This window comes from Paralichthys olivaceus, chromosome 21 (genome assembly GCF_024713975.1).
Source record: "Paralichthys olivaceus isolate ysfri-2021 chromosome 21, ASM2471397v2, whole genome shotgun sequence".
NCBI lineage: Eukaryota > Metazoa > Chordata > Actinopteri > Pleuronectiformes > Paralichthyidae > Paralichthys > Paralichthys olivaceus.
The window spans coordinates 13,897,735-13,958,682 of record NC_091113.1 but is presented as its reverse complement, the minus strand read 5'-3'; the positions used below and the strand labels follow the sequence as shown (position 1 = coordinate 13,958,682).

Genomic DNA, 60,948 nt, shown 5'->3' with positions numbered 1-60,948 from the left:
TTCTAGAGAAAATGATTCTCGTTTCACCTCTGACAGTATAAGACATCAGCAAGAAAGTGTGGCAATTAGTTTTATTTAGTCAATTTTATTTTAACTGCACATAATGGTTAGGGGGTTAGAGGTTAGAGGCTAAGGGTTAGTGTGGGTTTATGGGGGTTCAGGAAGGGTGAGGGAAAATGAAAGTGAATATCAGACAGTCACTTTGTCACTTTTACAGTAACTTTGCCCCTTGTCAATTGGTCAGGCAACTGTTAGCCAACACCTTAGTCATAACAACTATACAAGGTGATGCATGTCGGTTCTATATTGAGTTTGTTGCATTGCAGATAATTAAAGTCACTCAGAACCAAGAAATAGTGAATTAAGTTGAGAAATGTTAGCCATAACAATTGTATAAGGTGATATTACGTCAGTCTTAAGATGAGTTTTAATAGCACATAATGGAGGTGCTGCTTTAGTTGGGTACTAAACCTGTGTTTACCTACTATTTCACATCAACTGGCTGCCATGAAAAGGGTCAAAAGGAATGGTGGCCACACCATGTAAGTCAGACATAACTTTTATTAAATCAAACTTTTCCTTTAATCATCATCAATCCCAGGGGACTGAAGACTCGACTGAAATGTCTTCAACATTGGTTTGAACACAAATCAGACACTTGCAACTTGATTTCAGACTCATCTGTATTGATGTTAAGATTTTGATCATGAAACAAACCAGCACTGATATGGATCAACACAACAATGTGTCCTTTAAAACAAGATGCAAAAAGTAAATACAACAGTTGTAGACGTGTTATATAAATTACAATCCTATCACATTACAATCCTTTAAAGCAGCAATCACGGTCTACGATGACTCGGTATCTTCAACAGTACAAATAAAAAAGAGAACAGCTGTCGGATTGAGGTTTTCAAAGAACCCTGTCTGGAAGCAGATGAGTCGCCTCCAGCTACATTAACAGCGACGGTGATCACTGAGAGTTTGTGTGTGTTTTTATGCATATTTGTTGTTAACAGCACTTTGTAGATTCAGGTTTATCAGGGTGTCAGTGCCAGAGGTTCCACCACACAGCGTCCTCAACGAAAACGTCACGATTCCACGCTCACGGTAAGCCACTGTCATCAAAACTGTACATTCAATAAATTAACAATACACGGTCTCTGTTAAGCAACCAGTGAAATGACTCTAGATTACATAATTACATTAGATTACAGGTAGAATGCACCATTCACGAGACGAAAGGAGGTTGTTGAAGGGGACTGGATGGCCCACCCGGCTGAGGATGGGGGGGGTGGTTGGCATGGTAACGTATAGCACAGGGTCACTCAGCGCAATAGGGATGACATCACCTACCCTTTGGCCTCAGACCACCAGCGTTTCACCCCATGAGGGGCCACGAGTCCCTTTTTAGAGTTTGAGTTTCCTACACATAGACTGGAGTGCTGTTTTCTCCTTATTTTCTTTTTCTTCATCAGCTTTTCTTATCTCTGCACATCTCAAAATGCCTACACGTCCACTTCCCCCACCCCACCTTGCCCCGTCATGGTCTGTGGTCACACGCCGGGGTCGTCTCTGATCTGACTAAGACTCGATTTGGGATCTTTTTGGAGTTGTGGTTTCCCCGCAGGTTTCAAGGCTTGTGCTTGAAATGGGCCTCCACTGCAGAGACAGAGAAGTGAAATGAGCAACATTTGTAATGCAGGTAATAAAAAGAGTGTGAGCAGCAATAAGGATAATTATCCCTTCAACATATTAACAGACAATATTAATCATTAGAAGAATAGAAGCAGACGGAGGCTTCACATGATGAGGAGCAGCTCAGTCTCCGAATCACATCACACAGCTGGTGTAGAATAACTGAACAGAAATAGTTCTATACATATATACATACATATATACAAATAAATATAGTTAAACAAGATCCAGCGATTCTTTGTTTTTAAAATCTCCAGTTCTTTATGGGTTTTCTTTTTTTCCCTATCATATTCAAGAGCGTGGTTTCACAGTTTTAGAGCCGGACTTATTGATTTAATGTTCGCACTTAAATATATCCTGCGTGTTCTTAGATTCGCTCTGCTTGTCCTCAAACTGTGAGCTTGCACTCAGATTTCCTACACGCTGGCTCTTCTCCTCACTCTTACACCCCCGCTCTCAGATGTCTCCTCTGCTTTTGCAACAAATCAGTCAGAATTCCACAACCAAGTTGTAGTGATGTGTAGTCCCATACAGGCGAAATCATTAAGTCCCGCTCTGAAACTGGAAGAAATTTTGAATAAAAATAGGGAAAAAAACCCATAGTTGTTTATTTGTTTCCTTTTTGTGTTTGAATCTATCAGTAGTTTGGAGAAAACCGCAACACTGAAGTCTGAACCACAGTTTCTGATTTTCATTTCAATAATATTTAAGAAGTGTTTTAAACACCGTGTGGTCAGATACAATTGTTGCTGTTACACACAGCCAATAAACACTGTCTTTTCTCTGCACCTGCATATTCCTGTGGCCTCATTGGTCGATTGATGACCCTCTGGAAGGCCGCTATCCAATCCCGCTGCTCGGCCTCTGTCTCGCAGGCAAACAGGAACTTCCTGTCCGGCGTGACTATGGTGATGCCGTGGTTCCAGTGGTAACCCTGCGTGGTCGGGGGCAAGCCAGCCATGACGGTGTAGCTGTTCTCTTTACTGCCAATAAATACCTCGCCACGGGCATATGCATCCTGGGAGAGGAGGGAACGCAGGGTGAGGGGGGAGGACCTGTGAACGCTGAGTCAGAACAAAGACAAAAGCGAGGTCTCTTCTTACCAGAGGGTCTTTAAAATACATGAGTCTCCTGTCGTCCATAGTGAACCACCTCTTCTTGAAGCCCTCTGTGTGCTGTGGCAAAAAACAAGAGAACAGCAAAGCGAATCAATTCATTGGAGGTGTGACATTTGTGGCGTTTGATGCAAAGTGGGTTAGATCAAATCATCGACCAACTAAATAGGCATCGAATTAAAAAAAAATACTTTTGACGTGACCTTCAGTGGGACTGCTCCCATCTCAGTGGGAGGGGTCATGATGCTAACACCGCAGACACTCAACGTGATTGATGCGATTAATAATTATTTCATTTTCCAGAAATGATCCAGTGAGATTAACTACTGCACAAACCTTTGGGCCTGTTTTCTCCATGAAGCCTTCCCTCATGAAGTTTCTGGTCAGTTTGGGAACCAGCTGGAAGACAAGAGAGAAGCACATGAAATAAGAACATAAAACTAGGAAAGTGTAACTAAAGAACCGTTGATCGGCTTCATACGTGGAATGTGTATTGTAAATAGCCAAAGGAAATGCAATGTTGAATTAGGTGTGATTTGGTCACGTGATACGCTAAATGTTTATAGAACTTGAATAAACAGTCTTAACTTGTCCTCGAAGTCCAGATAGTTTTAAAAACTCTGATTATTTTTACTTCACCATATCGGACTAACAGAGGGTGTCACGGGTGCTGTTCACCACCATGACAACAATAATAGAATCACTTCCTCTTTAGAAATTTGTCTTCAAAGTAAAAGTACAATGTTTGTTTTGTTGCTGCCACGCTTTATATCGAGCTGAATTCAATTGTCAGTTCAGGCAATAATTCAAACTTGTATATAAACTGCATATTTGGTGGCAGCAATAAAGCAAATTCAGTTTGATTTTATGAAAAACATTGATGAACAAATCTTCATTGCAGATAAACCAGTTAGGAGGCAAAGTTTTCTCTTCACTCTGAACCATAGACTACTCACAACAGACGTCTTTGACAATTTCTATCCTAACTACGAGCTCCACAGCAACATGTGGCTCATGACGAATGAAAACCTCACCTCCTCATCGCTTGCTCCAGGAAAAGCCACCTGCAGGTAGTGGAACCTGGCTGCTCTGATAGCATTGAACCAGTCGACCATCTCCTGCAAAATAAACAGATAAAACACCGTCAGTAACAACACGTCCTGCTGTCATTTACAATCACATTCTATCACAGTCTATCACAGTCACATGTATTTTGGGTTGTGAGAAGGGAGGAATGAGGAACCGGTTACACGGAAATCATGGTATAATTCCTGACAGTTACTGTTTGAATCTTTAATTAATAATAATAATCATAATAATAATAATCATAATTTTAATACATTTTATTTATAGCGGACTCAAGGTCACCTTGTAAGGCAGAGATAAAAAACAGAACAAAAAAAAACTTTGTATAAAAAAGATGCAGTGAATAAAATTACGTAGGTTGGCCAAATGGAAAACAATCAGACAGTTTAAAAAGAGTCAGTGTTACGGATGTCTAGGAGTTCTAGAGGTGGGGAGCAGATGGCCTTAAAGGTCAGCAGCAGAATCTTGAAAACAATGCAGAGCCAATGAGGCTGCTGAAGGACAGAAGTGATTAATGGAGGGAGTGGGGTCTGGAAATGATGTGAGCGGCAGAGTTCTGGACTAGTTGAAGTCTATGAAGAAGTAACTATGTCACGTCATTATTTGTTCATGCACGTTGCTTTGCTTGTAATGGCTGCACTGTTTTTAAAAGCAATATTGCCAGCCAGTGCAGTTTCTGTCCACATCATTTTTTAATATAAGGTTACTGTGACCTTTGACCCCTGCATTCTAATCAGTTCATCTTTGAGTCCAAGTGACAACTGAACAGCTGAAATTCCCTCAAGCTGGTCTTGAGATATCACATTCATGAGGCAAAAATGATGATTGATGATAATTTGCGAGGCCTCCGACCCTGTGACCTTTGACCATCAGATGTTTCTACAGAAACAAAACATTCTTATTGAGGACACTTTCCTGTCTGCTGTAGGTGATGGTGACATTTTAAACATGCATGCTTCAGCTGCAACCCTGAATCTGTTGAACACTGTTTTTCCCTCAGCTTTAAGACTCATTACTGATTGTGAGTTAAATGCCAAGGTTGGATGGCCCGCCCTCTCTTTTAATGTGAGCTCAAATATCTGGATTACACTGCAGGTACCAGCTGTTTCTACTGAGCACAGTAAATCCATTTACTCATCATGCACATGCAACATGGAACAACATGGAGAACAATCTAAAGCTCAACTAATTTTATCCAGAGAGAAATTGAAGTTTTTCATCTCACCATTTTTACCTCCATTTTCTCTTGTGGTCTCAGAATGTTTTGTTTGTTGTCTATACTCTATATTGTAAATGAGGTCCCTACCTCATTGTATTCCCGGGTAAAATAAAGGTTGAGTGAATGAATATATAAGAATGTGAAGAATTACATTTTTCCTCTGATGTAAGTGCAGGTATCTTTTCTATGCAGTAGGTGTCATCAACAGTGTGCGTGTGTGTGTGTGTGTGTGTGTGTGTGTGTGTGTGTGTGTGTGTGTGTGTGTGTGTGTGTGGATGCTGCAGCCCTGTCGATAACAGAGAGAGAGAGAGGGAGCGACTGTGACACTGGATGAACCCGATGAACTCAATTATATAGCAGACTTTGACCAGCAGAGGGCGCAGCACTTGATCTCACTCTTCTGTACATTAATATCTGTCTCCTTCTTCTCTTTCATCTCTTTTGATTAACTATGCAACACCCTGCCCCACCACGACATCATCATGAACCCCCTTCCTCCACCTCTGTCTCTTTCTCTATTTTAGTCACACAGTACATCCCAGACATTTAAACTTAATGTGAGGCAATGATTTGTGTACCCGTCACTATAAAACCCTCAGCGAGACATAAGGCACAAACATGAACACACACACACCAGTTCACAGGAGGAGTATTAAGAAAGGTTAGAATAGAGAATGAGGTTTAATTAGTTTTTGTTTATTCCCCAGAAAGGAGCTGATTTGTAATATTTCAGGATGGTTCCTAGGAAAGGATTAAGTCATCTGGTGCTACTTAAAGGTTCAGTGTGTAGAATTTAGTGGCTACAGTGGTGAAGTTACATATTGCAGCTGAACACCCCTCACCTCACTCTCCCCTTCCAAACATTAACAAGAACCTGAGGTAGCCTTCAGTTGTAATAAAAACTCAAAAGGTGTTTAGTTTGTTCAGTCTGGACTATTGTAAAAAACATGGCGGCCTCCATAGAGAGGATCCGCTCCCGATGCAAATATAAAGTATTTCAATATAAAGAGCCAATTCTATGGTAAAGAAAACAACAATTTGTACAATTTAAATGAAACACTAGTGGAAACACCACTAGGATTATTGTATATTCAATTTCTGCCAACAGATGCCTTTCACCTAACTCTTACACCCTGAACCTTTACTGCACATAAATGACCTAACCTTTAAGTGATCTAACCTTTATACTATTTTAAGTCGTAGCACAGCAATTCAGTTAAACAAGCAGATGTATTGGAAATTCCTCCCAGTGGCTTTGGTGGCCATTCTGACCATGAAGATAATGACATTGGGATTAAACCTTGACATCCCACTGATTTCTTCTTGCACGTTTGGTTAAGCACTGAATAACCTGTATCGTTAGACCTGATGTCAACTATGGTGATTGTCAACATTTTGGGCATTTTAGGTCAGCAAAATTTGGGCACAAATATAAAAGGAACAGCTCAAGCATCTCACATGACTCGTTCCCTTCTTCTTGCCAAAGATCCACTGAAAAACACTGTTATAGATATTTTCTGACTGCGCTGTAGCTAATGAAGTCAGTGATTCTAGTTGGAAAAAGCCAAAAGGAGATTAATTATTAAAGGAGGTTTTAGTAAAGCTGACAGCATGCATATTATACTACCATCCCTGTATTAGCACCATGTATTAGTGTATTCAAAGACTTGTACATATTGCTACTGTAAGTGAGTGTATGTGATTGTGTGTATAAATAGCAGTGTGAGAATACACCTTAGCATCACTGTGGTAGACAAAGATGTTCCTTGTGCTGTTGTCTTTCAGGTAGGTGATCTGCAGGCCGCAGGGGTTGCCGATCTTGGCCGGCTGAAAGGTGGCGTTGAGCGTCTCGATTTTCATCACCGCCTTGGGATCCCTGGCCTTGACAGAGGTGGCGCACGGACGACAAACAGTTAATCGTTAAAGTGCCAAATGAAATCCTGCCACTGTAAAAACACAACACTTAAAATCGGCTGTGTCATTGCGCTCACATCCTGCTTGTTGAAGTACTTCAGCGCTCCCTCCCTTTCTGACAGGATGAACTTTCGGCTGAGAAACTGACCGTTGTCTCTTCCTCGTTTCCATAGAAACCCCTCTCGGTACCCTGAGCAGAGAGGGGGGGAGTGTAGAGGTTGAGGAGATGGTATCGAAACAAGACAAAAGAGATAAGACATAGGAGACGTTACTAACAGTGATGTTATTGGTGTGAGATTATTCTTCATTTGCCCTGAAATTAAAGATCATTTCAGATCTAGTTTAGAAGTGATGGGAGGAAAATGGAGACAGTGTGTGCGAGTGAGGGAACGCAGCTCAATATCCAAGAAACAAATGGACAAGAGGGGGAAGCGGAGCAGGGGGAGGGGGAGGGGGGTCAGCACGAGGCAGCACATTCAAAGAGATTTTCGTTGTCTCGGTACCAAAGAACATCCGTTTCCATGTTAATGATATGCTGCAGCATTTATAGCCTGCTATGTAAAACACTCTGCCTCTGTCACTTTTCTCCTCTATTTCCGTCTCACTGTGAAGTGTATTCTTTCTAATCTAGATCTATTTCTGTAGCTCGATGCACATCAGCGATCAACTGGTACAACCAAAGAAGGGACTCATTTACATTCAAGCCGGTAGTTTGATGCTGAGTGTTGTGTAATGTGCACTTTAATTGTTGAATAAACTGTAATTCCAGGACTGGAAATGGAGAATATGGGATGTAAAAAAGGAGGCTAATGTGGTTAAATGCTTGTGTAGACGAGTGTAACAGATGGCAGAGGGAAGATTTGGAGAGGATGTTATTGTTGTTCACCCAAATTACAGATTACAGAAGCTAGAATGGGATATTCTTCACCAAGGCCCAACAATCACCTCATAAAACCACATTTATACAAAATATATTCAGTTTATCTTCATCTTCTCTCAAGTGAACATTTGCACCAAATATAAAGAAATTCCATCAAGGTGTTTCTGAGCTGTTGTGATTAAAAATGTGTTTTGCACACAGCCACCTTAACGTTTGACCATCAAAATCTAATCAGTTACCACCATTGCCAAAGCATGGCAGTGTTTTCATTTCACAGTTTCCTATAATTCCTCATTCATACAGTGTAATATATTATTAGTGTATTTGTTATTAGTGTTGTGAAAAGTGAGGCTCCAAATAACACCAAGATAAGATGGTGTTACTTCCTACTACTCCTGGAGTCTTCTTATATCACAAGCTGCAACTGGAAACAACTGAATTTTCACAGCAGATGTGATCACCCTGACAGCACGATAGAGTGCTAAGAATACAAACGTGCAAGTACAAGCACTTTTTTTTCTAAAATGAAATCGAAGTGGTCGTTGTGTTGTCATGTTGTTTACCCCTCGATGAGCAGAACCTTAAAAGCTCCTTGGGCCAACACGTCCCTGTGGAGTCCGTCAGCAGAACTCAATTACCCGAAACATCCATTGCTGACTTTTATACATTCATTTACATCCATTCTCTCATAAGTGGCTGTGTGTAGGTTTGCATTTAAGAAGCATAAAAGCATATTCAAGCAGTGACACTGTAATTGTCACTGAAAGAAAAAAGAACTGCCTGTGTGTGGGTGTTCCTGCATAGACCCTACAGAGTGAGCACATTTTAAACCAGGCTTCGCCTTTTCAATGTTCAAGGCTTAAGACTTGGTTTTAGGGTTACAATTATGATTAGGTTAGGGTTGGGCATTTAGTTTGGATGGTTGAGGGGCGAATGAATCATGTCAATGATGGCGTCAATTAAGAGTGTGTTTGTGTGTGTGTGTGTGTGTGTGTGTTGGGTTGAGCATATCTTCCAGTATACATTTCACATGATATTGAAGATGGAGTATGCTGATTGGTTTGTGGTGACCTCACTCGTTTATTGTTACAGAGGACACACACACATACACACACACGTAGATGATGTAAGTCATTGTGTCATTCCTGTTTGTACATTTATACTCTCTACATAACTCATTGTGATGTGCATTACATCTGCTTACAGTTTATGTGTGTGTGTGTGTGTGTGTGTGTGTGTGTGTGTGTCTGTGTGTGTGTGTGTGTGTGTGTGTGTGTGTGTGGGCGGCTGAGACTGACTATTGGCAGTAAGCTGGCCTCCACAGTGGTCACAGTGAACATTGATTGAGTATGCGAGGGAATAGGAGGAAGGAAAAGACTGTGAGGGAAGGAGGCGAGGGGTGGGGACAAGCAGGGCTATTGATCGATGAGGTAATGCCACTGTAGGTGAATGTTTCATGTCAGAAACACACACACACACACACACACACACACACAAAACGATAGAATGCCATAAGTGCAGAGGACAAACAAAACCGAGGTAATCTGTGGCAGTGAATAAGGAGAAGCAGAAAAACGAGGCATGTGAATCATCTGAACACTGAAGGTCCTGACAAAGGGGAGGATCCATAAATGTGTTTTTACTTTCTTTAACATTGTGAGATTTGTTTTGACATTTTCACCAATTTCCCAGGAAATAATTTAATGATCTTGGATGAAAGATGTCAATTATTAGGAAAGTGATACCTATGACTGTGTGTAATTTGATGCAGCTTGGTTGAATATAAGGGGACTGTTGGCCTTGGCGGAGGTATGCGCTCTACCGAGTATGTGGAATAATGTACTAGGACAATGTGTTGGACTAACTTGAGGTCAACTTTCACAGTTTTGATTCTGAATGAGAACAAGGTTCTATGGCACAGAGGAGTAAGACGTATCACAACACAGTTTTGGGACATTATCTGCTTGGACGGTGCAAAGGGTCAGTGTTGAGGAAAGAGTATAACTGATGTGACAAGCATAACAGAACAAACCTGCAGAATAAGGTTCCTGTTTCTCGATGAACTCAAACTCATTCCTTTCGTACTTGGCTCGGATCCACTGCTCTCTCAACAGCCTGAAGAAATGATAACACACACAGTTAGATTTTATTTCAGTTACACACCCACCGACTGCCCCAACCTGCACACACTGACAAGCTATTCCTAAGTAAGTTGGATAAAACACTTGGAACGTGGAAGGACAGGCCAGCAAGCAGAAGAAACATCGTCCCTGAAGTTGATTTAGGTTTGTTACAACTCACAGATTTGTATCACACTGCAGCACAAAGGCTTCAGTGTCAAATTGTGATCAGCGCCTTTGCTTCCCTGCAGTTTCCAAAGCTGCATACAGAGGAAGCAATCTCTTTTTTAGAGCCTCGTCCTTTTCGGTGTGCGGAGAAACAAATGGCAACAGTCAGCACATCACCATGCCAACAGTCTCTCTCACCATCGCCACTTCGCTGCCTCTTCCAACCTTTCAGTCTCCCCTTCAGGCTCTGTGCTGCTTTTCATCCTTTCTCTCTCTCTCCACACACTTCTCTTTTATTGGCACCTATTAGAAATGAATCGGCTGTTCTGGCTGCACCAAGAGTGTCAAATGTTTTCCTCTTAGTATCTGTTTGAATGGCACCTTATAGTGTCACTGGGTCTTAAACACTAAACTATCTGGTTCTCGGGGGAGTGGAGTGTGCGAACACAACCTGACACCATGGCTTAGATGCAGGCATAGAGAGAGACTTCTCTTTTCTCTGGAGGCACATGGCAGCTTTAACATTGTTTTTCTATAGATACAGAAAAACTAAGACTGCTCATTTTGCACATGTATAGTTACTCATAGCATTTGAATATTAGTGGCTTCAGAAAACAAGACATTTGATATTCACATTTGTATTCCGTACTACAGTAATATTGAACATTTACAAAATCCATATCAGTGCTGAATGCTGCTTGTGGGCCAATTCTTGCACGAATCCAGTCATGGACCAACTCCAGGCCAGAGATAAAGTACATCCAGTCTGGAGCTGGCCCAGACCTGGCACCAATACTGGAACTGGATCTGGGCCAGTATTAGCCTGTTGTGCCATAGAACAACGGCCCAAGTCTGTTTTGGGGGTCTGGATCTGAAGTTGTGAAAGCTCTGGGGTCAAATCAGCTCTGCAGCTGGGATCACTCCAAATCTTTTTGCCATTTCTATAACAGTAGTCAAAACATGAGCGAACTCGCAAGTCACCTCTGATATTTTGGTCAATAAAGGTTATATTATACATTGACACACAAAGTGACATTTAAGTGATGCTTGTACCATGATGGTTCATAACAGTTCAGCTAAAGTACAAAATATTCAGTGAACGTGGGACAATGGGGAAAGTTTTAAAGAGGATATTGTCATGTAATAGATTTGTATAAAAGATATCGTCTTTAACTATTCTGTACTCCAAAACACGAGTAGTAAAACAGGTTGACTCGGTTAGCCTGAGCAAACTGTTATCTGATAGCATCAAGTAGAAACTAATTCCACTTGCAAGAATATTCTCTTTTAAGACTGCAGAGTAAAAATCCTTCGAACATACACGGTTGCACCACCAGTGTTTGCGTTTCGAATGTGACGAAAGAAAGAGCACTCACTTGCAGTCAGTGTGTGTTGGTCTGTAGTAGAAAGCAGGAACCTTCTGCTCATATTTGGCCTTGGCTGCATTGTTTCCCATAGCAGCCATTAACTGAAAGAAAGACAGGACAACACACCCTGGTAATCTGAACAGACAAAAGAAAATTCACTAGTTTCCAACACTTTCCCATGTCGAGAGTCAAAGGCAAGCCAGATCATGTTTTATACAGCTACTGGCAGATTCAACCAACAACCTTTAAGGTATTTTATTTTGAAAAACCCTAGGTAAAATACTGTCAGACATAGGTTTGTAAATTGCTGTTTTGAAGCTTCGAGTGTGGCATTTAGTCAAGCACCATCATGCATGTGTATGTCACTGGGGTTTTTATTTTTACACCCAGTAAGGAGTGGCTATAATGTGTGCATGTTCCTAGCACAAGTTGAAAACAATGAAAGCGATTATTGTACGTGCACAAACAAGCAAATCCCTGATTTTCTGAAATTGTTCACTCATAGTCCTCACTGACGTTCCAGATTTCCTCTAGATGTGAGAATTTAGCATGTGACATTTAGATTTTTGAATAAATATGACCCTAAAAATGTTCGTATTATTAATAGGAAACATTTTGCTGTAGAGTGTTAACTTCTCCAGTCTGCTCTTTTCAATTGTTCTCCTTCACCTCATGTTGAAGATCATCTACCTGTAACACTTACTCAAGCTGTAAATCCCTATTTCAGAAATGAAAAATGAAAATGCTTATCTGATGTTCTCAAAATTGGACATGACTTTACAATCAGTCCTCAAACACCAGAGTCTTTCGGTATGAGAGGGAGCTAGAATATCTGCAGAAACCGATTGAGTCATCAAGTCTTAAAGATGTGACAGTCATATTAGCAAGGTTTGGCTAATTAAGTGAATACTATTGTGACTGTTTGACAAAAGTGGCTCATTAGAATGTTTTATTGGAATGGGACTTCAACAGTTCCAAAAGTCTCATCAATATACTGGCATCTCAAAATCAACCGTCTCCCGATGCAACTCAAATCTTTTCGTCCACTCATCTAATTCTCTTGCCTCCGTTTGTGTTTTTACAGAGCAAAATATTTCTGTCAACTTAACAACATTACATTATTTCAATCAAAAAATAAAATGTGTTAATTGTGGCAAATGTTGCTTTTATCATTGGGAAGTACAGTATATTCTTAAAATGACCTTAATTTAATGAGCTGAATGAACTTCATGTATCACCTCTTCAAGTCATAACTCATGTCTTAAAGTTCTGAGGTGCTCCGGGATAAAAACTACTAATGGAAACTTACAAGCTGATGAAAAGTTGTAAGTTTATTTAGTAGTTAATATTTGCATTTCTTGTGCATTGTATTATTGTTGCATTTTTCTTCATAGACATTCCCAATCTCTTAAGTCAAATCCATCATCACCTCCCATTAATTGTCCTCCCACATCTCCAACCTCCTGGTTTTCCTCATAACTCACATCAGCATCGCCTCCCTAAAGTCGTTTTTGTCCCTTGTGTGGTGTTTAAGTTCTGACATGATACATTCAAAGGCCCACCTCACACTTTCCCCTGCAGAGCCAAACATTTTAATCAGCTTCAACTCACTGAGGTCAAAATATGCATTTGTGTGTTTACAATTGTGCACCGAAGTCAATATTTCTCTCGTACATATCTCTGACTGTGTGCAGGGCACAGAACAGCCCAGCTTCTTCTGACACCCAGAAGAAAGGTTATACAGTCTCACGAATGGAATTATACTTTATTGATCCCTGTGAGGAAACGCACTCAGACATCAGAGGTCAGGGTCGGATGAAGATCACCAGAATTTAAGATGTCATGAGGCGCTGGAACACAAAAAAACATTGCTGCCAAATTTAAGGAAATCCCTTTAAGGTGTTCTTGAAATTTAGTTTTTACAAGGCAAATAATTTGCTTTTTTCAGGTCACAGTGACCTTGTTTGTATCGAATTTGAAGACAATCTGTCAATCTTATCTTAAGATATCACATTCAAGAAAAATATAAACATTTTATGAGGCCACCTTGAAATTCCATCAAAGCGTTCTTGAGATATTGCGTTCACAAGAATGGGATAGAGAAATGTTCTTGCATAAGGCTTCACATTTTGTTACATCCATTCCATTGTTAGAATCCGGTGGGTAACATGTTATCAGTCAAGTATCACATTGAGATGGGGAAGTGAGGGTTACATGTTGTTGACATTTATTCTATATTAAGTTTGGACTTTGCAATATGCTCTATGTTTGCCACTGCTGCCCTACCTCCACCTCGCTGGCCTCCCACGTGTCCTGGACAGACTTTACGCGGGTTATGTGGGGGATGCTTCGGTGAAGGAGCGAGCAGGCCTGGCAAACAAACACGCCCAACGTCAGCGACGCCCAGTCCGGCTCTACGGGAGAGAGAGGGGGGAGGAAATGAGATTGGGTAAAACTGTACAAGGGGATGATAGAGAGAAACACAGGAGCAATAAAAGAGGAGTCTTGTCATAAAGGCGCCGCAACAACGAGAACAGCAGCTCAAGGTTCATGCTATAAATACTGAAAGGGCTGATGCTGGCTCTGTTAAGTAATAGGAACAAAGCAAATGAAGCAAATGTTACAAAGGACCCTGGTCGAGTGTGTCGCTGCTCATAAAGGAGAGCAGCGAAGCAAAATATGATTTTGGGGAAATCCTGTTTAGCGTACTGACAGGAAACAGACTGCCTAAGATCTGATCAGAAGTCAGCCAAGATAGTTATTAGGTTAGTTACATCAGCAGTCTGCTAAATACATTGTGATAACATCATCACACATACGCACACACACTCACACACAGAAAGGAGGCAAATCGTATGCCTCCACTGACATTTGTATGTAAATGCAAACAAATGTCCTGGCAAACACACAAACATAAGCACACAACCAAATGAAAAAACAGAGCCAAATAAACATGCTTACACTCACATGTTTATGGAGATGCAAATGCACACAAATGTTGTGGTATACACACACAAATGCAGTGCTATTTTCTGTCAATGACAAACACACATCCCTTTATGCTTTTAAATGCTCAGAGGAAAAACACACACACACACATGCACAGCGTTTGGAATAATCTGACTTACAGACTACATTCTGCTTATTGCCAATATGATCACGTGACTAAATACACATTTTGAGGACAGTTCTATAAAACGAACGGGCTCATCAGCAGTCAGAGTGAATGTGCAGAGAATGGGGGTGGTGGGGGGGACTGGGGTGAGGGGGCTCTCTGCATCGTGACACAGAGGCAGCAGCAGCGGGTGTTCAGCAAAGGTACGTCTGAGTCACCGCTTCACACCAAGACTTTGATTCTGTCCGTGCAAATGAAGTCGTCAAAGTCAGAGACGCTGCCTGGTGCTGCCAGAGAGAGAAAGACGGCTTGTGGTTTGAGAGAGAGAGAGAGAGAGAGTCACACACAAGGCACAGCTTGTACTGAAAAATGAAAGCTTGGTATGACCACATTGTTACAGTAGACGTTACTGAAAATAAAAGACATTCAATCCTGGTCATAATGAAAGTAAAAGATAAATTTGTGTGAGATATATTGTCAATGTCTTCAGTTATTTTCAGTCATGTATCAAGACAAACTGGAAACATTTAGTTGTTCCAGTTACTAAAAGTATATTTGTCTGTGCTTTCTTTAGGAAATTACTTCAGAATGTAAAATTGTTGACTTTAATGGGCTTCAATGTGTTTGCCTTCTGGGAAATTTATGGTTAATGAAAATTACCCGTTAACCAAATAAATAATTATCATATTCATCAACTTTACATATGCCACCTGATGAAGTAAATAAATATAAACTATCAGTGTAAATATAATGTTTATAATATTGGTAATGCTGGGTTCTGATTCCATTATTTATTCAAATAAATAATACATTTTTGATTGAGTAAATAATCTCCTATAAAATATCAGAAATCATGATATCCCAATGCCCTAAGTTTTATCTAATCAACAATCCAAAAAGTATGATTTCAAACTGAGAGAGAACACGACTATGATGGGTGGGTCACAAAGACTGAATCTCACTTTGAACTTCACCATTAGTTTGTCAGTGAAATGTCCTGACAACTGTTTGATTGTAGAAAAACTGCATCACACATTCATGTCCCCCAGAGGATGAACTATAAGAACTAATCCTTAACTTTTCCTCTAGTGCCATCATCAGGGCAACATTTCATTTTATTTTACACTTTGGTTTAGTATCTGACCAATTACCTGTAAAACTAATAACATCCTTTAGTCATGTTCAAATTCACGGCACTTGAAGACCAATGTTAGCTGTTTTCTTATATTAGCTAAGGAGGTATTTAAGACCTTTTTCATACCTCTGCTATCACTTGGACTGTACCATGTGTACCGAACCTTTGTATCAAAGACAATGTTCAATGGCGTCGCAGCAGTGGGACTACACTGTCCCATTTTGAAAGCTCTTTTAAATGCATAATTCCATACCCTACTCTAAACAAACTATCCCAGGATTCATTGCAGAGCTAACAAGCTGACTGACGGCCAAGCTGCAGTTAGTGTAGCAGCTCAAAGTAGTTATTGATGCAACGATAAAGGCAGGACAAGCTAGAAAATACTAAATCCTCCACAGACTCCACAGTTTCGGTTTAGCCTTCATAGTCTATGATAGCATGACTGAAGACGTGACCATAGACGTGTTCTTCGTAGACCAAGTCGACTGAGTCCTCCAAAGGACGAAGCCCCTGAATTGAGATTATTGTTAATTAGCTATCAGCATATTCAAAATACCACTCAGCTTACAGCATCACAGCTGCTCACATTCTTGTAGACTCTTAGCCTTGATGCTAAATAAATTGCTAATTGCTCATCAGATCTATTGCCAATTAATTTTCCTTCGTCTGACTTGAACAATCGCTTGAGCCAGAATTCTTCTTAGTTTGCTTTTGTTGTATAAACATGTCCTTCACGAGATGCCAACACTGTAGATATTTCCGATAAGACTCCCTTTAATGTGGTCTTTTAAGAATGGCCACCACGTGCTGAGTGCAACGTTTTACATTCGGGGAATAAAATGCTCCTCAAATGAGCATCATAAATTCACAAGAGCCACGAGGCGCTAAGAGAAGCATGTCCTATCAGGCAACACTCAGAAGCCGCCACATTCTCCCTCCATCTCATAATCTCTCTGCCGCTGCCATTCCTCTCACGAGGAGATCCTCAGCCTGCTGCACCACAGACACACATGCATGCACACACACATACACTGAGTGTGTAACTCCCAAAGGAGTCATATAAGAGCTACAGTAGAGAGAAGGGTAGAAAAGGGCAAAACATACTATTCCTGCATTTACGTCCTCCTGAGGCTGAAGACAGGAGGTGCCACAGAGCCTGAATGGGGATCAGCGGGGGGGGGGGGGGGGGGGGGGTGCTCAGGTTCTTTATGTTGCAGAGAGATGATGAGAGCTCACAACATCGCCAGGGGTGTTATCTGGCATTGACAATAATCTCCCTTTGATTTGTCTTTGGTACAACAGAGTATTAGGACCAAGTACAAGAGAAAGAAATTCCGAGATTCGAGAAAAAACTGAGTCATAAAATGAGAATAAAGTAAAAATATTGTGTCCTTCTACAAGAGGAATATTATAAGATCAGCCTGTTGCCTGCAAAAATTGATGTAGCTTGTTAAATTATACCTAAGTATAGGTCTCACAAATAAGAAGATTTTTTTATTTTTGGCACATCAGCACCACATTATCATAAGAACATCATGAGAACTGTCTGTTCTGAAGAAAGAACCACAAGGTCTTGAAGGAAATTGCCTCTTCTGTAGGAAATGTTGGGAGTGGGCGATGCGATGCAATGCAATCCTCTTTATCGTTATAATAAGTCGTAACTTTATGTCCATTTTGTTCATTAAATTTACTCCAGAACTTTATTCTCATAAAATTACGACTTTACAACTTTATTTTTAAGATGTCTGATTTTTTTACCTTCAACATGTGCCCAATACTGCACTGTCCTTCTAACCCGTGACAACTAGGATGTTTTTTAATCACACAAAAAGCACTGGAGATGTGAAGAAATCAGACTTTGTCCTTTTAATATCAGCTATGTCTCATTTTCACCACCAACAACGATGCACACAGATGACGTGATCGAGGAAAACGCACACACTGCTGTCACCATAACGCACAACCAGCCATTCAGCGGTGAGCTCATCGCCGTCTGAGTCAGGCCTTACTGAGACGAAGCACTCATGGAGATTACAGTGGCTGCATGACTGACTAACCACACACACACACACACACACACACACACACACACACAGACGTGCACACATAAACACACAGGTCTTCCTCCTTTTAAATGTACTGCACATAGAAGATGTTTCTTCACAGGATCACTGTGAACAACAGATGCACAGTCGTAGCGAACAGGAGGTGGAAAACTCCTGATGTAGTGTGACTATTTGTTTTTTTTCTTTCCACAGAACATATGCTGTTTGCTAAAGAGCTTCCATCACTAAAGAATTGTTGTGCACAAAGTGAAGTTGCAGGGCTCGCTGGGGTTGACAGACAACAGAGCAGTTGATTCAGCCGCTCAAGGTTGAAGAAAGAAGAGCCTGTGGCGATCCTGCAGGGCAGAGGCAGGATAAATGAACGACGGGGTATTTATACAATAGCAGCCCCTGTGCCCAAGCGCCCGTGAGCACTTTGCAGGCACTTTTTCTGCATCTGCATGAGTTCACTCGTATGTCTGGTCAAACACACGTCAGTCTGTCAAGGGCTGTGTCATGGTGGAGGTTAATGGCAAAACAGCGGGTCGAGCTGAGGTTGTGACCCTCTCATGTCTCAGATAAACCCCTCAGGCAACAAGCACAGTTTCACTTGTACAGCAGTACCTCCTGCAGATATGACTGAACTTTAACAAAAGCTTGAACTGATGTGATTTTTATGAAATTTTAAAAAACTTCCTGGGGCTTTTTATAAGAAAATCATCAAGAAGGAATAACTTCTAAAAAGCACATTCTCAGAGGTTGGTTTTTTTGAACGAATGAATCACTTTTATTTGCATGACCTCTTCCTCACGTCATCACTGAAACAAATCTAAATTATCATAAACAAAACCCTTCTGATATTTATACCCACCAGAATCCAACAGCACAGTTTATTGATCGCATTCAAATATGAATCCCTTTCCTATAATGTCCCATGAGATACTAAATAATCAAAATTCAGATCATGGATAAATAGTCCACATAAAGCAATATAAGGATTGTATATGTCGTTTTGTTCGTGCTTGTTCATACATATTCAGAAAATGCAAAGACTACTTCCACCATGGAGTCAGCTCTACAGCCAACAGATCCACACTAACGCTTCTCACAATATGTCTTTGAATGTACAACAGCAAAGAATCACACACACAAAATTTTCCGACGAGATTGTGGTCCACTTGAGTGGAGCATTGCATTAGCAAACCTAACATAATCAGCTGCATCATTAATGCTTCATCATCACTGGCTCGTCCATGAGCTGCTTGGCTACCGGCTGATGATTTACCTCCCGTCAAGACCTTGGTGCCAATACTGTTTACAATCTTTCCTCCAACACCCCATCCTTCTCTTTCAGCTATGATTTAAACAAAGATTTAATGATGATGTGTCAGTTAAGGACGGATTTGTTCAGAACCCTTGTTCAGAAGACTTTTCTTGTAAAACTGTATAATGTTGAGACAACCGATAGGGGCCAATGGATATATATAAATTCCCAAAATGCTCTAAGAAATGGTGACATGCTTGTTGCATAAAGACTGTAAAGATGCATGACATGATTGCTCCCCAAAAGTGGTAGCTGGCTGCAGCATAGGTTATAAATGGAGATTATAAGTCCCACCTCCTCCATTTTAGCAGATCAGGACATGGACCAAACTAAAAAGTTTAAAAATACACGTCAAATCAAATCATCTCACCACAGTTATGCATGTTCAAGTGATTCATTTTTCAGTACGTTTGGTTTTAATTGGTTATTTGATGCGATAAAAATTGGCTGGAAAAAAAATATATAAAAATTCATATCTGGAATCATTCAGCTTCAGTTCTGGTTCATAGGTGGAAGTGGAGATACACTGTCTGTCTTTATATACCACCTATGAATAGACCCATGACCCTTGTAGATACTGTTTCAGTGAGAATAAGAGGAAGTTACAATGTGAAAGGTGAAATATTGATTATTGTCACCAGCTTTCTTGAACTAAAAAAAGACAAAAAAGAAAATAATGATTTCAGGACAGTAATAAGCAAGCAACCATAATATCCTGACCCCCCCTCCTATCTCATCAGAGTTACTGCTGTTTTCTGCTGTTCGACAAACACCTTCCTCACCGCTCTGAGGACTGCTGAGGCTTCTCTCCGGAGGGAATTAATCGTTTGTGTTTCCTTAGCGAAGGGCAGAGCCGCAGCGCTGCTGAGCTACAGAGAAACCTGCCGTATAAGCCCCCAGCTCAGCCTCTCAGCTGCTTCATCTGAGCACAGAGAGAAGATGGGAGGCAAAAACCCACAAAGAGCAAAGGTAAGAAGGGCAGAGAGAGAATGACTAAGCATAAAAAAGTGCACAAGCAGTGTTGCCACATTGTGTGTGTTTTCAGACTAATTCCTGCAGGCTCCCTGTCTGCTCAATGGAGGTTGTATCCTGGTAAGATATAACAGGGGTGAGGGTGGACAGCCGAGTCACTTGCTGCTGATGAGATATTCTGTCTTAACCTCCACATTCACAGTGAATAAGGGGATTTCATGTGATGTGATGCAGCAGCCACACTGGAGGTCATCGGCAATCCATTGCTTTTAGAACTACAAGTGTATCAATACTGCCCCGGGCCAAGGACTTGAAGAAATTTTGAAAGACTTTTGGTTTATTTTAGGATTCATTTCTGCATTTACTCTTCAGACTTGTTTTCCAGTCTTTTACTTTATTTGGTTCTGTCCTGCTTGTTGCCTTGTGTTTTCCTCCCCATCTTTCTCTGGTTTCCTGCCGTTGTGATTGTCTGCAAATGTGTTAATGTGTCTCACTTTAGATTTATGTATCGCTACCTACTGCGTGTATGATCTCTGCATCATTTCTTGAGAAATTAACAAAATTGTTGAAAATCTCACAATGTCTCCGACTTAAGTGTTGAATCCTCCCCTTCAATCGAATCCACTCCAAAAGTTAATGGGTTCTTCCTTGGGCCATATCCCACCCTCTACTAAGTTTCAAGAAAATCGGTTCAGTATTTTTGGTTTTTGCCTCGATCATGTCATCTTGTTCGCAAAAGCAAACCAATAATATTGTTGTCTAGAATCTTCATTACTGCTATGAGTACTGTAGGTTAGCATTATCGGAGACATATCATGTGTATGTTAGTTTTTTTAGTACACAAAAAGTCTCCAAAGTTAAAAAGCCCATAACCCCGCCCCTGGAACGCCTCATCAGTAGTTCGACCAATACTGCTGCATCATAGTTACATGACATGACGCCCCACATTCGCATAATGCACGACGAGCGGTTAATCTTAGCAGCACACTCCTAAAGCCAAGTAAAGCAGGAGTGGACGAATTTCTTACATGCGCTGGAAGTGGTTGACCAATCACAACACAGTGGGCCAGCTGGCCAATCAGAACACACTGGGCATAAAGCCCTGGGCTTTATCGGGAGACAGAAGCTACAAGCAAGTGTTTCAGACAGAGACTGAAAAGAGGAGCTGCAGCAATGGACAGTAAGTAATGTGTTTTTTGACCATTCGAGAATGTTAATCTTTTCAAGTCATAACAAAAATTAAATTATCAACTTTAAACCAGTGAATATTTAACCCTGTCCGGCCTCCATCCAGACTCAAACTGTTTTTCTTGCCCAAACACAATGATCTACAGAGTGCATACATTTTAAAACACTTGCTCGTTGTTGAAACTGAGCTTTTACAAAACAGTGATGTGAGCCAGAAGAGTGAGGGTTGAATACAGGTCAAATACATTCATGTAGGCATTTTTCTTACGTGGCAATTATATTTTTCTGTTTCGGTCCAAAAAATACATTAAAAAACTTCATAGTGTATTCAGTTGTATAACAACACAGTAGAGGTGACTACAGAGAGCAGCAGGAAGCTGACCAGTGGTGTAATGAGCTATCCACTCTGCAGAGGAACCAGCTGTGAGGCTGCAAAGTCAGGAAGACTTTAAAATGTCAGTGTGGACGATCACACAGCTGTTGTCTTGAACCTGTATTTATGTTGATTTTTTTTTTTTCTGCATAAATACAATCATGAAATAATGATGAGCTGAACTGACGATTTCACTCCTTCCCAATGAAGAAGAGATTTATTTCGTTATTTTGGTCTTTTTTGTGTGAAAAAGACAAGAGTTACTCCAAACCTTTAGTGAGACCTTCATACACAGTGAGATATTTTCATTGGCATTAATGTATTTTGGTAGTTTTTTTTTTAAAAGTCCAAAAATGCTACCACTGCTACCTTCCTTCTCCTTATCTCTCACTCTCGTCTTTTCATTTTGCTGCATGGAGCTGATTTGTGGTGTTGAGCCACAATCAAACTGTGATGTTTCTCCAAAAAAACAGACGTGATAAGATCCCATCCCCACCGGAGGTTGGAGCCACCACACCAGCATCAATAATTCATATCTTGACCATTATGAGAGACGAATCATGAGCCTGGGAATTCCTGGTTTGGTAGCAGATGACAGTGATGGTTTGGTTGAAGTGAGCCCAGTGAGCGACAATGCAAATAAGCAGGAAAGTAGTATGTTGCATTCAACTAAAGGCTCTTCACTAGTCAGAATCAGTCACCGTGCAAATACCTGCTTATCTGGCGCCTCAGCTCCTGAACTTAAGAACTGTCATATGATCTCCCAGATGTTCTTTTCACAACTGTATAACACACAACATCTGTGTAGATGCCAGTAAGGCTGGGTGGGTTTTATGCCAATCCATCCAATAGCTGGTGAGATATTTTAGTCTGGAAAAACAAGATGGACCAAATCACAGACATTTCCATCCATTTCCAGTGTATGTAAAAGCTTTAGACTGGCTATAGGCTGAACTGCGTTATTTAAAGGTACAGTGTGTAAAATTTAGTGTTATTGAGTGTTGAAGTTGCAGCTGAACACCCCTCACCTCACCCTCTCATTCCAAACATGAAAAGGAACCGGTGGTAGCTCCAGTTGCCATAAAAAATCAAAAGGTGTTTAGTTTGTCCAGTCTGGACTATTGTAAAAAAACATGGCGTAAAAATGTCAAACATTTAGAAGCTGCTAGATTCAACACACACACATATAGAACCAACCACGCCGGGAGACGCTCCCCTGTTTATTTCTCAACTGCCATCATGATGAAATCCCTCTCGAGCGTCCACGGCTCAGACAAAGCTATCTAATTTTTGTGGAAAGCGCTGCTGGCTCCAAAAGCTGCACAGCCAGTTCTCAGTGGAGCAGTAACCAGGGCCAAGGAACAGGCGTCCTGGGGCCGTGCTCGCCTCCAAGCACTGGGCGTGCGGCCCACACCGGAGCCTCAGTGGCCACCAACTGGTTTAATGCCATTTCAACAAGAGGAGTGGAAGGGATGGAGAGGGAGAGAGGGGGTACAAAAGGGAGGAATTGGAGGGAGGATAGAGAGATAAAGGAATGAAGACAGATATGGTTGAGGTGTCGCTGAGGGGAATAAGATAACCCAGGTGAAAGTCCTGCCCTATGCTGAGCGGATGTATGTCACATCTGTCAAGGAAAGACAAACACGGACACCAGAACAACAGACAGATAAAGGAATGAAGAAACACCCCAATAATTACTGTGTGGTGGTTGCTGACATTGTAGAACATGATAATAACCGACCACACACACACACACACACACACACACACACACACACACTCACACACATTCTTGTACTTCTATCTTATGAGGACAGTCACCGGCTTAATCCGTTCCCTTGCCCCTTACCCTAACCTCAACCATCACTACTAGATGCCTCACCCTAGCCCCAATTTAACACACACACACACACACCTCATTGTGCACCCTCACACACCATAACATCCACATAGGAGTGTCTCGTGTGTTTATGGCTCAGACTGAGTCCAGAGTCCAGTCTCTGTTAGTCGGGCCTCACTCTACCGGCAGCTGTGTTCAGGTACACATGTGTGCCACATCTGGACCGAATACCCCCCCGACACCCTCCTGGCTCACGTCCCCACCTCATCGTGTCCAGCAGCGTGCATCACATCTGTGCATCCCTGAGCTCCTGGATGCACCGATGCTGTCTGTGGTCGTGCTGGATGAGCTGCCGGATGAATACCTGGGTTGCCGCAGTCGGCGCACGTCCCGTTCCCCGCTCTGTCCAGCTCGTCCTGCAGGAGCCGGTTGTCTCCCTCCGGTTCCTGCGCCATCCCGAGTCTACCCGAGCAGCCTCACTCACCGCGGTGCAGGGAACAAACCTGCGCAGGAACATCCGCTGAACATCCACACACACACGGACACACACGGACACACACACACACACTGGTCCGACCACCTGCCGCCTCCAACCTGACCTGGAGAAATGAGAGAGAGACAAACACACACACTCTCTCTCTCTGTGTCACTCTCTCTCTCTCTCTCTCTCTCTCTCTCTCTCTCTTTGTATCTCTGTAACTCTCTCTGTTTCTCTCTCTCTCTCTCTCTCTCTCTCTCTCTCTCTCTCTCTCTCTCTCTCTCTCTCTGTGTGTGTAGGTGTGTGTGTCTCCCTCTCTCTGTCGCTCTCTCTGTCACTCTATCTCTCTCTCGCTCTGTGTGTGTGTGTGTGTGTGTGTGTCCCTCTCTCTGTCACTCTCTCTCTTACTGTCCCTCTCTCTCTCTGTCACTCTATCTCTGTTTGTCTCTCTCTCTCTCTCACTGTGTGTGTGTGTGTGTGTCCCTCTCTCTGTCACTCTCTCTCTTACTGTCTCTCTCTCTGCCACTCTACCTCTGTCTCTCTCCCTCTCTCTCTCTCTCTCTCTCTGTGTGTGTGTGATGTCTCTATCACCCAGTCTCGCTGCCTGCATAATAATAAAGTCTATATGTCCCCATCCCCTCCTCCCTGTCTGTCTGTCGTCTCTCCCCCTCCATTCAGTCAGATATGAAAGGCTGACATCTAGCGGTGGGTCTATTAAACGCACTTAACTCACTGACAAGTCAAGAACTCAAACTCAGTTCAACAACCACAATAAGAATAATAATTATTTCTATTATTGTTCCACTGTCCATGATGATCCACCATCAACCATCACAGTCCATAACAAGTATAATATGACATATTAACATTTGAATTAATAGGATCAAAGCAGAGTAGTTTTATTTATTTTCTAGATTCTGGATCTCATTGCACCACTGTTAACGTTTCTTATGAGTTAATAAATAAAAACATGACTCTTGGGTTTGTTTGTATTATAACATTGTATTTGACAGGATTGAGCCACATTGATATTTTCTCCATGCTGCACCCCTAAATGTTTAATTATGATTTTCTAGTAATGATCTTAATGTGGTTTCTGATTAGAATTCAGTGTAGAAGCCAGAGTTCATGTGTGCTGTTTTACCATCGATGAGATCTGCTCTACTACTAATGTCTGTCTCCGGCTAATACGTCACATTCAGGCGACAGCAGGCTCGTTTCTGTCTGTGGCGGTGACCAGGAGTCAGGTAAACAAACATGTCCACTGCCATGAACTTCGGCTCCAAGGCTTTCAAACCTCGAGCTCCGGAGAAAGGCTCCTTCCCCCTGGATCATCTCGGTGAGTAGACACACACACGCACACACACACACACACACACACACACACACACACACACACACACACACACAGTACTTCTCTACCCACTGACTCTGATCTAATCACTCTTCTCATAAAATGCTGAATGGCCCAAAACATCTTGCAGCTTGATATTTTTTTAATTTCTTTTTCAACCTTTATTTATCCAGGAAAACTTACAAACATAAAAATACATTTATTGTCCAAAAAACACAACAATTGAAACACAAAACAGCAGAGTACCACAACTATGCTATATATAAATCAAGTTTATCATTGTTCTAATTATGATTTTGCGTTTTTACCTCTTTATATGCAGTCTATGGTTTTTACACATGGGTTAAAGCCCACGTGTGGTTTGGGATTGTATGAAAATGATTGTGGTGGAAGAGGGAGGGTGAATTATCGCACTCAAAACAAACAAAATGAAAATGTGTACTGTGTTTTTTGACTCGCTGTTTCCTAAAAATGTGACGTATATAAATTTCATTCAGTCTTGTGTGTAGCTGATTTCTAAATCCTTAATGTTACTGAATCAAATCTGACAGGTGTGGGACATGCTGTGTCCTCACGTCATCTGATGTCCCACATTACCCAGAAGCCTCTTCTATATATTACGTTTAAAAGAAAGAAATATTTCAAGTTGGCACGCCATCATGTAAAATGGGATAAAACAGACTCTGAACTGGAGACAATACCAACAGTACATCACATTATAGCATTCCGTCACAGGGAATCTTCAAAATAAAACATCCCTGCAGTAACAAACAAGGTAATATTTATATCAATAACATGACGAAAAGTATGTAATGTGGATTTTTGGCTCATTTTTTTATTTCAGGAGAGTGTAAAGACTTCAAGGAGAAGTTTATGAAATGTCTGAGAGACAGCAGCTTCGACAACTCTCAGTGTCGCCTGCAGTCCAAAGACTACCTGGAATGCCGCATGAAAAAGTAAGAACCGTCCCTGAAAAATAAAGCCGACACTTTTCACACAGTCCTTACATGTTGTGACTCAAGCTGTTTTCAGACATGAGCTCAAGAAATGTCTTGAAATTGGAGCTGGTCCATGTGACACGGAAGGTTTTGACTTCCTGGACAAACAGGAGAAATTCCAGTCTGATGTTACCTGTGTCCTGCGTCATCGTGTCTTCCAGTTCTTTTTTTCCATAGCTGCTGTCAGACATGCGCTGAGGCTCCGGACTTTCTGCAGCCAGTGTTCTAGCAGAAAGTCTGATGGAGCCGATGTGAGAACACAGCAGGAGATCCTCCACAGGAAGCACCACGAGTGAGTGGGCGTGTTGATGACGTTTCTAACACGTGGGAGACGCAAAAATGCGAAAAACATATCTGGATGAAAAAGCTTTTTTTTTTTACACACAAGACAGACAAAGGTGTCAAGAGAGAGCAAGCTCCGGCTGTGAATTTTCCTGCCATATTATTCTCACATGGGCTCCCTCTTTCATTTTCAGCTTTTGTAAAGACAAACCACGGCAACTGTGGTCGAAAACCAAAAACATGTCATTTATTTAATCAGAGCTGAAAGTTTTCCTTCTTGTTGTGGGTTTTCCAGTCAGCTGATGGCCCAGGAGCCTCTGGAGAAACTGGGATTCAAGGACCTGGTGGACGCTCCTCCTAACCAGGCGGACACAGACTCGGAACCCTGACCTGCTGACATCACAGCTGCATATTCAGATGCACGACGATGGTGTCTCTCTGACCTGAACACGTCCAGCGTTTGTCGGGGACAAGATGCAGACACGCAGACAAAAGATTTTTAAAGTCAGACTGCTGTGCGTGTGAAGCTGAAAGTGACCAGAAGAGGGCACCGTTCATATTGTGGCCTCAGTTTGAGGTTTTATCAAATAATTGTGTAAATATGATCAAATGTGTAATATATAGAGGTGTGCTGTGGACATGTGAATAAATCCTTTGTATTTAAACTGTGTGTGTTGATCAACCTGCAGTGCTAACCTTGTGAATATGACCCTTCTGTGTGAAGCATTCGTTACTTGATCTGGCGACATCTGCTGGTCATTTGTTGATAGTGCATTTATATGGCTGTGACTTCATAGTTTTGGACCTGATTGTATGTGTTGTTGGCACATTACAACTTTATCCTCATAATATTACTGGTGTTGTGATTGAATCATTTTCCTGATGATGCACGAGGGATATTTGTCCGTGTATTAAAACAAAGGAAATAAAAAAGACTTGATCTTAGCGGTAAATTAAAGTATTAGGCCCATTTTGAAGAAAAATTATTCTAATATTTCAAGGAAAATAGGATGTTATAACTGTAGGGTTTTATATTTTCACATTGAGTTTGTTTCAAGATTTTAGATCCAGAAGGAATGAAACTTCTTAATCCCTAAGACTGATGTATTTAACTTCATTCTCATGATAATACTGTTGTTGTGATTGGATAGTTTTGCTGACGGTCCTTTGAGGACGCAGGAGGGATGTTTGCCTGTGATGCTCCCACCAACAGTGATGTGCTGCAGTATTGAATTCAGGCTGTACCTTTGTTACATCCTCTGCCCCCTGCTGATTGAGATTCCACATTACATGTGCACCCACGGTGTCCTGTTTCTTCTCCTCAGGTGAACTGTGTTTGACTGATGAAGAGGAAACTATAAGAGGAGCAGCAGGAAGTGTGTCTCTCTCTGTTGCAGCTGCAGCAGCCTGTTGAGCATGTTGTGTTGTTTCTTTTCCTGATCGGTCTGCTCGTCCAGTTTCCGCAGCTTTGTTTGTGTTCAGTTCAGTTCTGATGTTGGTTTAGAGGAAGATCCTCAGATCCTTCGTGGTTTGGTCTGTGGGCTTTTCCTTTAGTTCATTTTGACCGGCCCATCAACCCTTTGTTAAAGTTGGTTGTGTTTGTTCATTTCCTTCTTGTAATGAATCGATATCTTTTTGCTGAATGTTATTTGCTTTATGTCACACTTTCACAGACTAGCCAGGGGCGTACCGACAGGGTGGCTAATGTAGGCAAATGCTTGGGGCCCCCGCGCTGAGAGGGCTGACAGCTGATTAGTCAAAGCAAAACTATTTAGTGAAAACCCAATTAAATTCTATGATTAGCATGAGACTGCATCCACACAATGGGTGGAAATGGAAATCGCTCTCTGCCAAAAGCTTAATCATTCACGAGTTTTAGACTTAAATGTCCTTCTAGTATTATTTGTGAATTAGTGCAGTGCCTGTTCTAAACCTGCCTGTTTGGACTGGGCTGGTTCTTTGGTCTGTGGTGATGCTGCTTGTAGCTTTCATTCTGAAACTGTAAAAGTGACTTGTGGTAATTAAGCCAAGTAAAGATTGTTTCATGGAAAGAACCCTGTAGCTGCACCCCGCTGCTGCACTAAGAGCTGTTCACCTGTTCATTCAAAGTTTGGTGAAGCTCGACTCGGTACCCAGAATCCGTTGCGTTTGAGTCCCAGCCACCGCTGCATGTTTAAGTCACACCAAATTTGACACTGCACTTCCTTGGGCCCTGAACATTAGAGCAAGTGTGAAGCTGATGAGGTTAATGATTCTTGAGATATGTGAGTCACAAACACATTTGTGGAATTGGTAGGTAAATGCACAGTGTGCACCTGCAGATTATCATGTTAATCATTAAAGATTTGATTGATGTGGTTTGGTTCAATGTGACATTGCGTCTCTACAAACATCACAGTGGCTGATCTTGAACCCTGATCAACAGGGACTAAACTGTGAATCTGACTTAGCCGATGTTAATCCTCACTTCATCACGCTGCTCGTCTCAGAGACAATCTGACACCGAATTGTTCTGTGACTCGTTGCTCAAACTTCCTCCCTCAACGAGCATGTGTGTGCAGCTTATAACATTTCTGACAAACAAAGAAATTACTCAGGAGCTTTTAAAGTTCCAACCATGACTTTTTATTGTCAAGTTAAACGGCACATCAAACCAGCAATACAAAATGAGACACACACACACAGACAGTAATGAAAATTCCTTCAGCTCCAACAATGAACACAACTCTCTACAAAAACCACAGAAGCCTGGATCCAAAGTTCACCGTGTCACACATTAATAAGAAAACAGTTGAAAACCAGATCTGCACAAGTTATTCAGGCTGTGAACCTCCTTGGAATTATAATAGTATCGTTTCATCATTAGTCAGTTTACCGAATCTGTGATAAGAGCACAGATGCAATCTGCAGATCATCTATTATTTGTCCTTTTTTTGCTTGGATGTTTTGGAAAAGAACATTCTGAGTGGAAAGTGTAACCAATAAAGAAAACTTAATTCATTGATGGCTATGAGGACGTGGAGAGGATTTCAACAAATAAGACAGTGTTTCAGAAACAAGTTACCAACCCCACCTTAAAGTACAGCTACACTGATATCAGCAATATCAATTCAATGCCAATGTTATATTGGTATTAATGTGTTAATCCATAAGAACATAAAAAATAAAATAAAATGCAGACATTTTCATCACAAGTACTTCATATTCAGAAACTAGATCATGTGTCCAATGAAAAACCACATTCGCCATCTTTACAAACCATGTTCTTCATGAAATGTGTAAAGCAAATTGAACAATTACATGATACAAAACGTTATTTTTATCAATATAAATTAATTTCTCCTTTCTTCTCCAACCCCACTCATGTATAGACCATCTAGATTCAGAACTCCTGAAAGAAATCTTGTCATTTAACACAGTACATGTTCTAGTGTTGAAAAAACATTTTGAAACAATCTACCAAGTGACACATAATACTTTTTTAAAGTCCACACTCTCATCATTCATTGCACATTAATAGTTAACCAAAAGAATGTTTATGTCTGTCATATCTACTCGGTCACAACGACCTCAGAGGAAAAGATCCAGGCAGGAGGCGGGGGGGGTTTGCCAATCATTAGCGGGAGGAGTTAGAGCTGGAACGCGACCGGTGACGGCGGCGGCCGGGGGATCGAGACCTGCGCCGGACTGGAGAGCGTCGCCTTGGAGACCGAGACCTAGAAGAGCGAGAAAGTGAGATGGGAGTCTGGGAATGTATCAGCTGTGGTACAACAAGATTTAGTTCCCAAATAAAGCAGCAGGACTCGTTGCATGCTGCTCACCTTCGCCTCATCCGAGGTGGGGTGCGACGCCACATTGGGGGTGGAGGAGGCATCCTGCGGGGAGGGGACAGCCTGCGAGGTGGCAGGCGCACTGTGGGAGTCAGCACGGCTGTGACTGTGATCTCCTGACCGTCAATCTGACCTGGAGGAAATAAAATAAAGAAAAACATCACATGGACTTAGTTTTCCAGACATTCGAGGCACATTAGTGTCAGCTACACTTTCTCAAACATGGTTCCCATCATGTCTTTTGCGTTCATGTTCCCCTACATCCTCTTACCTCCGTCCATGTGTTTCAGGGCCTTCTCCGCCTCGTCAGGCGTCTCAAACTCCACGTAAGCGTAGCCTTTATACAGGTGAGGGTGGGTGCGGTTCACAGGCATGTCAATCATCTTGATCTTTCCATAGGTGGAGAAAATCTCCTGGATGTGTTCCTTCAACAACAGAAAGTAGGACATTTGGACATTTGCTCCACCAACTACCTTTAAGCTGCTTTCAAACAAGCATTGAACTCCAGAGACCCTCCGGACATTCTCAGCAGTAGGTGTGCGTGTGAATGCAAATGTCCGCCTATCCTTGTTAAATGTTTTTTTCACTGTGCCTTTCCCCTCCAAACCACGGAAGAGAGAACATGGACTCTGAATCTGACTGCGTGGTTTACAAACTGTATGCACACAAATACAAAAACATATTTTAACAGGAACCAGAAGGAAATATTTCATATATTTCATTCTATTCCAAGAGTTAGTGCTCAAATTCTACACAATCGACAATCTTCTAATGGTGCAAACTGTTCAGTGCAGTTTGTTTATTACTTGTCTTTATATTACATTACTCATTATTTGTTCTGATCTTCCAGATTTTCTTTGATTCTGGCAAAACCTAAAAAATAAGAAATATGGAATGTATTGGTGGTTTGTTGTCAACATTTTCATGTGTTGCCTTTTTTCCCTCATAGGCACAAATTACTGTAACTGGCAGAAGCAGCAGCAGCATCTCAATTCACAGCAGAGTCACAGAGGCCAGTAGCTTGTTATGAGGGTATTTACCTTGATGATGTTTCTTGTCAGCCGGCCCAGGTAAACCTTGGTGGGTTTGGGCGTGGGACTTCTACGTCGTCTGTCCCTGTCGTCCTTCTTAGCAGATTTTGACCTACAGTGATGTTTTTTACGATTCATTTATCAGAGGTGAGAAATGTGCTGGGATCATTTACATAAGCAAGAGAAGCAATATTCTATATTTACAATATATTACAAGTGATATACGAGTAATCATTTGAATAATTCTAAAAGTGCAAAAATATTTGCATCAAATGTTCTTAAGAATCAAAATAAAAAGTATTCATGTGTTAATGCAACTAAAAAAGAGGAGCTAATTTTTTTATTGAGCTTTATTATCCTCTGAAATTTAGTTTTCCACCAACCAAAGCAGTTATGTGTCCCCGTAGAATGAGATTCAGATGGAATTCAATAAATAATAGGTGAAATAAGATAGAACTACTTGCTCATTCCATCAAACTATTTCAACATGACTCATTTCATACTTTGAGCGTGAGCGTCGTCTGTTGTTGTGGCGCTGGCGGCTGGGGCTTGGCGAAGAGGATGATGAGGAGGAGGATGAGGAGCGGGAGCTGGACGAGCCCGAGTGGCTCGAGGCCGAGGAGCTGGAGCCGCTGGACGAGCCGGAGCTGGATCCTGAGCTGCTGCTGGAGCTGGACCTAAACAACAGCAGGGTGGAGGATGAGAAGCAATAAGTAAAAATGCTCCAGCTCCTGTGCCGAACACAAATCAGCTCAATAGTGACAAACGGAGCACCACTGCAGAAATCATTCCACCTCTGGTCGAACCTTTTCTTCTCACATGTAGAAAAATGAATGAAAATGATAAAAACAGTTGTATTTTGTAAACCTAGCCTCTGACCTGCTGCTGCCACTGGAAGCACTGCGCCGTGTACGGTTCTTCTCACGGCCGCGGTGCTCACGTTTTTTCTCAGTGCCGTCTTTCGTGGCTCCTGACTTCTCCTTACCACGCTGTTTACTCTTGTCATCCTCCTTCCTCTTGGTTGGGGACGGTGCCCTATTGAAGGAAAAGACAACAAATGAGTGAAACTGAGCCGTTAATAAATTAGAATACCTTCACAAGAAGTTGTATCACTTGCACGTAAGAGGCACCTCTGGCTAATAATGATCACACTATCATTTTCAGCGAGCACTGTGCGTTGATCTACCTCAGATTGTAGAAGTGTTAGTCTTGAGTTTGAAACCACCCCCTTCACTCAGGAGCAAAATCTTTGTGTAAACTTCAAGTGGATAATAATGTGTTGTTTATTGTGATAATTATTATTATGTTGAAAATTGTATATCTTACTATAATGTTTGGGCCATATCACCCAAGCCCCATAGTATCTGGGGTTTGCAAACAGCAAAAGCAGAAATGTTAATTCATTAAACTGCACAGGTTTCCATTGACGGAACCAATAATGCAAATATATCAACATTTGATTAAAGAAGACATGTCTGCACAAATAATTAGTTTTTCGTTATACAACATGGGTTTGATTTTAAAGAATGGGCGTAAGAGGACTGCAATCTAACATCACTGTCCAATGAAACAGCTAAACCTCGATAATGAAAACAACAATAGTAATAACATGGTCAGTACAAATATACACTTGTCTAATTAATTACACAACAATAATACCCATCTGATCTGGAGATGATTCTGATCATTCAGAGCAGGAATCGACAAGTCAGATTTAGATGATGAAAATAAATCACGCTGCACTGAAAATAAAATAATCTCTAAACTAATCTCGAGTTAACATATGTATATTTTCCATTTAGCAGTCGATGTACAGGTACGTAATGTGTACGCGGTGTATTGATTCTTATCACCACAGCGGGATATAAATAACATAAGTCTCTCTTCGCCAAACACTACTCCGTGTTAGCATTAGCGAGCTAACATCGGTTGGTTGTGTTCTGTTGGATGTCAGGTCAACGCTGTTAAAAAACAAGCTATGTGATTTATTTTACTTGAACCTCTCCGTGTTGTTATTTTCTAGTTTAACACGAGAATAAAAAAATAAATTCTAATATAAATGGGGGCGTTTACTTACATCTTTCTGCCTGCCCGCAAACACTATTAGTCGCACACAGATGACGTAACGCGTCAGCTTGCTGTAAACCAATCACAGAAGCGATCGTAATCAGGCAGCGGTGGAGGACTATAGCGATTTGTATTCCCTCTATGAAGTCTGTCAGGGTGTTTTCTTTTCATTTCACCAGTAATTTATCTCTGGTATCTGTGCTCATGAGTTCTATAATGATTGTTGAGTCAAACTAAAGCACCTAGTTTTACCCTAGGACCTCTTTCATTGGTTTAGCAAGGAGGTGTGATACAGATCATGCGTGAGTTCTTGTTGCCTGACGGAACACACTGAGGACACAGATTGCGTCTTTCAATCTAAACCGCCGACAGACACCAAGTAGAATATTTACTCAACCACAGGACGCACTCTGAGTGAGGTGTGTTATTCTGCAGTGCAGTTACGTTTGAATCTGAAGCCATCACAAGTTAACTGCAGTCCTTCTAAGGGACCGAGGAGCTGAAGGCTCCAGACAGAAGAGGCATCAGGATTGTTTGTGTTCTGGGAAAGCTTCTTGGCATGAAGATGAATTTCTCAGGTGAATCTGAGCCAGAGCAAACCACCCCATCCTCAGGAAGTACCAGGATCCTTGCATTGACTGTGTGCTCTGCAGCCATTGGTGGCACCTTCCAGTATGGCTACAACATCTCCATCATCAACTCTCCGACGAGCTACATCCAGAGCTTCATCAATGAGACCTACATGGAGCGCTGGGGCATAAGCTTGGACATACCTCAAGTGACCCTGGTGTGGACTTTGATTGTGTCTTTCTTCTCTCTGGGAGGCTTAGTGGGCGCGCTGCTCGCAGGGCCTATGGCCGTCCACTTTGGAAGAAAGAAGTCTCTGCTTTTGAACAACGCGTTCCTGTTTGTTGGCACCGTGCTTGTCCTGACGTGCAGGGCGGCAAAGTCATTTGAGATGATCATCATTGCCCGCTTTCTGGTGGGGATGAACTCTGGTGTGAGCATGAACGTCCAGCCTATGTATTTTGGGGAGAGCGCCCCTAAACACCTCAGAGGCGCTGTGGCGTTTTCCTCAGCTGTTTTCACTGCATTTGGGATTTTCTTGGGTCAGGTTGTGGGACTCACAGAGCTGCTGGGTTCTAAGCCTCTGTGGCCCTACTTACTTGCTAGTAATGCTTTGCCGGGGTTGATCCAGCTGCTGACCCTACCCTGGTTTCCGGAGAGCCCCAGATACCTACTGATTGACCGGGGAGACAAAGAAGGGTGCCTCCAGGCACTTGAGAGACTCCGTGGTGGGGAGCCTCCGGCCCTGGAGATCGAGGAGCTCCTTCAGGAGCAGCAGCAGCAACAATCAACATCTCTGAAGTCTGGATCTGCAGCTGCCAAGTCACCCTGGTCCCTGTTTAAGGATCGTGACCTGCGTTCCCAGCTCAGAACAGTCATGGCCGCCAGTAGTGCCATGATGCTCTGTGGAAATGACTCAATCTACTTCTATGCTTCCTACATCTTTCTCGAAGCAGGGATCCCTTCAGATAAGATCCAGTATGTAACCATCGGCACAGGCGCATCTGAGCTGTGCGCTTCTATACTGAGTAATCTTCTGATTGAACGTGTGGGTCGCAAGTACCTTCTTGTTGGAGGGTACAGTCTTATGTCATGCTGGTCTGTAGTCTTCACCGTGGCTCTCATCCTCCAGAGCCGTGGAGTGGCGGGGATGGCCTACCTCAGCATGGTCTGCGTGTTTGCCTACATCCTCAGCTTTGGCCTTGGCCCTGCAGGGGTGACAGGGATCCTGCCAGCTGAGATCTTTGACCAGGCAGCCCGCCCGGCAGCGTACATGGTTGCTGGCTCATTCATGTGGATAAGTCTGTTCTTGGTGGGAATGCTGTTCCCCTTCATCGTCAAAAACTTGGGGAACTACTGCTTCCTGCCTTTCCTGGTCGTGTGCTTGGTGTCACCTGTGTTTTTGGGGCTCACCTTACCAGAGACGAAAGGCAAGACGCTGGCGGAGATCACTGCAGAGTTTCAGGGAAGGAACAAGTCGAAGAAAGAGAGGTCAAAGACGCAGGTGGAGAAGCCCATTGCGAATCACTACCAGCTGGGTGCAGCCTGCTCCTTCACAAACCTCATGCAAGATCCTGAGACCAACCATAAGAATGGGGACATTCATTTGAATGTTCTAGTAGAAGAGGAAATTAATCATACAGTGCCACTTGTAGCCACTTGAAGCACTTTCAGAGTTGGATAGGTTCGGTGTCATTAGCCATGTCCTCTTGCAAATACACACACAGCCACAAACGTGGCTAACACACAACAAAACACACATGCGTCTTATACAAAACACAACCAAATATACAAACATGTTGCTAACACAACACAACCAAATATACAAACATGTAGCTAATACACTCAATATAGCTAAATAAACAAATGTGTTGCCAATATCACAACCAAATACCAATAGTGGCTCACTTTGATATCTAAAATAACATTTTACAGCAAGTTCTAGGTTCATCACTTTTTGTGTTCCCCTGGAAAGAGCTCTCTGTTAACAGATCAGATCAAGTGTACCCTCTTAAAGTCTTGATTCTTCAGTTTTACCTCATAAACATGAGAGTATGTAGAATATATGTTATTTATTTATGTATGAAGGAAATTCACATTGTAGCAGAGTAGACACAGACTTAGGTGATTAACAAGCTTTATTTATTCTCTCCTAACCTTAATGAATCCTGAATACTGTATTTCTAATCTCAATGAAGAAGTCGAGAGAATAATATATACGTCACAACCTCACATACCTCGGATATCTAAAAGTCTCAGTAGTAGAGTGGTTAGTTGTTTAAATTGCATGAATTGACAGATTAGCACCTTGTTGATTACTGTGATTTTTGTGTGATCAGATTATATTCTGTTTTGTTGGCATATCTCTCCAGTTCACTGATCCATGCTTAAGTACTTTTTGATAATCAAACTGGAAATTTTAACTCCATACTCTGGAAGCTGTATTCTCATGTTAACTTCACAGGACATCTAACATTTGTTATTTGTGGGGTTTTTTGTTGCTATTCTCATATCAACTGGCCTGGATATGTATTTTAACTATATTAGTTAGACTACCTAACCCATCATGTTTATCCTCATGATGACATTCATTTATTTATTTACTGAACAAAAGAAAAACCTTTATAGTATTTTTAACAGCGTGCATGACGATACCTTGATCGCGGTAACGTTATTTTTTGCCCTCAGGCACCAACGTTTTGAATGTAGTGGTCAAACTTGTCCAATAGGTGTCACCATTGTCTCTGTTATTGACATGCTCTCCTTAATGCACTCAAAGATTAAAGCTGTATAATGTCAAGATGTATCAGAGATGAAGGTGACACTTTTGACACAATTGATCAGCTCAGTTGTCTGTTGACCCTCTGTAATGGCGTCAGTATGTTTCTTTTACCAGCCGACCACGTCACTTGAGTTATAGAGATATATATATATAAGATATTTTTAAACTGGAAATCTCTATGTACCATGCTGGATTTAAGGTTTTTTACAAACTGCTGCTGTAGCATGTAGGAGATGAAATGCTGATGTTGTATGACACTGTCTAGTTTATCTAAAGCATGTCATGGTACTAAGGGTTTGGTTAAAATCTGCCTATGTCTCAGGAGTGTTTTACACTTCCAAGATTTATTCTTCTGTGACCGTTGAAAAACTGCAATCATATTTATCCAATTCAAAACCCGATTGAATGTACAATAATAAAATATATCCAACTTTCCCACTGCTTTCTTTATTACATTTAATCACATTACTTCGCTCCTCAGCACTTAAATCCATCTGCTCCTACCCACTTCCACTAAAAATGTGTGAGCGTAATTCTCTTTATTTATGGAAACAAGGGCTATTTGAGAACTTCTCACTCTTAAGTGAACTTCCAGCGAGCTATTTCATTGGACGCTGTTACATCATTTCAGTATAATTGAGTTACATTATGCCTCTTGGCTGTTCAAATTAAAAACAAATGACGGAGAATAAACACTAATTTGTGTGCTCAGACAAGTAGGAATTATAAACTAATGTTATTATGATAACAGGAAACAGTACACTGCAGTATTGGAGTCTTAAAGAGAAAGAAATAGAGATTTTGTCATAATATTGTGGAAAAAGCTGTATTATGAAAATAGTATTATGACATTTTTAATTGTTATTTATTCTCTTTATTCTCATTTATGACTTTATCCTTGTCAGATTATGACTTTCCTCTCAATAAATTAAAACTTCATTTTGATAAAATAACGTCTTTTTCTCAAAACATTCTTACTTTTTCCTCATTAAATCTCATTAAACTACAACTTAAAATTAATTTAGTTTTCTTCAACATGGCCCTGAATATTCAGCGTTAAATTTGTTTTCTGAAATTCTTCAGCCTTTCATAGTAAAACAAGAAGTTTAGACATTAATGAGTCAAAATAAAGAAATCACCTACAATAAAATCCAGTTGGTGTTACACAGTAAATCTATACCTGAGAGATGAGCCAGACAAGTGAAACATTCGACACAGACAAGACATTAGTCTGTTTGGGGCGCTGGCTAATGATCTCTGGGATTTTGTGTGTTTATCCGAGCTTAGGGCTTCGATGAGGGGCTGCACAGAGACTCATTGAGGTAACCTGGGAAAAGGATGAATGACTACTGGCTATAACCAACAAACTATGTCCCTGTTCTGTGGCTTAGCTGCCCTCTCCATTAAGGCTGCACAATTTATTTTCTGCATAGAGAATTGTGAGCTCCCTCCATCAGATTTCGTGCTGCCTCCACCATCCTGACAAAATTGGAAACGGTCTGGCTTGATTCGGTTCACAGTGGACAGCGTGAATGATAGAGACACAGAGAGGAGCAGTAAATTACTGACAGAGCTGTTAACGAATGTAAAATTTAACATTTGTACAAACATGTGAGAAAAGACTCCAAATGATCACTGGAAGTGGACTTTGTGGAGCTGTGCATAGTTCCCTGGTGTCTGCCCCGAACTCGATGACACGGGCTGTGCGTCCTCTCCCTTGGGCTGTGGAGCTGTCCATGGCCCCCGTAACCAGGTCGCATTTTTTCAATAGAACCATGTTGTTGGAATTTTTTAAGTGTCTGCATAGACCATATAGTCATTGCAATATTCAACAATGTTATCGCATATCACATATTTTCCTAATACTGTGCAGCCCTACTCTCCATCTAAAAAGATTATTAGTTAAATTTCTTATTGCCATTTTTGCTTATTTCACCTAACTAATGTATTTGACTCAGTAAGAAGGCTAAGCTGTCTATCTAAAATCTGATGATGCTATTATGAAGCAGACAGCGGATCACTGGGAACCCGCCAGAGAGTCACCAGCATTGTCTTCAACAAAGGCCGACCCGTACCTCTGATATGAGAAGATAGCACGGAGACATTGAGTCGATATTAGTGTTTGACCTATTTTCACCTTGGGAAGGAGAAAATAGGAAGACACATGCACCATATTGAAAAAAACTGGGATGAGAATACAGAGCAAAGGTTATTAAACCATCAGCTTTGGAAAAACTAGACATGACTTGACCAGTGTTGTCTGATAGATGACCTTTATTACATTTACCATGTATGTTATAAATTGTGCTACCATATTTCCCTGGATGCTGGGATTTGGTTCTTCTGGAGCAAAAGTGTCATCTATTTTATTTAATTTTCTACAGTGCGCAGGTCAGACCATTTAAAGGAAATATTTAAAAAAAAGAGTTTGTGAAACCAATTAATGTGAATTCTGTCAAAGGGTAAATTGAGTACGGTAATTCAATATCAGTGTTGGAGCTGCATTAATCACTACTTTTATATTAATCAATCAAATGGTTAAGTGAAATGTGAAAGGGATTTCTTGCATAACAAAACAGAAGCAGCACAAATAATACATAATATAATTACTGTATATGGTATGATAATGACTCAATAATCAGAGTTGTCTATAAGGGCTCAGCAATTCTATTTCTCGGTCATATTATCTGCATATTCAGTCCAAATGGCGGCAGCCCTACTTCTGCTTTATGTCAAAAAACCACCTGTTCTGTACCTTTGACCATCGATTTCTGCCATGACGTAGTAATACCCCCCCTGCTTCAATATTGTGTGTGAGTTCTGCCTTTTAATAAAACCATGTGAAGGCATGTGAACACTGTAAATTGTGCCGATGCCGCACAGCCTACACAGTTCTGCTCATTTCTTCATATCAAGTAATATGTGACATTTGAAGCAGTCTGGAGAAGACTGTCAGCACCGCGCCTCCTCTGGTCCTTAGAAACACATCCGCCAAGTTGGAAGTCTCCTTTTATAGTTAGATATACTAGTTGCAATATGTGTCTGAGGAAGGAATGTACGTCATATGTGATGGTGTGCTATATGCGTGAATGTGTGGGCTTGACCAGAGTAATGTATGAGTATATGTTCGGATGAGATTTGGTTCTTGCAAGGAAAGGCAGAACGGAGAGGATGAGATGAAAGAAAGGACCAAAAAAACAGTTTCACTTACAGAATCACTTTAAACAAGAGACGTAAGCTTTTTTAGTTTTCTTTCTTGAAGTGTGTTATACAGATTTCTTTGTGGATGTAAAAGTTATGCAGAGTTACAAAGCCCAACGTCCTTTGTAAAGGGAGCTCCTCTCCCCCAGAGGATACACTGCTCCTGAAGCTCCTGAAGCGCCTGAAGCTCCTGAAGCGCCTGAAGCTCCTGAAGCGACTGAAGCTCCAACTAATATGTACACAGCATCAGGTGAAGCTCAAACACAGGCCAGCTAACCAAACAGAACAGATTGGGCTTCACCGGGAGGGGGGCCTTAAAGAGACAGGAGCTAAAATCCAGTGTGCCAGACAAAGGCTGAAAAGAGGAGCTGCAGCAATGGACAGTATCAGGAAAGTTATGTGTTTAAACATTAGAGCATAAAAATACATTTCAGTTAATAACCCAAATTAATATTATGAACCTATATGAGCATATATATAGATGTATTTTCTCGGCATTACAATCTTAATTGGTGTTAATTCATTTGTGGACAAATATGTCTTGGTCAAAGAAAGACTGCGGTGCTCTATGGGCCCCAAAACACGGAGGCAGGTGGAAACATAGCAGATGCTTTTCAGAGTATGTAACGATTGACGAATGAATGATTGTAACGGGGGTGAATGGTGGTGTGCCATGTCTCAGCACAGTATTCGGTTCTCTACTTCCATGATCCCACAATAGCCATTTTCAGACCGGACGTTGGCTGTTATACCCAGAAGTCTCTTGATATCTTTATCTGAGTCTTCTACGTGTGTGCCACCTCTTTTACATCCAGAGATATTTGTATTCTGTTCGATTTTTCTTCTTTCTTTCTTATTGTTTCTTTGCATATGTAGTCAGTGTCATCTCTTAGAGAGATTGTGACTGAAATATTTGATAAGGGATTTGTTGGCTTGGAGCTTAATAAATGAGCTTTTACCAAATTGGAGCAAACATGATGTAACCTTCTACCAGAATTCAAGCCTATGACTCATGGATGCTTCATACTTTGGACTGAACAAGGAAAACAAAAAGCCCTGATCCTTTGGATAGCTCAAAGAGTACTTTACTTTAGCAGAGCAATATAATAGGTTAAATCACAGCAAGCACCGATTTAGAGCAGTTGTAAACATGCTCTATGTTTGACCTGATTTATGGTTATGTAGGCGGACACCTTTTCCATAGCCATGGTGTAAACATAACACGTGTATGTTAATTCTGTTGTATTCTGAATAAACACCTGCCCAGTGTGGCTCTGTGCTGTAGCTGCTTCCAGAGACAACTGAAGTAGAAAATGTGAGAATGTTAGAGGACCAATAAACAATATTACATGATGCCATGCATTTCTCACCTCAAATCCAGTTGTGTAGTTTTGTGTTCTTTGAGTCGCAAATTGTGGAGTTGTAATGTGTCACTTTCTGCGAATACAGATGAGATGTCTATGTTGTGTTTGTGGCTAAGAATCCAAATTATTTTTGAACAAAAAATGTTGCATAGTGCAGTGTAGCTGTAAACAAACATAATGAATACATTTAAATAGAAATAGAAATGTATGCACTAACATTATAATAAGGTTTTCCCCAAAAATCAGCGCAGCTTGGATGCATGTATGAATTTCGTGTGTGCGTGTGTGTGTGCGTGTGTGTGTGTGTGTGTGTGTGTGTGTGTGTGTGTGCGCGTGTGAGGCTTTCATCAACAACTCTCTTCCTGCATTGGCCCCAATCTGTGTGTCTGTCAGCGGCAATGTCAGCAGGCATCACTCAGGGACTTTCGGGAGAAGGTAATCTCATTCAACCAGAGCATTGTTTTCCTGCTCTTCTTATTGACCTCTGATAAGAACAAGATACACAGAGATAAATAGAGGCAGAGAAAATGAAGACGAAGAAGGAAAAGGACTGATTTAAAAAAAAAAAAAAAAAAGAAACTTTGCATTTGTAAGAAAATTTGCCCTTGAGGTAAACGGACGCTTGAGCTCTCAACATGACCGGCAGCCCGGAGAGGCCCGGAGGACATGACTGATGCTGTGCATCCAGTGAAGAGGCAGTTACAGCCAACATCAACGCTCCCACCGCCCGTGTGCAAATTCCTCTGGATATCATAACAGGATGATGGAGAAAAATCACCTCATCTCCTCCTGTGTCACCCTGCACTGAGACAGAACACATTTAGCGGAGAATGAGAGTCATTAGGAACATAATCAAGAACCTGGCGAGCAACGGGAACAGCAGATTTACATCCAGATTGTCCGTAGCTGTCATCAGCACATTGTAATAGAGAGCTTGGAGATTGCTGGAGGGGGGGGGGGATCCGAACGTGTTATTCTCTCTGATGTTGTGAAGGTGGAGAAATGATATATTATGATTTCACATTGTTTTGTCGTGAAGCTCATTTTCTAAGCCACAACTCTGGAGCAAGAGTTTTCGTTCTTTGACAACTTAAAGGAAAAAGTTAAATATGAGCCGAAAACAGTGTAAATATTGTGACGGGGTTCAGACAAAAGTCGAAGATTAGGATATGATTGAATAGGATATCATAAAGGGATAGCATCTGCTAAACTATTAAACAGCAATACAGCTCAGACTGCTTTCAGACTGTTTGGATTAATTCCTGATTTTCCTTTTTGGACTTTTGAGACTCATTGTTTTGGACTTGATATTGGATTTCCATTTCAGTTGTTTTCGGATATTAGATCTTTCAGTACCTGTCTTACCCTGTCGTGCTAAACTTGTGTGTCCATTACTTGCCTTCCTTCCTGTCTAAAATTCAGCTGAGACAATACTTATCAAATCATTTATCAAAAAATAAACAGTGGTGCCATGAACAATATGTTATGGTACACAAGGGTTCAATTTTTGGCATTTTCAGGAAGAAATCTCTGCAATAGATGACAGGGGTTTAAATATGTGTTTAATACTTCTACACACTTGATGGTTCATTCTCTGGATTTGTCGCCTTGAATAATGTTGAAATGCTTTAAAAAACAAAAGAGAGTTTGTAGAAATCAATATATGCAGAAACATGAAATAAATTGACATTGAATAACTATTAAATTATTTTTTTAAATCACATTATTGTAATATACTCAAGACAAACAACAACACCAAGCAGCAGCTGCCACATTTGTAGAAAATGTAAGAATCCATTGTGTCCACTGCCTTTAATTACACACAAGATCTCCAGTCACAATGTGGGTAAAGGGTTTTGTGATTTACTCAGAGAAGAAGCTTTAAATTAATGACTTCAGGTCTACAGTAATTTTTCCACCAAGTCTCAATCTAGATTTGTCAATTTATATTCAGTCATTTTTCTAATCTGATTTCTGGCTGCAGGATCGGGAGAAACCCCGTCGGAAATTGAACCATTATGGTTGAAGACACAACCATTCTTCAGCATCATCATTTACATAACTGAAAGTGATTCAAGATGAGTAATAAATTGAGACAGAGTTCACTTATAATTCCGCACGGAGCCTCAGCAGCACCGAGTGTTAGAAGCTTTGTAAACCATTTGAGAAGACTCATCTGTTTTATCTTAACTGTGGGACAGACTCTTTATTCAGCTTTGATAAGGAGACATCAGATTTTTCACATCCTCTCGCTGTATCGTCTTCTTCTGCCATGCTGTCATGGCACTCACTGGAGAATGCACCTATAACAATAACTGTTGTCCAACGTCATGATCTTGTATTTCTGTTTGCTGTGTGTGAAACAGAAAAAAGAACTGGGCATTTCGGTAGACAGACATTGATTATAGTTTTGGGACATTTGTTTTTTGTTAAACACTGAGCACAAAAAGTTGTGATTATTTCGCTTGCTGCTGCAGCTCACTGCTCAGCCCGTCCTAATCTTCATTAATCGGTTCAAGGTTGACAAACTTTTATTTCCCGCTATGAACAGCCACTGAGGCAACAATGGTACATACGAACGCTGTCAACACTTGTGAAGTGTTTGGGTATGTTTTGAAGGAGCATGGTGCATTCACCCTCATATTTTGCCTTCCTGTCTGGCTGTCTGTGAGGTGGGAAAAAAGGAAGGCACTGAAGCATGGATAATAAATACAGCGGCCACAGCAGCCTGGATATAGTGTTTGACTGCAGAATTCAGTCAAAGTTTATTCATACACAAATTGTATATCACACCACATATTCTACACAGTCAAGCACGTGGAGGAGGTGGAAATGCATCATCCATTTTCATATACAGTCTATGGACTAAACACAATTACAGGGGAACAGCTAACAGAACATATAGCTGGTTTACACAGGTTTTATGTGCCAGGCAATTTGTTTTAATTATGCACATTGACTTCCACCCGGTCAAGCGTGTGCACATGTCCAACCCGTGGCCGGAGATTTCACAGACCAATCTATCCATCCCTGACCTCCTCTCTCTTTTTCAGTAGTAGGGTTTTGCTCATGCTGTATAGCTTTAGTTTTTCACGTTTTGTTTTCTTCCCATAGAACTGTCACAAAAGAGAAAACATATATTTCGCACAGTGAAAAAGTGTTAGGCAGAAAAGCTTTGGTTCCTATAATCACCATAATAAACAAGTCTCTGTTATGACAGCCCTGTGCTTTGAGGCAACACCTGTTGTTTCTGCTTCCCTCTCTAAACCCTTGGTACCTTATCGGAATAACAGATTGTGATTGACTGAATCCAACATTATGTCACACAATGGGTAGATGGGGGCCATTATATTTACCAAACAGACACATCCTACTGTATTATTCTATTTACTGTGGATGTCTGACCACATCTATTGATGGGCTGACCAATCGTGTGACACTCTGAGACAACAGACTGGAGTCATTACAATTCATATCCATGTTTGCAGCAAATAAACACTAAATATTCAATGTACAGTACACACATATTGTTTATATTTCTTATTTTATTTAATTTTTATATTTCTTTTAATCTTATATGCTTATATTTCTACTCTTGCATGGAGCAATTGCAACTAACATCAATAAAGTATTTCTGATTCTGATTTTGAATCTGATTCTCACATGTTCCAGATCAGATCGTGTGCGGATGGATTTACAGTGGTTGTCATTTCCAATGATTTGTTATTGTGCTAGTTTTACAGTTGGCTTCTTCAGAACCTCCACAGCAGGAAGAGGATGAGGCAGAACTATTTTAAGGAGGCCTGTTTCCGTCTCGACTGTCGGGCTGCAGAACAAGCTGCACCACAGGCTGTTGAGATGCACGTAAATAGGGAGTTTTTTGACAGATGAATCATGCATTTCTACTTCATTGGATTCTCGGAATAAAAATAAACAGCTGGAAATTAGCATAATACTGCTGGGATTGTGGAAATGTCCTTGTTTTTCTAGTTTAGATGATACATGTGTGATTTGCCTGTCCCTGCTGTGTCTGTTCACCCCTCAGTGTGAGCTGCTAGCTGTGCAAGACCATTGGTTCCTGCTCCTCCCACCAAATCACTCCCCACAGCTAATCATCACTGCCTCATCACTGGCACGCGACCACTCTCCTCACCTGCTGGATGTAACCTCTGGTCTGATCACCACCTGCTGGCCAGAGCGTCACTGTAGGTTGTGGTACTGTGCTCACAATGTTAAAGAAAGAGAAAAAAATCCTGGATCTGCCTCCAAGTTCTGGATCCATTACCAAAACGTTATTGAATTGGATTCTTTCCTGACCCATACTGCATCCTTCCACCAAAATTAGTGGTAATCCATCCAGCAGTTTTTGTGTGATCTTGTTTCGAAACAAATCTTTAATGGCCTGAATGTGGCAGACAAAACACAATAAAGAGCAATTCCACCCATAATCATACATTTATCCTTATATATATATATATATATATATCAGGTTACAGCTACTCTTAGATTGCATCAGTGTAGTTCACTTCATTCTATTCATTATATTATCATATTATCCTATTCATGCGTCAACAGATACGTACATGTTCACATGGTTTTGTCTTCTTGTGCTACTTTTATGTTCACATGAACCAGTCAACAAGTTTGGACATAGGAGGAAATGCGTTAAGAAATCTCATATGGTACTGACAGTTAATTAAATAGTCTCAATGGGGCATGAGCTGGTAAAAAAATGCAGTATGATTCCAAAATATGTTTTTCTCCTTCGTTAACTTTTAAGAAACTAAACTCTCTCAGACAGTTTCATTCACAACCCATGTTGCTCTGACCTCCCTCTCTACCCTTTACCGACCGCAAGGAAAACAACTCCGTCTGCTGCTTCCATGTTGGGCTGTTGCCCTTGTGTCGTCCTCCCAGCCCAGACACCAGCCACCTGGCCACGCCACTGCTGGCATGCATGAACAACGACCTCCATGCAGGGGAGGAACCCTCACTGAGTCATCCTGCGAATGCATTTATCCTGGGCTGACAGACCACCAGACTTGGGGAGGAGATGGTAGAATGAACAAGGGAGCGTTTGAGGGGGAGGCTTGGGGGCTGGTGGTGGGGGAGAAAACGTAATGACTAGGGAGCTCTGCGGATGAGAAATTATCCTGCTCTGCTGAGCATCGATGTAGAGAAGAGGGAGAGGATGACACAATCTAGGGAGGGAAAAATCTCCCAGAGACTCCCGGGATGAGTCATCAGAAAGCCCTTCACTATCTTTAATCTTCGATGCCGTCCTTTAGCAATAGAGTTAATGCAGTTAGAAATTAGATTTTCTTTTGGAAAAGATGGAAATAGAAAAACAATTGACATGAAAAATCACAGCTCTCAGGATGGATGAGAAAAAATTGTAGCAGAGACAGGACGGTGAATGAGGAGAAGAAAGGCAGTTCCTGCATGGAAAGGGACACAGTTATATTATACAGAGGTGTGGAAAATAAGCTCCAATTACCACAGCAATAATCGACCAGTTAAAGCAAAAAGTGACCCATTATATCAAATGCATTGGACACTGGAGCTCTGAAGTGATCAACATCCGTCTGCTAATCTGGCTGTGGGTCTCAGGAGGAGATATCGATAGAAAGATTAAGGTGTTTGTCAAGAGGGTCGAGGAGAACAGAGTCAGCATCCCAGTACAGATGAAAGCATTCTCACCTTTAAATCTTGGCTGTGCTCTGAACCTAACTTTTAACTAACCTTCATTTTATAGTTTTTATTTTTGAATGTTGCTCTTTTATTGTTTTATTTTTGTTCTTTTATCTGTTTTATTTTATTGCTTTGCTGAGTATGATCTGCTCTTTCTACGATTTGCTAATTAATATTATTCTAACTCTAAGCTTCCAAAGGTGCCATTCACATAAAGTTTATTCTTATCAACTTCAATGTTCTGCCCTAAAATAACCGCACTACATGACAGGAAAAGAAAAGATTGGTGCACAGAGGCAGCTCACCGAGTCCTAAAGAGACCATTACATCTTTTAAGCCTTAGCCAGAGAAAAGAAAGAAAGGAAAAGAAAATCTTATTTGATTTTAGCAGGTTGAAAATAGAAACAGTGTGAAACCTGTTTGTGCAGCGTGACAGCCTTGACAAACCAACAGATTACATATCTCAAAAACAGGAAGCATCACCGACCACAAAATCTATATGAACAAGCATAATGAACTATTACAGAAAGCACATTTATGTCATTCTGTTTTTCTCTGACAGGCCGATGATGTATTACCGATGATGTATTACTAAATCAATAGCATTTACAAGGCTGTTATTGGGAGACTGATTCAAACACAATATTTTTCTGGCCCTTTTCACGGCAGATTTGTCGTCTGTGTATCTGACGTCCTGAACCGAGCAGAGCATTTATCACTCTCTTTTCAAAATGATTTCAGTTACAGTGGATCAGTCAGTCTGGTTCATGAAGGCAGTGCGCTGAAGCAAATCTCTGAGGCTGTTAAGAGCAAGGTGCAGCAACCTCATCCAGTATCTGGAGTTTCACAAAATCACCCGGGATTTTACACCTGAGGCTACGAAGCAAGTTCAATAAAATCAGGATCCAGCTTTGCCAAACCTCTGCCGTCCTTATAACCTGAAAACGAATCAGCTTTCTCAGTTAATCATGGGTTTTCTTATTCAGCATTGAGCGTTTTCATGTGCCAACATGGGAAATATTGAGCAGTGTGTAGTTCATTTTTTCAAAAGAGGCTTTATTTTTTTTATCTTACGTTGTTCTGAGCTGTAGCAAAAGAATAAAACAGTGATAGCTTCAAACTATAATATTTCTTAGCCTATGTGTTTTTATTAAGTGCTATAAACCACATAGCAAAATGAGATAATAAAATAGAAAATAATCAAAATGCTCTTACGACACACCACATTGATATTACTGTGTGCTTTAATCCACTGGTTTGAAGGAATCTATGTCATTTATGAATTTTGAATGAACTGTTTTTGACAGATTGCATTTTCATTATAAACAGTATATTATTTTGTATTCTGAAACAGTGTTGTACATGCTGTGCTCATGCTGTGCTTCCATGAAACTCTGCTTCCTGTTTGAATAGAGCCGTTGTATTGAAGCAAGTGTCACTCTACAGGTTCCACACTGTGCACGGATCAAAAACAGAAGTGCACTTTGCAGTAATGCACGCTCTCTCGGTCAGACCATCATGATGGATGCTTTTATCTGAGACAGCACAAATGACATTTCCTGGACATCTTGGTGGATGGACCGCCTTTGACTACAAAGGTTGCTGTCTCATTAATTTTTCAGCTAATGCATTTCTATTCCTTTTTTACATCGTCTTTGACAAAAGACTTTGTTTCAATCCCCTATGTATGAAAGATGTTGTGTCCGTCCACTGTGATGTCTCATAAGGCAAGTGGCACAGATATTGCAGATGAAATGACTTCAAGAACAAAGAACTGTGACAGGAGGCTTTCCCTGGAACAAACAGCTCAGTTTCTCTGAGTGGAGGTTGAGGAAAGACTAAACGCTGCCCACCAGTTATTTTGTTCTCAGGCCTGTTGTGCCTGTTTTTCGGCTGAACAGATATGTACATGCAAAAAGAGGCAGTGAAATCAGTCAGCGGTTATGTGCAGGTGTTCAAAGAGGGTATAAGGCAACGTGATCCTCCTCATCGCACATTCCGGACACACGCACCGCGTCACTACGACTTTCTCCAATCCTATGGCTACTACATAACATAGAGAGGGGATGCACACAGGTATTTCCCTCATTCCCTCATATTCCCTTATCTCTCTCCTTCATGCACATGCACACACACACCACACGCTCTGCTGAATTATTCATGAAATCTGGAAAGTGAAGCACAAAAAAAAAATGTAAATGAGAAAGAAAAAAAACCCAGCCCATTTATCCATCAGCTGGTTCCATTTATGAGTCATCAATCACTGTGCATCCAAATGCAGGAACTTCTTCCTCTCTTTTTAACACACACACACACACACACAATGTCAATGTTTATGCCGAACAAAATCCTTAAAGAGTAAACAAAAACAAGTACACACACATACACACACACACAGAACAAAATCATAGATATTGTGTCATCTTTTTTTTCTATTTGCTTTGTCTCTTTCTCTCCAGGAGAAATCATTTTCGACAGACAATTATTGCTAGTGACAAAAATGGGGAAGTAATAATAATAGAGAGAAGCTGCATGGAACCCTCTGATGTATTTTGAACTAGTTTCCTCCCTTGATTATGCAAGTTATTTAAGCTGCAAGATATTCAGTTTGATGATAACCATAATTATTTGGTTTGATTTCACGCACTAGCAGATATTATATATAATGTCTTTCGGTGCTAACATCTGAAGATCTTGAGTGACGGGTGCAAAAGACTCAGGCACCCTGAGGCCAATGATAAAGACGAGATTCAAACCAGTGACTCAATGATTTTGTGTCTTTCTTGAGTTCGCCCGGAGGCCTGAACAATCATCTTGTTCCCAGCCGCAGCTGATTTTATTGAAAAAGCTCTGATAAACACAGGCACACAAAGCCAGTAACCAAAAAAAGACCAAAGAGATCAACTTCTCAATACAATTTTACAATAATACTAATTGGCTGTTATCTGTATGTAAAGACATAATAGTATGCAAGTCCAGCTTTGAAGTAGAAATTAATTATGATTTTCTAATTTTATTGATTAAATATTATAAATGCACAATATTATAATAATAAAGTCATAATTTCACAAAAATAGAGTTATAATGAGAATGTATTGATAATATTACGAGAATAGAGGGTGAATATCAGAAGATCAGCCTGTAGCCTGTGTTTATATGAGGAATGTGAAGAGTTTTGAGTTTTACTTCAGCAAAGGCCTCATAAATAACTGAATGTTTCATTTTGTGGCACAACAGTCCCACATTATCATAAGTATCAGGACTTTGAAATGATTGTGCAAGAAATTGAATAGAGAACCATAGGAACCTGGAGGGAATTGCTTCTTTTGTGGAGGAGGAAATGTTTGGTAATGGTTGACTGTATATTGTTGGTCACAGTGTTGTAGTGTTCCTAAGAAACAATGAGATTGGTTCAAGATTTTGGATCCAAGTTTCTTCCCAATGTAACTTTTTCTCAAATTTTTTTTCTCTCTCACGACTTTATACTCGTTATTTTATGACTTTATTATAATTATCTTTAATGCTCATGTAAATTTTTATTCATGAACCTGTGGAAATTACCTTATTGCACTCTGTGTCCTTTGGTGTATGTTGTTTACTGTTTTCTTACCAAACTGTTTTTGTGGTTTTTTACTACTAGTATACATTTTATAGACTTTCCGGATAACATGTTGGCGTTACACTCCTTTTTATTTCTACCACACTTTCAACTCTGTCACCTAATTCGATTCATATCGGGTGGCTGTGTCTCAGGAGGTAGAGCGACTCATCCACTAATCAGAGGGTTGTGGTTTCATCACCTGCTCCTCCAGTTCGTAGATTGAAGTGTCCTTGGGAAAGATGCTGAAACCCAAATCAAATATATGGAAATGCTGCATGAATGTGTGTGATTGGGTGAATGTGACTTGCAATGTCAAGAGCACTTAAGTCCTGCAGGTGTTTCAACCGCAGTAAAGATGCCTTGTCTTAATCACTGTTACTGATCATAAAACGATATGCCTATTTACTTTTCTTCTCCAGAAAATCTTTCATTCCCTTCTTCGGAAAATTCAAAGCACGACAGTATGACGGATTGTCCATCTGAATCCATCAGTCTGCTTCTCTATCTTCTCAAGCATGTCAAGCACAGAGTCACATTGAACAGCCTTAAACACAGTATCAGTGTTTGATGTTTTTTTTCCCACTGCTATTTCAGTGTAACACGATCAGGTCTAATCAGACCACTCGAACAACTGATTGTCTCCTTGCTTCTTTTGAATGCAGATGTGTGTTTAAGACCCGAATTAGGAGTCAAGAGTTTACAGCAGAATGCAGATTCAGCCAGGGTTTCTGGTTGGGGGTCAAAGTTGCACCATCAACCGCACACTTTCTGATTTAGGTGATGACAGATGACATCACATCTCCAGTGCTTGTTGCTGCCTCTCTAAGGCTCTACCAGTCAGGATGTTAAAAATATCTTAGTGCACGGTCACACATACTCGAATGTAGCAGTGGCTTCACCTCGTGTTCACTTTCATTCTGTGCAAGTGAGATGATTCTGCCCACAACAACTTCTCTCTAACTGCAGCATCTTTCTCGGTTTTTCACTGTGCATTTTCTCCCAACCTAAAAACTGCTCATTCAATAATCACAACCTCAAATGGATTATAAACTGATTTCCATGTGTTCCACACATTATGATGATGCATAATTTGCCTTTGCAGGCAATTATCATTCACCTGAATTTGTATATTTGTGACCATGCTCTTAGATATTGGCTTACTGGGCTTCTGCAGAGCATAGTGGGCCAGTATGAGAGAGGTTTGGTTCAAAGAGCTGAGGCTTTGGCAGAGGAAGGCCTTGTGTGTCAGTTGTTTATTTGTGATTATGCAGTTAAGTATGCTTGAGTGGCAGTGGTGACATGCTGGTGAAACCTAGGTAAAATGTCTTTCAGGTTGGCACTGTTGAAGCCTATAGTGCTTGATTTGGAGAGACCAGTTTGTAACATGATTCTGTCTGTGGCATGAAGGTTTGCACTCAGAGGGATGTAGATATTGATTATAGGAGTACTGCTATGAGCAATGCAGCATTTTAATGTGATCTGCTCAGAAGAGTAGCGACCTAGACCAGATTCCGACACATTGCTATTAATACAAGTTTCCATCAGTTTCTGGATAGTGGGAGGAAGTAGAGACACATTGCCCATCTATATATAAAGTCTATGGTGTCTCTCCATATGTGAAAGCCTGGGTGGATCACTGTCGTGTAAAACTGAGTCTTGCTGCTTGTGGATGAAACATGTTCAAAAGGTGGACGGAGTGAGAAACAGAGAGAGAGGGAGAGAGACAGTGAAGGAGCAGAGACAATGGAGAGAATAGTGAAAAGAGGCCTGAAGAGTGGCTGAGTCTGGCTGCATATACATCCATCTTACTGACAAGGCCACCTGCTCTCTCTCTCACCTGGAACCCCAGAGACCTTTTGCAGCTCCTTTGTACTTTCTGGGTGTCATTCAGAATCAAACCTGCATGGGGACTGACCCACCAGCTGGGGACCCACCAGCTTTTCCATTTACACTTAACAATCAGAGGCTGATACTACATTTCTATTTTGATACAATCCATTCTTGTCAACGCGCCCTTCATCTCACCCTTGCTCCTATGTTAAAACCTGTGGTGGTCTGTGTTGTGTGGGTAGATTATCTCTGTGATTGGATTTTTTTTCATCGCTCCCTCAGATACTTTTTCACCAATCATTTGTAACAACTGGTGGTTCTCCAAAACATATAATAATGTTAAATCTCAACATTTTTATATAGAGATGGATCGCACCTTCTGTTCATTTTGTCCATCTGCCTGTATGATTTCTAAAAGCTTACGGATATGAATGAAACAGTAACTGTGGGGAGCAGTGTAGCCAATAGTTTAAGCTAAATGGGACACAAAGTAAAAATTTCAGCAGTGGCAGAACATTTTGAGGAGGTAAGGAACCATGCACCACCTTTATATTTTGGAACCCGTTATCCATCGATGGCAACTGGAATGTAAGTGATTTCAGTAAAAAAAAAAAAAAGTGTTTCAGAAACAACTTATCGACCATACTTTTAACAGATACATTACAACAACCTCCTCCACTGTTGACATGCTTGTTGTTGCCAAAAACTCAACCCTGCACTGCCCTGTAGTGGATGTATTGCTTAACAAGCATGCCAATGTAAAGGTTGCATGGAAGTATGTGGGCAGTGGCAGATACAATGTACAGGCAAGTAGTTTTAGAAGTTGAGTAGCCTTAATCAAGCTAGGATTACTAGGCAGATGCTGCTTGAAGCGAACCGTCAAGGTCCACATGTACATACCTTTGTGCTAATACTGAATAAAAGTCAGTGAAAGGTATTATGTGCTTGTTTCTGGTTCAATGTCCTTTTTTTGCTGTTCAAAAATAGAAGCTACTGGCCTCGAAAGTTCAGCAGTAGTTGTCAATAATATACTAGTACACAAGTGAAAAAGAAAGTATAATAGTGACAGTGTAGTGATTGTGTCTCTTGCAAATATCATACTTTGAGGTTGATATAAAGGGTCTTTAAACTGTACAGTGAAGACAACCGATAACTGTAAAAGAGATACGTTTCAGCAATAAATATAATGTAACCCCATAAAGAAAGTTGCAATGTTTCCCCGCCTCCCATGGGTCTCCTCCCACACATCTTTTTACCATTTAGCAAAGTGATCCTGCCTCGCAGTGTTTATGAGAGCTACTTAATGAAACACAAAGTACAGAGTGAGTAGGTGGGGAGGAGTTAGGTATGCAAGACAGAGAAGGTAGCTGGAAGCCACTTGTTAGGAGAAGATTACAAAAGGCTAACAGACAATTTGCATTGAAAGTAGAACTGTCAGCAGGTTTGTATTATTGTACATAAGCCAACATAGGAAAAAAATGCAATTATTCTCAATTAAATGATGACTGAATCACTAATTATGCTGCAAATATAACTGGTTTCATTAGTTTCTAGTGGCACATAGGTAACCCCAAAGTTTCCACATCTGACACATCTTCTATACTTAACACATTAGGGCCAGGCCAATAAATTAAAGGTTAAACAAGCTGCCACCATTAACAGCTACTTTAATGTTAGAGAGAGGCACAGTAGGCATTGTCAGTGCTTTACACTCCAGAACTCCTGTCTCACCTTGAGTTGCCTACGTTCTCCAACTGAGATGACCAGATGCTAACATTAGCAGCTAAGACAACATAGGATGTAAATAAGACAGCGTTGCAATAGCCAAAAGTGGCATTTCTAGTTACGTCAAAAGTCTAATTTATTCTCAACATTAGATACATATATACGAAAACAGAGTAGTAAAATGGATAAGTATCACTATAAGGACGTGAGGAAAGACAAAATGAAAGCATTTCCTCCTTTCGTTTCGGAGGAGTTATATATAGGAGACCTTTGTTCATTCTTGGTGACTTTGGCTGCTCCTAAAATAACCTCCAAGTAAATTCCATATGGAAATACTTTGTATGTCTCAGGCATCATTGCATTCACTCAGGAACCCAGCCTGACTCAGATAAAGAATATCTAAAAGAGATATCCCTTCAACATCTCGTTCTATATTCCAAATGGCCAACTAGAAATAGCCAAATTCTTACAGAGTTAGTATTTCTAAAAAAAGGAATCAGATGATCAGCCTGTTGTTCACACTCTGCATATGGAGGCACCATCTGACACATATGCTGGCGAGGCAGAACAGGACCAGAGGGATAAAACTGTTGATGTTAAATCACACCTCACTCTCAGTGGCTGTGGGTGGACCACAGAAGAAGATTGGAGTGCTGGAGATCCACGGGTCCGCATGAGATGATGCAGAGACAGTGTAGGTGCAAAAAAAGTAAAGGGTACTTCATGACAGACAAAGAACGAATGGAGGAGATTAGTTAAAGGCTACATTTTTCTCTCATTACACCACTCACACAGCACCTTCCTCCGCACATGTAGTCACACGAGACGGAGCCTACACAAACTCTGTTGTGTTAATAAGCAATAGTGTCTCTCTCCATATTTCTCTCTCCATATCAATGTAGTCAGGTCCAGGAGGTTGTGTGTGTCTGGGCTAAAGTTTACAGATATTTTCATGAATGATCAATAAATAAAAGATTGACTTGTCTTCTTTATTTCCTGCAAACATTGTGGTCAGACATAACACATTTTTTTCCCATAAAAGCTTCCATTTCCCACCCCAAAATTGAAGCAGACGGCTAGCCATCTGGGTAAGCCAATTTCCACTGAAGATGAAGCACATAGACACTCATGAGAGACACTTGAGATGATTAAAAGGCTAATAAAAGCAAATTGGATACATTCTGCGCAACAAATCAGGTTAAGCGCTCGCACCCTCATATGCTCAATAGATGCACAAAGAAACGCACAGGATCACACACCTCAGGACGCGCAGATATGTGCACACCCACGTGTCACTCTAAATGAGTGAGTCATGTAATATGTGAGGGCATAAAGGGAAGATCAATGTCAACCTCAGCACTGTTTCCTCCTCTCCATTTCTGTTTCTGTCCCCGGTGACATTTTCCCAGACAACCCAGGAATGCACATCCAACCCACCCACACAAACTCGAGTGTGTAAGGGATCCACAGTGAAGCAAAAATGCAATTAAAGTAATAAAGTGGGACATTTTGATAGAAATAAGATGTCTCTTTTGCCTCTTTTTGTCAAATGAGCCATCATGAATCATGCTGAAGGGAGTTGTTCCAAACCAAAAAAAAACGACCCACTCTGAACATTGAAATGGATGTATATGTCTTTGTGGGTAAAACAAAGCAGTGTTTTAGAAAAGCGAGCGATCCTTTGTAATTAGCAACCTCTCAAAAGGCTGAAAAATAGGGTTTTGCTATAAAACTATGTTTTGGCCATTTCTTGTGTTTCTGCTTATCCTTTCAGTCAATGAAAGAAAACAGTGGCATGTCGTCCTGTACAAGTGATGCTTGCAAGCCCACAATAGCTAACACAGAACAGGATGCATCATAATCTATCTGAGAAAGTTTTGAACTTTGATTTCTTTTCACGTCTTTATTTAAGAAAATTTGAACTATAATTTGAATGGACCTTTTTTCTAGGGCATTTATAAACCGTTTGTGGGCATATTTGTGTGAAATTAGATTCTCTGTGTGAGTTTGCATTATGCCAGTGATCACATAACAACAGAGCTCCTTTTAACTTCCATGTACAATTATTCACAGTCAACAAATCTTGATGTTTGACATTTTTTCCACCCACTTTGTTAGCTGTGAGCTGTTTTAGACATTTATCCTTTTACAACATTCATAATCTTGAAGGACCATTGTGCTGTTGTATTTGTATTGGTTGTATTTGGCTCCAGAAACTAGCAGGTTGGGCTAATTAGGTTCCTTTCTAACAACTTCATGTCACTCCTCATTCATGTTGTTTCAACACCTGCTGAGTCACTGACAGCTCCTACACAGCCATTGTTGTGTTCAATCACACACTGTACTTAAAGATGGACAACTGACTGGTCCCCAGGGAAGGGAAGCCAAATTGCCTTGATCGCCCCCTATTGGTTGGTTGTAGTATAGCTCATAAAACTGACAGAAAAAATCAAAATGCACGTCAAATAATAATTTCTAAAAGCTGGTTGCTGTCATTTTAGTTAGTTCTATTTTAGGTATTGCAATGCCTAGAGACAGAACTGAACCCAAGAGCATGACAACAGACAGTCTTAGTGCAGTAAATGTGGTTTATTCACCAAAGAGCAGAAAAAAGACAGGCAGAGGTGAAAACCAGGATTTCAGTCCGTACAGCAAACAAATTAGAAGGGGCAGACAAGACGGGAACGCACACCGGGTCGTAATCAGGTTAGGAACAGGCAGGCAAGAATTCAGAAAGATAACGCTGGATAGCAAGAACACACTAGAAAATCTGGCAGAGTGAACCTGACTGGTATAAATACACAGACGAACTAATGAGGGAATGGGGAGCAGGTGAGTGTGTGTGGGGAGACTCATGTGAAGGGAATGAGGTGATTAGCGGCTTGTGAGGGTGACTGGATCTGAAATGACAGAGACACGATTAAAAACAAGGCATGGTAGATAGTTGTGACAGGTATAGTCCACACTGATGTAGGTCCAAGCTCTCACTTAAAATTTTTAGTTTTAATTAGTTATTTGATTCGATAAAAAAACAGGGTGAAATGCCTCATGAAAGCTGAGACTGACTCGTGACTCATCGAGTGCTTGTATCAGCGGGACATTGATAGTCTGCTGCTTGATCCTGCGAATGCTACTGCATCTACACTGGCTCCGAATGTGCAAGATGAAAGCATATCCGGGATATTTACCTGGGATATATACAGTCAGGAGTCTTGCTATATGTGTGTTTTTTATGGGTTCAGTCAGAGCTATGTATTTCAAACAAAAAAGTTACTTTTACTTTCAGTTTAACTTTAAACTGCTGCAATATTTGCAACTGTGGTGAGTGGCTCCCCTATAATTTCACAGCTACGGACTCATTCCATGTTATGATTGCATCTGGTGTGTCATTTATACAGTGTAGAGGCCGAGGTAATAAGCAATACACTGTCAAAACAACGCTCTGCCCATTTGCCGAGAGCTACACGGCACAGATGCCCCCTACCAGGCGCTGACCCCAGCGGCCACCTCCTGGGTAAACTGTCATCTCAAGAGAAGAAGCTGGAACTAAATGTGAGAAGAAGAACACAAAGGAGAGAAAGGAAGAGAAGTGTACCAGAGTCATTGACTAAGAACAGACAGACCAGGCGGGAAGAGGTCTGTTTTCATTTTTCTTTATTTTCATGGTTTCTTTTTTCTATCAGAGGAAGATATAATGGGAGAAGTGCAGGAGAGAAGTATGGATAAACTTGTCCTCAGCCTCTGAAGGATCCATGGCAACTGCACAACTTCAGCTCTTTGAACAGCTCTTCAACACAAAGGCAGCAGATGGTCCGCGCAGACTTGATATTTGACAAAAGCTCGAATTTATATTATATTATTTATTTGTCTATTTATTTATATTTAAGCGTGTTCTGTTATTAAATATATCTTTTTGAATTCACTTACTTTGTTATTTTCTTTTTTTTGGTATTATATGTTGTTTTTTTTACTCACTATAATACATCCATTTTCTCATGGGATTTTGTTAATTCACTGACTCATCTTTCTATTTATGTTTATTCAGTTCACCTTTATTGAGTATTTTACAATTTTTTTATTCTCTCTTGTTTCTGTTTTTTTTGGACTTTGGGAGATCTTAAGCTTTGAGATAATTGCTATCCTCTTTTTTATTCAATTCAGTTTTATTTGTATAGTGCCAAATCAGAGCATACATTGTCTCAAGTCACTTTAGAGAGAGAACTGAAAGAGAGAGAGAAAAAGAGAGTTATCATCATCATCATCATCATCGCCATCATCATGGTCCTCGACACTCCTGTCTCTTTTCAGCCCCCACACATTTTAAATCTTTAAATTAATCATGAATGTGCTCCACTTTTTTTGTATATCTGAAGGGAAGTGTCAGGCAGCACTACACCTGACAACAGTTTTATTATTGGCCTGTGCTTTGGTGTTTGTCAGAGCTTACAGCTAATCAATTTCTAATTTGTTGAGTTGAGCAAGGCCATTGACGAAATTACATTAAATAAAATTGATATTGATCACGCCATGGAAGTTTTGACATTTAATCCAGGCTAAGGCGGCTGCTTTACTCCACGAGTACTCTGGGGAAAAGTCAACAAAGCAGCGAAGTTAAATGTCACACTTTTGAAGAAGAGTCTGAGGTAAGTGCAAACAATAAGCAAGCTCTTTAATCACTAAAGCTGAAATGTGCAGAGAATTGGTGCACGCTTGAGATGCTATTGAGCTTGTCTTGGAAGAACAACATGTATAAGAGAAACACATCCAATTACATTTCATTAATATGCAGTCTCCCATTGACTGCATATAAAGATGGATGACATGACAGCTCCCCAAAGATGAAGCCAAAGTGTGTGGATGCATTTCTAGTGTATATAAAAACCAGTATCAAAGATCTTGACTTTTAGTGAGCTCACATCTTAGAAAAATACTTATTTGCTGGTTGAGGTTTATACCATTGATCCTGTTTATTTTTACTTTATCACAGCTCAGCTAATTGTCTTTTTCTTACCTATCTTCAACTTGATTCAACTAAGTTATGTTCATGCCAACACCAGAGAAAAATATTTTCAGCCCCCTGAACACAACAAAAATCTGCTTTTATGTGCATTTTATAATTGGATCCACAACAACACCTTAAAAGTAAAGTATGTCCAGAAGTTGTCAAAGAAAGAAATTATTTTTCAATGACCACAAATAAGTAGTGGTGCTGTTTTGATTGTATAATCATTATATTCAGAAATCATACTCAGTAGAAACATCCACTTATTTTTTTTGTAATGCATGCTTGCATGATAACATATATATATATATATATATATATTATATTGATTGATTGATGATTGATTGATTGATTTTCATCATAGACAGCAGACGGCTGTTTTGTCAGAGATACATTCCACTGTACAGCAGCAGGCAAAGTTAGCTAGAGAGCATATAGTGGCTCACCAGAACTTGAATATTGGAGTTATATTTGCAAGATGGCCAAGAACATGTGATGACGTTAAACTGCTTTGAATGTGGGATTGACAATTTAAATCTTGAAATATCTATTTTTCTTTATAACAAATATATATATTATATTACAACAACCACACATTTTATTGTTTAGATTTCTTTTTCCCAGTACAACTCAAAATACTCATAATACTTCTGCCAACACCTGACACAAACATTGTCCACTGGCCAGATTAAATTGGTGCACCTCCGGGGTCCTCCGACCTCTAGGGGGCCTCCAAACCACCCAGTCGTCCTGGTTTGGCTATTTTTTAATTTTTATCAAATCAAATAATCAATTGAGTGTGTGGATTAAAATATGTGTCAACACACAAAGTAATTTAATTACTACAAAGAAAATGATTGTTTTGGGTGTGTAGGTGAGTATCATGATGATGATGATATGAAGCAGCTCAGGTGAGGTCAGGTGAGGTAGTGATCATGGGGGTGTTGAAGCTCCACCTGTGCATAGAGGAGCAACAAAGATGGAGACCGACATGTGGAAATGTGGGTTTGTTAGCATTAGCATTAGCAACGTGTCTGGAGAGGACAATGGCAGGTGGGAGAGGAAGAGGACCGGGAACAGTTGCTGGCGTTAGACGAGGCAGAGAGCCACAGCCCCGGTGACACACAGCAGCTCCTCCTGCTCCACACTCACCTCCACCGGAGCCTCACACACCTGGAGGTGAGGTGAGTCACCAGGTGAGCAGAACTGTCAGAGTCACCATGATCTCTCCTTTCCTAAACACTATCCCTCATGGAAAACTTCACGAGGTTGAGGACAGATGTGAAGGAGTTAGGAAAGGAAAGACAATCCGACTGCGCTGACTCCCCGTGTTTAAAAACAAACTTATTCGAAACAGAAGATGCTGTACAGTAAAGAAACGTTAAAGCAGAAATGTTAAGATAATTATATGATAACACAAGGAGCATGTGTGGAGATGATTCTCTTTGGTGTTTATTCAGGCATTGAAATAATGTTTTCCTTGTGTATTTGGTTCTGATGATGATATTTATGCTAATATCTTTTTTAACATTTAGTTTTGATGATGATATTTATATGTCTATTTAGTTTTTATCATATTTATGTGT

The 60,948-nt window shown here is 40.8% G+C and overlaps 4 protein-coding genes and 1 long non-coding RNA gene across 7 annotated transcripts; 3 read left to right on the top strand and 2 right to left on the bottom strand.

The window, feature by feature from the left end:
* Positions 1 to 669: 669 nt before the first annotated feature.
* Positions 670 to 24,370, bottom strand: LOC109626661 (arf-GAP with dual PH domain-containing protein 1). 2 transcript variants are annotated; one of them, XM_020082787.2, is made up of 11 exons: positions 23,924 to 24,370; positions 13,854 to 13,981; positions 11,577 to 11,668; positions 9,945 to 10,027; positions 7,110 to 7,222; positions 6,853 to 6,999; positions 3,848 to 3,931; positions 3,150 to 3,212; positions 2,802 to 2,873; positions 2,488 to 2,716; positions 670 to 1,662 (listed from the first exon to the last, which is right to left on the bottom strand). In XM_020082787.2, the coding sequence occupies exons 1-11, from the start codon at positions 24,012 to 24,014 to the stop codon at positions 1,634 to 1,636; spliced, it is 1,131 nt and encodes a 376-aa protein (XP_019938346.1). In that variant the 5' UTR covers positions 24,015 to 24,370; the 3' UTR covers positions 670 to 1,633. The 2 variants fall into 2 exon arrangements, with proteins under 2 accessions (XP_019938346.1, XP_069373217.1); XM_069517116.1 differs by having other exon boundaries at positions 23,823 to 23,952.
* An 846-nt stretch (positions 24,371 to 25,216) lies between these two features.
* On the top strand, positions 25,217 to 27,336 carry cox19 (cytochrome c oxidase assembly factor COX19). The gene is made up of 3 exons (XM_020082961.2): positions 25,217 to 25,376; positions 26,236 to 26,347; positions 26,967 to 27,336. Exons 1-3 carry the CDS (start codon positions 25,295 to 25,297, stop codon positions 27,058 to 27,060), a joined length of 288 nt encoding a protein of 95 aa, XP_019938520.1. The 5' UTR covers positions 25,217 to 25,294; the 3' UTR covers positions 27,061 to 27,336.
* Positions 27,337 to 29,272: 1,936 nt separating this feature from the next.
* Positions 29,273 to 33,695, bottom strand: LOC109627152 (RNA-binding protein with serine-rich domain 1-like). Its single transcript, XM_020083566.2, has 7 exons — positions 33,610 to 33,695; positions 32,412 to 32,567; positions 32,036 to 32,209; positions 31,542 to 31,644; positions 30,773 to 30,926; positions 30,493 to 30,634; positions 29,273 to 30,387 (listed from the first exon to the last, which is right to left on the bottom strand). Coding segments are annotated over exons 1-7 (831 nt in total). The 5' UTR covers positions 33,612 to 33,695; the 3' UTR covers positions 29,273 to 30,287.
* A 300-nt stretch (positions 33,696 to 33,995) lies between these two features.
* On the top strand, positions 33,996 to 37,383 carry LOC109627151 (solute carrier family 2, facilitated glucose transporter member 11). The gene has a single exon (XM_069517115.1). It carries the CDS (start codon positions 34,159 to 34,161, stop codon positions 35,827 to 35,829), a length of 1,671 nt encoding a protein of 556 aa, XP_069373216.1. The 5' UTR covers positions 33,996 to 34,158; the 3' UTR covers positions 35,830 to 37,383.
* A 19,853-nt stretch (positions 37,384 to 57,236) lies between these two features.
* On the top strand, positions 57,237 to 58,278 carry LOC138406147 (uncharacterized). 2 transcript variants are annotated; one of them, XR_011239771.1, is made up of 3 exons: positions 57,237 to 57,681; positions 57,759 to 57,912; positions 58,044 to 58,278. It is a non-coding gene; the product is annotated as an uncharacterized lncRNA (long non-coding RNA). The 2 variants fall into 2 exon arrangements; XR_011239770.1 differs by having other exon boundaries at positions 57,237 to 57,912.
* The last annotated feature ends 2,670 nt before the right edge of the window (positions 58,279 to 60,948 follow it).

Excerpts from the sequence above, each read along its gene's own strand:
- LOC109627151 (XM_069517115.1), top strand. The coding sequence starts at position 34,159 with ATGAAGATGAATTTCTCAGGTGAATCTGAGCCAGAGCAAACCACCCCA.
- cox19 (XM_020082961.2), top strand. The coding sequence starts at position 25,295 with ATGTCCACTGCCATGAACTTCGGCTCCAAGGCTTTCAAACCTCGAGCT. Across the intron at positions 25,377-26,235 it reads CTTCCCCCTGGATCATCTCG|GAGAGTGTAAAGACTTCAAG; the intron begins GTGAGTAGACAC and ends TTTTTATTTCAG. Across the intron at positions 26,348-26,966 it reads CTGGAATGCCGCATGAAAAA|TCAGCTGATGGCCCAGGAGC; the intron begins GTAAGAACCGTC and ends TGGGTTTTCCAG.
- LOC109627152 (XM_020083566.2), bottom strand. Across the intron at positions 32,210-32,411 it reads GCTTCCAGTGGCAGCAGCAG|GTCCAGCTCCAGCAGCAGCT; the intron begins GTCAGAGGCTAG and ends GCTGTTGTTTAG. Across the intron at positions 31,645-32,035 it reads AGACGACGCTCACGCTCAAA|GTCAAAATCTGCTAAGAAGG; the intron begins GTATGAAATGAG and ends ACATCACTGTAG.
- LOC109626661 (XM_020082787.2), bottom strand. The coding sequence starts at position 24,014 with ATGGCGCAGGAACCGGAGGGAGACAACCGGCTCCTGCAGGACGAGCTG. Across the intron at positions 7,000-7,109 it reads AGTACTTCAACAAGCAGGAT|GCCAGGGATCCCAAGGCGGT; the intron begins GTGAGCGCAATG and ends ACCTCTGTCAAG. Across the intron at positions 2,717-2,801 it reads TGTATTTTAAAGACCCTCTG|GATGCATATGCCCGTGGCGA; the intron begins GTAAGAAGAGAC and ends CTCCTCTCCCAG.